This window comes from Solanum verrucosum, unplaced genomic scaffold (assembly GCF_900185275.1).
Source record: "Solanum verrucosum unplaced genomic scaffold, falcon-dt-bn FXZP01000435.1, whole genome shotgun sequence".
In the NCBI taxonomy this organism is placed as follows: Eukaryota; Viridiplantae; Streptophyta; class Magnoliopsida; order Solanales; family Solanaceae; genus Solanum; species Solanum verrucosum.
In genome coordinates, this window is record NW_026020465.1 from 549,770 (window position 1) to 621,858 (window position 72,089).

At 33.6% G+C, this 72,089-nt stretch overlaps 4 protein-coding genes and 1 pseudogene across 4 annotated transcripts; 3 read left to right on the forward strand and 2 right to left on the reverse strand.

The window, feature by feature from the left end:
* Window positions 1-8,783: 8,783 nt before the first annotated feature.
* Window positions 8,784-13,772, forward strand: LOC125808946 (bifunctional TH2 protein, mitochondrial-like). Its single transcript, XM_049488627.1, has 6 exons — window positions 8,784-9,235; window positions 9,364-9,472; window positions 10,700-10,990; window positions 11,110-11,524; window positions 11,619-11,885; window positions 12,780-13,772. Exons 1-6 carry the CDS (start codon window positions 9,039-9,041, stop codon window positions 13,190-13,192), a joined length of 1,692 nt encoding a protein of 563 aa, XP_049344584.1. The 5' UTR covers window positions 8,784-9,038; the 3' UTR covers window positions 13,193-13,772.
* A 6,761-nt stretch (window positions 13,773-20,533) lies between these two features.
* LOC125808952 (MDIS1-interacting receptor like kinase 1) lies at window positions 20,534-23,976 on the forward strand. The gene is made up of 2 exons (XM_049488632.1): window positions 20,534-23,315; window positions 23,408-23,976. Exons 1-2 carry the CDS (start codon window positions 20,645-20,647, stop codon window positions 23,821-23,823), a joined length of 3,087 nt encoding a protein of 1,028 aa, XP_049344589.1. The 5' UTR covers window positions 20,534-20,644; the 3' UTR covers window positions 23,824-23,976.
* A 489-nt stretch (window positions 23,977-24,465) lies between these two features.
* Window positions 24,466-29,368, reverse strand: LOC125808974 (auxin-responsive protein IAA13-like). The gene is made up of 5 exons (XM_049488653.1): window positions 28,784-29,368; window positions 26,025-26,347; window positions 25,535-25,670; window positions 25,033-25,100; window positions 24,466-24,937 (listed from the first exon to the last, which is right to left on the reverse strand). Exons 1-5 carry the CDS (start codon window positions 29,164-29,166, stop codon window positions 24,885-24,887), a joined length of 963 nt encoding a protein of 320 aa, XP_049344610.1. The 5' UTR covers window positions 29,167-29,368; the 3' UTR covers window positions 24,466-24,884.
* Window positions 29,369-36,706: 7,338 nt separating this feature from the next.
* On the reverse strand, window positions 36,707-40,514 carry LOC125808939 (uncharacterized). The gene is made up of 2 exons (XM_049488617.1): window positions 40,235-40,514; window positions 36,707-38,459 (listed from the first exon to the last, which is right to left on the reverse strand). Exons 1-2 carry the CDS (start codon window positions 40,335-40,337, stop codon window positions 36,850-36,852), a joined length of 1,713 nt encoding a protein of 570 aa, XP_049344574.1. The 5' UTR covers window positions 40,338-40,514; the 3' UTR covers window positions 36,707-36,849.
* A 24,270-nt stretch (window positions 40,515-64,784) lies between these two features.
* The window catches only part of LOC125808964 (proline-rich extensin-like protein EPR1), a 39,258-nt pseudogene continuing 31,953 nt past the window's right edge, over window positions 64,785-72,089 (forward strand).

Below are 72,089 nucleotides of genomic sequence, written 5' to 3' on the forward strand. Positions count from 1 at the left end.
ATTGTTCTACTAGGAGACCCCATTTGTGATACTAAAACAGTATGTCCGTAGATTGAGGATCAAAGATGTGATTTCCATAAAAGTCTTGTGAAGGAACAAGAATGTCGATAAAATGACATGAAAATCTATGAAAGTTATGAGATCTAGATATCCTGACTTGTTCAAAGCACCATCATGAAAGTATGCCAGCTTAGATTTAGAGCCTAGGGTGAGTTACCCTCTTCAGTTAAAACTTTTTATTACAATTATGATGATTTGATTCAAATATTTATTTATTGAGCTACATCTTATTAGTATGTTGTATTGTCCTATGAGGCATTTGGGCTTGGACATTTCTGCCTTTCAAGTTTCTGAGAAGTCCTGTTTATAAAGGAAATTATGTCAAAATTCTAGCAACTGATGCTTATCGTGACCAACGACACTATCATACGGTATGAGTGTCTACGATCGTCGATAATATAGTGACCCCAACCAAGGGTTGGGGTCGTGTCCCAAGGGAGTGGTAGTGAAAATAGTAGTTAGGCTAGAATTTTGTTCTAGTTAGCTGTAGTTTGAGAAATTATCAAATAGAAACAAAGTAAATTTAAGTGGGCGACACCAAAGTGTCAAATATCAATGGGGGTTTGTCACAAGTATAGTTAAAACGACAAAAATAATGAGAAAATTCAAGTATGGGGAGAAGTTCTTGGGGTATGACTGCAATATATATTGAGATAAATCATTGGGTACATGCTTTCGATAGGAAATTTGCAATATAATAGTGACTAGGCTAAGCTTTAGATAGAAATAAGTTCCCTCTCGGGCAACTTACCCCGTTCCAAATGGGTTCCTCTCAGACACCCATTTGCCGCATGAAGGCCATCATACGCCTTACCCCACTCACTCTCTCGAGCTGAGTGTTAGGATATGGGACTAGGGCTACCCTCTCGGGCTGAACCTCATGTCGACCTACTCCTTAGGCCATCAGTCTAGCGGTCTTGGTTTCGCGACCTTCCTCTTGGGCAAGCCGGAAACACATGAGTGACTTTGTATTTGCAACTACAAACCCTTTAGATTAAACCACAACCACTAGGTGAAATCACCATTAAATTACATGTAACCTATTAGCAAGCAAGACCCAACAATAATATCAACACATTTGCTAAATCACACCTCAAGAATGGGGGTTCTTAGCCACATATCAAGAAATAAGAAATTATACCTAAAATGATAGGGAAATCAAATGGGTATAAGAAATTAAACCTTGATTCAAGTAAATGATGAAGAATACAGAAGACCCACTTCCAATTTGGGGAAGATGAACTCTTTTCTTCAAGTCTCCCACAAAACCCTCTTCAAACTTTAGAGAAAATATGAAAGCTAAAGTGAAAAATTACAATAATGTTTAGATCCCCTTTAAAACTAATAGAGAGCTAGTATTTATAGTTTCAGAAAATAGTGTTGCGGCGGATCGTTCGGCGAGGTAAGTGGGAATCACCGATCGACTCGGCGATTCGCCCATCATCTGGTTTATCGCCTTCTATGCTTGCCTACAGCATCTCTGCGTCCTGGACCATTGGGCGATATTGTACTGCTTCATGAAACTGTTCGGCGACGCGCTGACTGCTCCTTTTTACCGCCGATTTGATCATCTTCCTTCAGGGCTCCACGTACTGGAACAAAGGGCGAAGTACGTCCCTTCGGCGATTCGCCAAATGTGCTTGGTGATGCTCTGGCTTCAATTTCTTCGTTCTTTTCAGCCTTTTTGTTCCTTTTTGCGCCTAAGTGTCCATGCTTCCACTCAAACTTCAAATACCTGAAACTTAAGAGTTTTTGTCAGATATTAGGATAAAAAAGCATTTGAGGACACTAATTCTATTAAAATATGGCCCTAAATGAGTCCAATTTATGGACTCATCAGTAACCCCTAAAAATTTATTCATGTGACTTTGATTTTCGTTCATGGATGAATATTCAGAAGAGGGTAGAGGGTGTAACACCCTGCTCATTCGAAATATTTAAATTAATTTGTACCTTCAGGGCAAGATTAAAGGGGTGTTCAGATTGACTTTTTAAAGTAGCTTATAAGCTAACAATCATAAGTTGGTCATACCCAACTTTTGACTTTTAGCTTATTTTTATACATTTTTTTCTAAAAGTAAGTGCTTAAGAAACACTTTTTATCTTTCTCAAACATCTCCAAAAATAAAAAAGAGCTTAAAAGTCAAAAACTATTTTTAATAAGTCAATGCAAACACACTCAAAGAGTGTGTAGTATGCTAAGAAGGATGTGGTATAAGATAATTGAATCACACAATAATCATATGTTATGTTTTGAAATTAAGCAAATTGTTAAACGCAAGTCAGCGAAAATTATTGTAAATTACTTTCTTAAATTCTCTGAAATTTAGGTCAGATGTTTCAAAACTTTTCTCTCAATCTATAGAGAGTTAGAGGGGTCACTACCTATCAAATTGAAAATTTACAAGTCTAATTTCCAAGATATTTAATCATTCACTCATATGACTTCAAAATAAAGAGATGTTCATATTTTCACATGACTGTACAAGCAAATATATGAAGTGGGCCCTAGATTGGTGGAGGGTTTAAAATATGGAAAAATTACTGAAATACACGTCTTATGTTTCTCTTATTTCTAATATTCCCTTCTATTTCTAAAAACCTCTAAAATCCCTTATTTCTCTCCTAATTCTAAATTATTTTACAATGTATCCGAGCTTGTTTTTAATGTATCCGAGCTAGTTTTTAATGTATTTGAGCTACATATTATGTACGGAGAAGGGTCTAAAATACCCTTAAAGTATTGGAATTGGTACAAATATACCCTTCGTTTACCTTTTGGCCACAAAATGCCCTTGGGGTTAACCTTTGTGGGCCTATAATACCCTTTTCACAAACAGAATAAATAGTCCATTTAATTAGCATTTTCATTTAATACATGCACTATCTGATTCGTTGTAAAAAAATTTAACTAAAACTAAACTAACCCAACCCAAACCCGGATCCACCCAAAAAATACCCCGACCCATCTTCTAAAACCCAATTATTCTAGAGTAAAGTCTCCACCTACTCTTGTTTAATTTGCATAAGTAATTTTGAAAACATTGGGCATCAAATCAATCAAGAATCAGGGAGTTGAGAATGTGCTTAAATGCTGAAACACCAGCAATTGCTCTGGCAGCATTTCAAGAGTTAGCAGAACCGGCAGGAGTGAACCTATGAAACAAAATTGATAAAAAAGGGATGCTGCAGATATGGAGGCAATGCTTAAATTCAGAGTATAACTTTATTCAAGGCTAAAAATCGTGAAATCAAAGAAGTTTCAGTGCAGAACTAGTTGTTAGTGATAGGATGAAGATGCGCTTAGACAATATAGATATCTCTAAGGAATGTATTGATGTTCTGTTGCACATTATGCATTTTGTTGTAGTTTTAACTATATTTGTAGTTGATTTCGTGATTTAATAAGTACCTTATTTGCTAATTTTGTTAATGACATTTAAGGGAGACAAAATCATGCTCTTGGGGGTGCTATGTATACTCTTTGACTATGAGTATGTTGGATGGTTGGAAATGCTTTGACCAGATTTATAATGCATCTCTTCTTGAATCTGTATAGCTCATGGATTGTTACCTTTTTGAATGTTAGAAATGCATTTGAATAATTGAGTTTCAGCAGCTTGAAGAAAATAATTTGGGTTTTTCCCTTTTAGAATAATTGAGTTTTAGAAGATGGGTCGGGTGTTTTCTTTTGGGTGGATCCGGGTTTGGATTGGGTTAATTTAGTTTTAGTTAATTATTTTTTACAACGAATCAGATAGTGCCACATATTAAATGAAAATGCTAATTAAGTGGACTAATTATTCCGTTTGTGAAAAGGGTATTATAGGGCCACAAAGGTTAACCCCAAGGGCATTTTGTGGCCAAAAGGTAAACGAAGGGTATATTTGTACCAATTCCAATACTTTAAGGGTATTTTAGACCCTTCTCCGTATTATGTATCAGGTTTGTTTTACTTTTCAGGGATTAATGTAATTACAAACTAAATAGGGATAGATTATAATTTCATATAAAAACTATATGATTCCTAAAATGTATCCTCTTCAATTTTTTTCACTTATTTTTCATGGATAACCATAAAACTCAGATATTAACACATAAATGCACCCTTTGATATTGATGATCTTAGTTGGGTCTTTGACGAAATTTGTTTTCCACGTTGAGCTTATCATCATGGTATAATTTACTCTGTCGATATGTGTTTATAGATTATGTTAGAGCCAATGGAGCATATTGTGGATATTGTACTTATTTCTACTTCTTCTATGAAAATAAATATGTTAGACTTATATTGTTTTACTATATTGTTGTTAGTTGTTGTCCCTCTTTGGTATGTTATGTTATGTTTCTTCTTATTATTTTTCAATGTATTCTTTAGTTTTGTGTTGTTCTTAGTTACTCTAATATTTCATAAATCGAACCGAGGATCTTTCAGAAACAAATCTCTACCTTTTTGAGGTAATAGTAAGATCTTTATAGCTACCCTCATAAAATCCCTATACTGGGTTATTGTGGTTGTATTATTGTTGTTGGTTATGCTTGTTGGTAAACTTCACTCTGCGGATTGGGTTATTTGGATTTGTGCGGGGTTTATTATTGTTAGGGATTGATTTGGGTCATGACAATACTAATGGAAGTATGAGGACTTTTGCAATATTTGGGCTAAATACAAATCAACTCGTCACATTGATTTGTGAATTGATGTGTCTATCATTTTAATGATTTTTTTCATGTCAGTAGAAAAAGGCTCATTTATAACAATTTAGTCACACATATATACAATGGTGGAGGGAGGATTTTCATCAAGGGGGTTCAGAAAAATATTAATCATGTAAATAATATCTACAAATAAACGGGTTGAATCGGATATAAACGGGTCGGATTAAACGGTCGAATCAAGAAAAAAAGGGTTTTTTAATATTTGACTTTATAATTAGGGATTAAACTAATAAATCCTAAATTCCCAATCAACTTTTTAATTTTTTGGAACTAAACATCGTTTTCTAATTGCATTATTATTATTATTTTAAAAATAAAACGCCTAAAATATAAGCTGATAAAAAAAATGCCTCTGCCTGGATTCGAACACGCGACCTAGCGTGCAGTAGAGCGAATTCATGAACCCCCAATGCCATTGAGCTAAGCCTTTGGTGTATGTTCAAGGGGTTCAATAGTATATATATATACACATATATTAAAAATTTAATCTTATATATATAGTGTAATTCCCCCTTCGTTCAACGTAAATCCGCCCCTGCATATATATATATATATATATATATATATATATATTATTATTATTATTTTTTTATTTTTTTATTTTTTTTATTTTTTTATTTTATTTTATTTTTTTTTAAAGAGAAGACAAAATATATAAGAAGTAAGTGAGGTAGTCTTCTTTTTTTATTCAAGATGAAGTCCATCTCAACTACAGAAATAATAGGTTTTAAAATAAGGATATATTTAGACTTGAAAGTTTGTTAACGGGATATGAGTAAAGTTGTCGAAATGGATTAGTCCAGTCTAGTGGTGGCAAATGGGCGAGTTGAAAATGGGTCAACATAAAATGGGTAATAATTTAATCCGTCCATATTTGATATGGGTAAAAATGGATTGGGTAACAAATGGATTAGGTAAAATACTAGTGACTCATATTTTAATGAGTAAATAGTACTCTACTTAAGAATTCAACATGGAGAAAATATTTTAGTCTTTTCTTAGATGAAAAATGTTGAAAATGCTTCATTTAGTTTTATTGTATCATAAAAGTAAAAAAATATCCTATAACTTTTCAATATAAAATAAAATTATGTAATAACAAGGGAAAAATATTTTTAATTTCAAAAGTAAATGAATATTTGCATTTTAGGACTAAAACATGCTTAATGCACTTTAAGCAATGTCAATACTAATACATGATTTGCTTATTTTACACTACTTATTATTTATTATCCAACATAAAATAAAACAAATAAGAAAATATAGTTATTATTAACAAAATAAATGTACATTTAAGTATATGTTTTTGGAGGGCCAAAGACTTCACATTTTCAATTATAGTGAAAAATAATTAGTTTTATAGAAGAACATAAGAAGCAAGAGAAGTTACAGTATTTTTAATGATATCATGAATTTATAGTGAATAAAAATTAGAAGCTTAACTCATTTAACTAATCCATACTTTATTCATATTTTACCCATATTTTACCCATGTAAAAGATCACTCACCCAACCCATTAAAATATGGACGAGTTGGGCGGGTTACCAAAATATGAGCTCATTTTACCAACACTAGTCCAGTCTAAGCCCCATGAGCCAAGAATTTTGATGGGCTAGAATGAATTGATCTTTCATTTGAAAGGACCTTGAAATAGTCAACCCAATCCAACGCTAAAAGGGACACGAGATACCTTTTTTTCTTTTCAATCTAAATCAAACTTAAAATTATGTCAATATATTAAGTTTTTAACATGCTTAACAAAATTATATGAAAGCACATAATAGTTACAATCATAACATACATTATACATATGATTAGTGGTGCTTCCAATTATAATCTCATATCTAAAATATATAACATCATGAAAATGAAAATGAAAAGATTTTTAAATTAAATATGACAAACAATGATGTTGTTTCAATGATTCTAGATAAAAATCTAGCAAAAACTATTTTTTTTTTAAATAATGATTTTTTTTACAAATAAATAAATAATAAATTTTGAAAAAACAAACTTGTAAACTAAAGAACAATTACGCCTTAAATTTTTTAGTTATTTTAATGGGCAAATTACAGAAATCACATACTTTTAAGGCAAAATTACAATTTATCCCTTAAAAGTTTATAATTACAGAAATCCCTCAAACGGATACAATAATATAAGCGCTAATACATTAATCTGATGTGCTAGATACAATAATATAAGCGTTGATACATGCGCGAGATACAATAATATAAGTGTTGATACATGCGCGAGATACAATAATATAAACGCTGATACATTAACCTGACGCGCGAGATACAATAATATAAGCGTTGATACATTAATTTGATGCGCGAGATACAATAATATAAGCGCTGATACACTAATCTGATGTGCGAAAATGAGGGATTTTGGAGATTTGTAAAACTTATAGGGGATAATGGTAATAAGTAAACTAAAATTTGGGATTTCTGTAATTTTTCCTATGTTAATTCAATTAAATAATATGTTTGGCCCATGGATCAACCCCGACCCAATTTTGGTCAGGCCTCGAGGACCAAGGACTTATTTTGGCCTAGCTTATAAACCCTAGTTTTAAATGGGCTTAGAAAATCTTATTCTAACTCTATCTCAATAACGAATTGAATTGGCCCCATAAGCTAAGCCCATTTTGATGACATAACTCATTTTAACGACTCTAAAATATAAGCATTATTGAGCTAATTTGCTATCAAAGATGTCATTTTTGTCCTATATCTAATAGTTATAGCCTTCTCCACATAGTTAATAATGAACACTTACGTAAGTAATCTAATTGTGTTAAAAGAACCAATAGTAATTTGGTCAACTCTAACATAATATTATTTATTTTTGTTTTGGCTTTTGAGATTAACAATATAATATAATTTATAATGAGATTGTGTGAGAAAAGAATTAATAGTAATTTAATCAATTCAAACACTTGATTCATCTATTATCTATTATTATAGGTAGACAACATTAACAAGGATAAAGTAACAAACAAATAAAAAGATTGATTCATCATTTGTAATATTAGTCAATTCCGTAATATTAATCAATCGATTTATTGAGTAATTTATAAATAAATTATCAAACTAATAAAAATTATATCGTCAAATTTCATTCAAAAACAAAATTTGAAAATCATTTCTATTTTTGACCATTTCATAGATTTAAGTATTATTCATTTGTTTTGACTTGTGATATTAACAAAATTTACCATTATTAATTGTATGATAAAAGAATGTGATAGTAATAAGTTGGATTCACAAGGAAGAAGGGGGGGAGCGGTGGGTAGTTTGAATTATAGTAAAGTAGCAGCCAGTAGGTAGACCATTCCATAATGGTGCAATAATGAAACTACTTTATTTTAAGAGAATTTTTTAGAAATAGGTTATATAGATATAGTTTTGATAATTGTGTTTTATAGCTATAGTTTTATTCGTTATGGAAGCTGTGGTTTGTATATTTCGTTTGCGAATATATAAGTAGGATAAGTATATACAAATTATGTATTTATACATTTAGGAACTTTTCAGAATTCCGTTTGTATATTTCGCTTGCCAATATACAAACACGTTAATTCATTATGAATTTTTCATAAATCGTATACAAATAATTAGAGTAAGCATATACAAAATTTTGAATTTATAAATTCAGCAACCGAATTATACAAATTTTGGATTTATACAAGTTAGACTAATAACAAGAATTGGAGAAACTATCTATAGCCGCGAATTACATTTTTCTTAAACCGTAGCTATAATACCTAATATAGGCTAAATATTTTCTATTCTGCTTAATTTTCCCTTATTTTAATCAGTCAATTCAAATTTAAGCTCTTGATAGGACCATTCCGTATGGTGTACCTGCAAGTTGCTTGCTTCGTTGCCACCACCGCATTTAGCGCCCCCCTTTTCCATCCCCACAACCTCCATTCTTCCTTTCTCTTTTTTCAACTCTTTGATTCCTTCCTTTCACCAACGCGTCACAGATCCTCTTCTTCTTCCTTCTTTCATCATCTCTATACTTCCTTCTTTGGTCAGAGACGACCTGTGACCAACTCAAACTTAGTCTTCTCACAAACAAACGCGCATTCCCCCCATTTCTCTTTTTACACCAAATCTATAAGAAAAATCGACTTTTTATCACGTCTCTTACACACCCTTTTCATTATTTTTCAAACAAAGTTGCCAATCTTGAATTGCTGCTGTTACTTGTTGTGACAAGCTCAGATTAGTTTGGTAAGTTGGAGATGATAATGGAAGGATTTCAAGCAACCCCAGATGATGGTGGGATAGCAAAGAGGCTTTGGGTCAAGTTCAAGAACGAATCTTTATGTGCTCTTTATACTCCTTTTGTCGCCTGTTTGGCATCTGGGACTTTAGATTCAAAATCATTTCTTCACTGTATCTCTCAAGATGTCTATTTTCTTCAAGCTTTTGCTCACGCGTAAGAACCCTTTTCCCCCTCACTTTATATCGCTATTTAATTATTAACTTGGGATTGAAGGGAAATTGTAGTTGCTGTTGCTGATTTCTATGGAATCTGTTGATTGATTATTTGTTCTTTTGTTACAGATATGAGCTGGCGGAGGATTATGCTGATGATGATGAAGATAAGGAAGCTATTCGTGTAATGAGAAAGCGTGTGTTAAGGAAGCTTAAAGATCAAGATGATCTTGTTCGGGTAAGTTACATCTATGCATAAGAGTTTCCCCTACCTGGTTAATTTCTCTTGCTCATATTGAAATTGATAGACCAACATAGGATGCTACCAACTAGTTGAGATTAACACTTAGTAAATGATGATCTTATTAGGATTAAGGCTCAAGTGGTGATTGCTATATAAACTTAATGGTCTTGTTAGAGATTTGTATTGTAGTTTAATGTTGGGTTAGTGTGAGATCTGGAATTGAGGCATAGGTGTGTTTGATATTAAGGAAAATGTTTTCTTGGAAAATAAATGGTTTTCTTACTATTTTCTAGTGTTTGCTAAGTAAGCATAACATATTGTCCCAAAAATATTTGTATATAATCTATTCAAACACTATGGAGGGAGGGGAGGGGGAAGGGTGTGGTGGGGGCTGTGGGGATGGAGGTGGGCGGAAAGGAGACAATCGGACATTTTTCTCATTTAGGAACTTGTTTTTCAGTAGAAAATATTTTCCAAATTTTTTGAATGACTGAACATGGGAAAATTGGAAATTATTTCCCATAATCCATACACACCCATGATTGACTGATTTTTCATATTGTAGTTCAGGCTAACCATTTCAATAGTCAAAGTAATAACAACCAGATCTCTTCTTGCATTTTCTACTTGGGCATGTGATATTGATTGGTAATCTGGAATCATAAATAAATGTAAGATTCTTTTATTGAACTCAAGAGAGCCATGCACATTTTTTTTTTCTCCAACTCAAGCCTTAGTGATTACAAATTCAGTTTCCTTCTTTTCCATTTTCTCATTGGGAAAAAGGGCAAGGTTAAAATTCCTCCATCCCCTAATCTTATCTCGTCTTGTTCTTATAGCAAAGGGTAGTTTAATTGAAAACATGAATTTTGATGGATAAACTGTTGACCTAGTAGTTTATCTCTTGGTGCTAATTTGGGGGTACTACTAGAAGATTTTTTTAGGGTTAGAAGTTCACTCTTTAACATGTTCATAAGATGTGAAGTGAAATATGACAAAGAGAAGAAAGATGAGAGTTCAGTGGTTTGATGGGTTGTTGCACACTTATTGGAACATCTTCAAAATGTTTTGATTTTTTCCGAAGAATGGATAAAGTCTAAAAAGTGACTGTTCTTGCATTAATCATATCAGCTTGTTGTAGAGCTGTCTGTAGTCCATACTATCAGTATTATTTATTGGTAATGGCCCATCTTCAGTTTTTAAGGGTATATCATAATGCAGGAATGGGGCTTTGAACTTCCAGAAGTTAGCACCTGTGACAGTGCCACAGTTAGATACACTGACTTTTTGCTGGCCACAGCAGCAGGAAAAGTTGAAGGGGAAAAAGGTCGTGGTAAAATTGTGACTCCTTTTGAGAAGACGAGACTTGCTGCCTATGCACTTAGTGCAATTGCACCCTGTATGAGGCTTTACAGCTTTCTTAGCAAGGAGATTAAGGCTGTTCTAGTCCCTGAAGAGAGCACTAACATCTATGAGAGATGGATCGACTGTCTATGTTCAGAAAGTTTTGAGGTGAGTTTGATTCTTAAGGGATGCATTATTTTTGTTTTTATAGGGATTTCTTAACCAAATGGCAGGTAACTCTAGTTGGAATTCGTCTAACTGCTCTCTTGTAATGATTCTGTACTTAGGCAAATGCTTCAAGGATTGAGGACTTGCTGGATAAACTAAGTGTTACCTTGACTGGCGAAGAACTTGATGTTGTGGAAAAGCTATATCACCAAGCTATGAAACTTGAATTGGAATTCATCGCTGCTCAGCCAATTACTCAGTCCACTATAACCCCCATTTCTCAAGTCCAAGAGGCAGCAGGATGCAATCTTACTCTGTTTTGTGATTTTGACATGACCTGCAGTGCTGTTGATTCCTCTGCCCTTTTGGCAGATGTTGCTATCATTGCAGCAGCAAAGACTGACCTGGAAGATTGTGAATCCCCATATGTTCATATTTCTGCAGCTGATCTTCGGGCTACTTGGAGCAATCTTTCCAGCAAGTATATTGAGGAATATGAGGAATGCATAGAAAGCATCAGGCCTAGTGAAACAGGTATGTAGTCTTTATCTATTCTTTCAGTAGATGCCTCTTTTTAGCATAATATTATGACAATGAGAAGCCCTAAGACATCTCCAATTTATCGCAGTTGGGAGGTTTGATTATGAGGGCCTGTGTAAAGCACTAGTGCAGCTATCTGATTTTGAAAGTAGAGCAAATGATATGGTGGTTCATTCTGGTGTATTAAGAGGGTTGAGTCAGGAAGACATAAAGCGGGTTGGGGAGCACCTCATCTTCCAAAATGGTTGCAAAAATGTTTTACAAGAAATTTTGGGGCGTGAAAACATGCATGCTGATGTTCATATACTGTCATATTGCTGGTCTGGAGATCTCATCAGATCAGCTTTTTCTTCAGGTATGCTTGTTTCAGCTTATTGCCTGATCATGCACTTCATTGAGTTTTATATTTTCAGATTAGGCATTATATCATAAAAGTCACCAATATGAAAGTTTTTGAGTGCTGAATAGTGGATATCTCGAGTAATAAATATGACCATTTAAGGTGATCCACACAAGAGATCCCAATGAGGGATAGAGAGTTCACAGGAAAAGATGATTATGCATCTCATTGGAGGAGAAAGTTACGATTAGAGACTATTAGGAATTTTCTAAGGTTGATCACCAAGAATAGCTAGTGAGTAGCTTGAACTCCATTAAATAATTTGCTGCAGAACACAAAGCAATGAAAACGTCTCCAATATGTAATAAACTAGCTGGCTGAATGTGATCAAAGCAGGAAATTCAAATTCATTTTCTTGTACCAATTGCACACAGGGATAGTGGATAATAATGCCCGGTATTCTATGGTTTAATCAAATACTGCAGATGTGAGCACTAATGAGATATAAAAGAACTTGTGAATGGAACTAGGTTGTGTACCTATAGATGTGGATATCCTCTTCTTTTTTTGATGAAGTAATGATATTTCATTGAAAAACATCAAGAAGATGCATTATTGCAACTTATAAGGCAGAAGTACTAAAGTGTACAAGAAAGAATTAGACAATCCCTTTACAATGTATCAATCTATGACTAGGGAGCTAACAAAATCCAAAAATTGGTCAGTTTAACTTGATCCAGCAAAAAAGGTTGTGTAAACATTTAACTTTGGGAGAGTGATTTGGAATTGAGATTCCATCATACTCCTATGGTCAAAGCAAAAATTATGATATCTGGAATTCTTTTCTGTTAGATATGGATTGATTGATTCAACTTTAAGCTGTTGGTTGATATTCTCTCCCATTAACAGGGGCCTTAACAGAGTTAAATGTGCACTCAAATGAGTTACCTTATGAAGGATCTGTTACCACTGGTGACATGATTAAGAAGATGGAATCTCCTATGGACAAGCTTCAAGCCTTTAACGACATCCTGAAGTCCCGTGAGAATAATGGCAAACATACTACAGTTTATGTTGGAGGTTCAGTTGGTGACTTTCTTTGCCTGCTCAATGCAGATGTGGGCATTGTGATTGGTATGAGTGCTGGCCTCAAGAGACTAGGTGACCAGTTTGGTGTTTCTTTTGTTCCTTTGTTCTCCGGTTTGGTAACAAAACAGAGAGAACTAGCTGAAGGTAGCTGTTCTGGTTGGACGGGGATGTCTGGTATTCTTTACACCGTCTCCAGTTGGGATGAGATACATGCATTCATTTTGGGATTATAGACTTCCAAGTCCCCAGCCGGAACCATACGTCACAGGGATCTGGGGGTCGCTAAATTTGTCTGAAAATAACAAGCATTTAGATAGGTTATATCATCTAACATGTGGCTAATCAAAGTAGATTCCCATGTTGTCATTTCTCGATCACTTTTTCGTCGAGGACTAGTAACCTGTGTCAAGTTGTACTGTAGTGGGTGATTTTTATAGGGCCCAAGGCTTATAGTTTGTTTTCTTCATGCTACTCACCTCTAGTCCAGCGCATCGGCCTCCTGTTTCTAGCAGGCTGATTACTTTTCTCAAGCTTTTAAGAGAGAGAGAAGAATGAGACTCATTGAGGGAGTGCTTACAATGAATTTGTTGTGTAAATCCTGAATGTGAGGTGATTTTATTAGGAATCTCATTTTCAGGATATTGTTGCTTCACATATATTTTAGTTAAGGCAACATTGAAATGTCAATTGTTTTATCAAGTTTATTTACTTGTAAACTGAACAAATTGGTTTGAACTATTGTTTTTTTGTTATCATTTTTTCCTGGAGTAATGAATTAATTATGGGGAATGTATTACTTTCTCATTTGTTAAATGTTTATCTCAATGGATGTGTTGTTTCCACAAAGTGGTTTTGTGGTATATCGTAAATTAGCTAGTTTGTTTTACCAGTCTCCTATAAAAGCAGAGCTACCGCCATTTTGTCATTGAATATTTAAGATAATAATAATTCAAATAATGAGACAGTATGGTACGAAGGAAAATGATTTTCTAGAAAAAACCTTTTCGAAAAACAAGTGGATTTCTTACTTATTTTTTAGTGTTTGATAAGTAAATAAGAAAATATTATCCCAAGTGTATTTATATGTTGTTAGCAAGTGGCGGGGGTGGGATGGGGGTTAAGATTAGAAGGGTGAGGAGGAGACAATAAACTTTGGAAGATCATTTATGCAATTTTTTTTCTTATTTTCACTAGGAAAGTTGTATTCTACGTTTTTGAGGAACTTATTTTAAAAAAATATATATTTCAAAACAATAGAACAATTGGTTTCCTTCATACCAAACACACTAATGTTTGGATTATTTTCCTCATAAAACACTAAAATCAAATTTTAGAGAGAAGTATTGAAAATACCATGAATTTGACACAAATTATTAGTTTCATCCTCAAACTGTTTATAACATTAGAAAACCCTCTCTACTTGACTAATTAAACTTAAATATATCTCCGATCTGCTACGTGACATAACAAGTAGACTCAAACTCTTGTAGGAGCATTAAACTCTTAATAAAAAGTTGAGAGATGGTTGAAACACCCCTAAACTTGACAAGAACCTAAGGCTGTATTTTACTCATGTTACAAGATTATGGTGTATTTAAGTTCAGTAGTCAAAGTAAAGAAATATTTTAAGGCCGTTACTAGTTTAAGGATAAAATTAATAATTGCTATTGAGTTTAGGAATATTTCCAATATTTTTTCTAAATTTTATAGACATGTTCTCTACAATGTCTTAAAAGTGTAAAAATTAGATTCACAAATTGATTGTTCTATACACATATACATATGCTGTCTACTTTGTGGAAGTACTTGGCAATAATGCCATAACTTTTTTAAAAACGGCAAACCGAAAGCTAGCAAATAAATTAAAGTTAAAATTAAGTGTGATTTTTTATATTACAGTATTGAGTGTGAAAACTTAGACAAACATTAATTTGTTGCCATTATTAAGATTTGGGACACTTTCTACGTCTTTAAATTTTCTTTAATTATGAGATTAAACACTTTTTAAAAAAAAATAAATTAGATGTGTTAATCCCTCCCTTATAATCTTAATGAAGGGCATTCTTTTCATGCAAATAATATGTATTAAATTTACACACCACTTTTCCTTATCTTTTATTTATTTATTGGGATCATGTTAGTGAGTAAGTCTATTTGTGGTGCATGTGGCACATGTGGAGCCACTGTGATTTTGGTTTTGTTTTTTCATCAATCATTCAATTCTCTCTTTGGGAATATAATTAACAAAACTTTAAAACCTTTGGGGTGTATTGAAAGTACATTTAACCCCATGTGGATGCTCTCACTCCCATCTATCCCACACATCAAATCATTGAGAATCAATCCTATTATTTTAAATAATTTATCTTTCTCTAAACACATTAGATCACCGAATGTGAGTGTCCAATATGTGTTTTCATATTACCTATATGATCCATTGCTTTTTATTAGGTTGAGAATACATACTTTTATTTCAAGGTTTTTTTTTTCTTATTCTTTTCTCCTTTTAGGATCTGTTTGATATGAAGGAAAATATTTTCATGTTTATATTGAGAGTTTTTTCTTTGGAAAAGGGGTGGTCCTGAATCGAGGTAGAGAGGTCTAGAAAATATTTTTTATTTTAGCTAGAGAGTAGAAAATACTTTTTATGAAAATAGTTTCTAATTCAAAAATCAATCCCGATAATCTATGCGGTACATGCTCAAACACCCGAATCAGAATACGACTCTGACAATCAATCGGGATCCGACCCTAATACCTGACCTCGACTCTTGACTCGGGATCTGACATTCAAACTGAGACCTGAACTTGACACTCAAATCAGGACACAAACACGATGACGGATACAGATCCAACCCGACACCTGACTCAAGCCCCTACATTTGAATTGAGACCCGAACTTGACACCCGACTCAGGACCTAACCCCGACTCTCAATCTGGGACCCGACATTCAAACTAGGACCTGATCCCTACTCCTGAACTGAGACCTGACACCCAAATCAAAACCTGATCTCGACACTCAACGTAAGACTCGACTCTCGCAACGGTGACCCAACTCCGACTCTCGATTCGGGACCTAACTTTTAAATTGGAACCCAACATTGACACTAGACTCAAAATTTGACTCCAACACCTACTCGAAATTACACCCCGACACCTAACTCGAGATCCGACCTTGAATCCTGACTCGAGACCCGACATCCAAATTGGGATCTGACTTTGACCCAATCAAGGAATTTGATCTCAAATCAAGATTGGAAGTCAGTTTCTGAATCGAGAATTTGGAGTTGAATCTCGCCTTAGTATAAAAAATTAGTACACGAGACTTGAATTAGGGTGGAAAGTTGAAGTGTGAGATTGAAAAAGAGTTTTGAAAAATGTTTTCCTTACTGCTTGGAGATAAGTCATTTTCCTTAAATTTGAGGAAAATAAGTTACTACTACTATTCGATCTTTAAAAAAAATCACTCACTTATTCAAAAAAATTATAAAATGTTAGGATAATTTATTTCCTTAGAAGTAATACCCATTCATTTGTTATAATAACACAAAATTTGATAATTTTTTTAAAAAATTATCCATAAATTCTTGTGATTTTCAACATGTGATGTCATTAGTAATAAAATGAAATTAAGAAGTTAAAACTATGAAATAGGGGGGGAATAATAGAAATGTCTTAACATGATTTGTCTGTCTAATTAATAATTGGAAAAAAAAGAAAAGAAAATAGACAAGGAAGATGCAGTTTCACATGAGCCCCTCAATACTTGAGAAGCCAAGAAACAGCACCTAACAAAGTCACACACTACTCACTACCTATTATTTTTATAATTCAAAGAAAAATACCTCAAATGCTCCCACATGATTCCATGTGAATTTTTTCATGTTTTCCCCTTTGTTTTACTCTATTTTAAATTTAATTGATAGGTACACTTGTTTCCTCCATTTTCCCTATCTGTTAATTTTATCTCCTTTTAATTTAACCAATTTTCTATTCATTTGACTATCCTTCAATATAAGGGAAGGGTCATGTTATTAAGATTCAAATTTAAAAAAAATCAAAAACTTTTATATATGTACAATTTGCGACCAAATTGATTGAAAAAGACGATATCGAAAAAGATTTATCTAATTTGAACAACTCACATCATAATAATAACAGTATAGCTTCAATTCCAAACATGATATGATCATACTATTTCATTTATTTGTGTGTATGAGTCACTTGGTTACAATTTTTTCTGTTGTGTTGATTCTTGATATTTACCTCTTAATTTGGAATAGAAGTTTCTTGGATCCAGATCAATAAATGAAACAGAAAACGAGGTGGGTAAGGTCTTTAACTAACTTTAGAAAAGAAATAAGTAATTTTAGAAAGTCATCTTGTGGCCACTTTCTACTTTGTCTAATCTAATAAAGAAGGCATAATGTATAAATATATGATGAATAGACACTTAAACTTGTATAAACTTGAATAATTAGAGATACACATACCATGATATGGCATTGACATAATACACGTAGGATGTGAATTGCTACATAGGACACGTGTATCTACTTGTTAACTCTATACAAGTTTAAGTGTCTATTCGTGCACACCTAAAGTTGGAAGACATAGATATCAAATGAGACTAAGTTAAATGTCACGTTTATGTATTATATCAAACAAAACGAAGTTTCAAGTCATATGCATGATCGATTATAAAAATACTTATAGAAAAACCATAGCTTGGTGTACAATACATTCCAGGTTCATTAAGGTTTCAGAAACATTAATGATTGTTTCCACATTAAATATTTATACAAGTAAAAAAATAAAATATTAATCAACAACCTTGTTAAAATTCTAACTAACTTGTTATTACGTGTTAACGATATTTTATATGACAAAAATTTTACACCGTCAATATATGTAATGTTTTTTGGGTGGTTATTTTTGTCATCAATTAAAACTGTCTGGTTAAACTTTATAATTAAAAAAAGGGTTAAGTGAAACATTAAGAATGGAGTAGAGTAACCTTCACTCGTAATTAATCTTGAAATCTTTGTCATTCACATGAGTTAACAATACCTTTGTCCTTTAAGAAAAAGCTGCCTTTCCCTATATTCTCTCACTATACACACTTTTTCGTCATCCACCATCTAGCTTAATTAACCTTTTTTAAAAAATAATAATAAAATAATTAATTTAATACATTCATTACTCCTTTGTGACAATAGAAACCAACTTCACATAAATATGTGATTTATTTAAAATTGTTCAACTATATATATATATATATATATATATATATATATATATATATATAAGCTACACCTTAATTCCAAACAAGTTAAAGACCATCCACATTGCTACATTTAAGTGTGTTACAATTACTTCCTCCGTTCCTATTTATATGTCATCATTTTTTGATTTCATGTGCATTAAGAAATTAAGTAAATTTACTATTTTATCCTTATTTAATTTTTTTTAAGTCAACTTTTCCATCAATGAATATGAATTAATTATTTTGATTAATTAATTCGACCAATGAACATGAATTATTTACGTAGTTTTTCTATGTTGGTCAAATATATATTTTCAAGACTAATAACTAACCAGGGTAAAATAGGAAGAATATTACTCTTTATGCATCGATTTTATGAAATGACAATTATTATGAACCAATTATTTATAATAAAAATGACATATAAAAAGGAATGGAGGAAATAGTACAAGAAGTTGTTTATATTTTTTACTGGCCTGTAAATCTCTAATCAAACTAGAAGGGGAAAAGATTAAAAAAAACTATAAGAAGAACACATTCTCTCCATGTTCAATGTCGGAGTCACTTACAATAAAGTCCAAATATTTCCCCAAACAATATATTATTTGCATTTATATAAACACAGCTGTTTTTTTTTTTTTTGCAGAACCCAAGATCTCACGACCTATTAATCCAGCTCCTTTTTATTTTTTCCTTAACTAATCCCCATGTGAACCTCAGTACTGTACCAACTTATACGATATAGCTTGACTTGACACATAATTTAAGAAAATAAAAAGTATTTTTGAAATTTGTGATCTAAAATAAGTCATAAATGCATTATAAAGTTCAATTGTTATCAAATTCTGGCCAAAAGGATTTTTCCATATAAAAATATGTCATTTTCTTTGGAATTGACTTAAAAAATGTGAGTCGTATAAATTGGAAAAGACTTAGGGTGTGTTTGGTATGAAGGAAAATGTTTTCCATGGAAAATGTTTTCCTAGAAAATGTTTTCCAGGAAAACAAGTTGATTTTTGACTTATTTTCTCATATTTGGTTGGTGAGTAGAAAATATTTTCCGGAAAAGATTTTTAGTGTTTGATTTATGAATGAAAAATATTTTTGAGAAATATCTTTTATTTTTACTAGAGTAGAAAATAATTTTTGAAATTGAAAATAGTTTTTAAAAACAAAGTTAATTTTTTTTTGGGGAGTGGGGGGTGGGTGAAGGAGGGGGTTGAGGGTAGGGGTGAAAAATTGAAATTTTGAAGTTGAAAATATTTTTGAAAAACAAACTTAAATTTTTTTTTTGGGGGTGGGGGTGGGGGGGCTGGTAGGGGGTGGGTAGTTGGGGGTTGAGGGTAGGGGTGAAAAAATGAAATTTTGAAATTAAAAATATTTTTTAAAAAACAAACTTAAATTTTTTGTGGGGGGGGGGTGGTGGGAGTGGGTGGGTGGGGGGTTGGGGGGTTGGGTAGGACGGGGGTGGGGGGTCAAGGGTAGGATGAAAAAATGAAATTTTGAAGTTGAGAATATTTTTCAAAAACAAACTTAAATTTTTTTTGGGGGGGTTGGGGGTAGGGGGTAGGGGTGGGTGAGGTGGGGGGTCGAGGATAGGATGAAAAAATGAAATTTTGAATTTGTAAATAATTTTTAAAAACAAACTCAGTTTTTTTTTGGGGGTGTGGGGTGACCGGAGAGGGGGGTGGGTGATCAAGGATCGGGATGAAAAAATAAAAATTTGAAGTTGAAAATATTTTTTAAAAACAAACTTGAATTTTTTTCTTTTTGAAGGGGGTTGGGGGCTGATAGGGGGTTGATGGGGGGGGAGGGTAGTGGGTGGGGGTAAAAAAATAAAAAATTGAAATTAGAAATATCTTTTAAAAACAATTTTTAATATTTTTTTTGGGAGGGGGTGGGGGTAGGGTAAAAAAAATTGAATTTAAAAACAAGTTTAAATTATTTGTTTTTTTTTTTTTTTTGGGGGGGGGGGTTGGTTGGGGGTGGTTTGAGGAATAAATTGATTTTTCAACAAAAAAATAATTGTAATTTGAAGTTGGAAGAAAGTTTTGGAAAATGTTTTCCTTAAGTTTAGAAGGGAAGTCATTTTCCTTAAATTTGAGGATAATGAGTTGATTTGGAAAACATTTTCCAAAACATTTAGCCCAACCAAACATGAGAAAATTGGAAAACATTTTCCGAAAAATGTTTTCCTTCATACCAAACACACCCTTAGTGTTTTACTAACTCCATTAATAATATTCTACTCTACTTATATAATAATACTAATACTCATCTCTTTTTTCTTACCTTGTTCTTCTTCTTCTTCTTCTTGCCCCTTGTTGGCCCCATCATCTCCCTCACAATCATTGATGCAATGCTAGCACACAAATTACTAACAAAAGAGAGAGTGTAAGCACAGGAAAAAAAGTAGTAATGAATTTATTAACCATTTTCATACTCTTCTTGTTCTACTATTACAGTGTTTTTGCTAACGGAGTGGTTGCGAAAGTTGATTTGAATGATGAGGTGTCTATTCTACTTTCTATTAAAGAAAGTCTCGTTGATCCATTGGATCATCTTCGTGATTGGACAGTGCCCAATAATGCAGCTGCAGGGAACAATAGAAGTATTATTGTTCCCTGCAGTTGGACGGGAGTTGAATGCAACTCCCATGGGGCAGTCGAGAAGCTTGATCTGTCCCACATGAATCTCACTGGCACAGTGTCTAATGATATCCAAAAGTTGAAGAGTTTGACTTCTCTCAATCTATGCTTCAATGAGTTTTCATCGCCATTGCCGAAAAGTTTCTCAAATCTAACTGCATTGAAAAGCATTGATGTGAGCCAGAACTATTTTGTCTATGACTTCCCTGTAGGTCTTGGAATGTCAGAAGCGCTTATGTATTTGAATGCTTCGAGTAATAACTTCTCCGGTTATCTTCCTGAGGATATTGGAAATGCTACATTGCTCGAGACATTGGATTTTCGAGGGAATTTCTTCGAAGGTTCAATTCCTAAATCTTATAGGAATTTGGGGAAATTGAAGTTTTTAGGTCTTTCAGGGAACAATTTGACTGGACACATTCCAGGAGAGCTGGGGCAGCTTTCGTCGCTTGAGACTGTAGTACTGGGATACAATCTTTTCGAAGGTGGAATTCCAGCTGAATTTGGAAATCTGACAAATCTCAACTATCTTGATCTTGCTATTGGAAATCTTGGAGGTTCAATTCCTTCTGAGCTAGGAAAGCTGAAGCTGCTCGATACGATTTTCTTGTACAAGAACAAGCTTGAAGGCAAGATTCCGCCAGAGATTGGCAATATGACTTCATTGCAGTTGCTTGATCTGTCTGATAACATGCTTACGGGTGAAATTCCAGTTGAGATTGCTGAACTTAAGAATTTGCAGCTTTTGAATATAATGTCGAACAAATTATCAGGTTCAGTTCCCCCTGGGATTGGAGGTTTGACTCAGCTGGAAGTAGTTGAGCTGTGGAATAACAGCTTATCAGGTCCTTTGCCAAGTGATCTTGGAAGAAATTCGCCATTGCAATGGGTGGATATTTCATCCAACTCATTTACCGGTCCAATTCCAGCAGGATTATGCGCCAAAGGTAACCTCACTAAGCTTATCATGTTTAACAATGCTTTCTCTGGTCCAATTCCAACTGGTTTATCAACCTGCATGTCCCTCGTTCGTGTAAGAATGCAGAACAATCTTCTTTCGGGGACGATCCCAGCAGGTTTTGGTAAACTTGGGAAACTACAGAGGCTGGAACTGGCAAACAATAGTCTGACAGGACAAATCCCAAGTGATCTTGCTTCTTCTACCTCTCTTTCCTTTATTGATTTCTCTAGAAACCACATTCAGTCTTCTATTCCTTCATTCATTCTTGCAATTCCGACTCTTCAAAATTTCATTGCCTCAGACAATAAGATGATAGGCGAAATCCCGGATCAATTCCAGGATTGTCCTTCTCTTACTGTTCTGGATCTATCCACAAACCATTTCACTGGAGATCTTCCAGCTAGCATTGCTTCCTGTGAGAAGTTAGTAACTTTGAACCTTCGAAACAACCAATTAAACGGTCCAATTCCAAGAGCGATTTCCATGATGCCAACATTAGCTATTCTAGATCTATCCAATAATTCTTTAACTGGTGGGATACCTGAGAACTTTGGCAATTCACCAGCACTAGAAATGCTGAATGTTTCTCATAACAAACTGGAGGGTCCTGTCCCGGAAAATGGTATGTTGAGAACAATCAATCCGGATGACCTGATTGGAAATGCCGGTCTATGTGGTGGAGTGCTTCCTCCATGTTCTCATAATGCAGAATACACATCAAAGCAGAAGAGCTTGCACGCGAAGCACATCATCACAGGATGGCTAACTGGTGTAGCAGCTCTTCTGCTTTTTTTGACAGCAGGTCTTGTAGCTAGATCTCTATACAAGAGATGGCATGAAAATGGGAGCTGCTTTGAACCAAACTTTGAGATGAGCCGTGGTGAATGGCCATGGAGGTTGATGGCATTCCAGAGGCTAGGATTCACTAGTAATGACATCTTGGCTTGCCTTAAAGAGTCAAATGTCATTGGAATGGGAGCAACAGGGGTTGTATACAAAGCTGAAATGCAACGCGAGAATATGGTTGTTGCAGTAAAGAAACTGTGGAAATCTGGAACTGATATTGAGATGGGGCACAGTGATGATCTCGTAGGTGAGGTGAACGTTCTTGGAAAATTGAGGCATCGAAATATTGTCAGGCTTCTGGGGTTCCTTCACAACAAACGTGATGCAATGATAATATACGAGTATATGCAAAATGGTAGCCTTGGAGAGGTTTTACATGGTAAACAAGCAGCAGGGAGACTGCTTGTCGATTGGGTCACTCGATATAACATAGCACTTGGAGTGGCACAAGGCCTTGCTTATCTCCATCATTACTGCCATCCACCAGTTATTCACCGGGATGTCAAGTCAAATAACATACTTCTTGATGCAAATCTAGAGGCAAGAATTGCAGATTTTGGTTTGGCAAGAACGATGCTCAAGAAGAATGAAACAGTTTCCATGGTTGCTGGATCTTATGGATACATAGCCCCCGGTAAGTCCTTCAATTTTTTCATCAATGTTTACTCTAGAGTGATTTTTGTTACTAATATTTAACAATCATTTATCTGGATTTTGACTTTGCAGAGTACGGATACACGTTGAAAGTGGATGAGAAGAGTGATATTTACAGCTATGGAGTTGTTCTCATGGAGCTCTTAACTGGTAAACGTCCTCTAGATCCTGAATTTGGGGAATCTGTTGACATTGTAGAATGGTTTCGGATGAAGATCCGAGATAATAAGTCTTTAGAAGAAGCACTTGACCCAAATGTAGGAGCAACACAACATGTTCAAGAAGAAATGTTGTTAGTTTTAAGGATAGCAATTCTATGTATAGCCAAACTCCCCAAGGACAGACCATCCATGAGGGATGTTTTGACGATGCTCGAAGAGGCAAAGCCTCGGAGAAAAAGCAATAGCAACAGTGGAGGTAGCCATGATGCTACTACTAACAGAGATAAGCCAATATTCAGTACATCACCTGTAAATGGTCTTTTGTAAGAAGAGAAGTCATCTCCCTTTCCCTATTTGAGTCCATTTCATTTGTAATTGTCATGTAGTATTTGACTTGTATTTAGAGGTTCATACATTGATTCTTGTATGTGTAGAATTAAGGTAGTACAGGCAGCATTCTTCCCGTTACTGCTGCAAGTGATGTTTCACTAATTCTTTGATCACGCAAGAAGAAGTTATCGATCAAATAACAGAGTTTTCTAACACACATTCTCTAATCAAGACTAGGAATTGTATTGCTCACCTGAAATACCATTAGATTTAATAAAATGAAAACGGCTTGACCTCACTGACAGAAAACAACAATTCAGAGCTCGTTTAATCGATAGTCATGGCTCAGGGAACATGCATTTATAAAGAGAAACTTATCAAGGCTTCTTTCTCTTGAACAAGTGATAATATGCAACATAAGAAACCAAGGTTATTCTTGTCCACCAGACTCATGTTTCGAATTTTCTTACTTTCAACCAGCATAGCAAAATGTACAATTCCTGCACACTCCTCCATGGCTAAGATATACTTTCTTCCCAAAACTACTGACAATCAAATAATCTTAAGTTCTATAGACAACATATCTTGCTCCAAGAAATAGTTGCAGAATAAGAGAAGACAAGAAATTGAAATACAAACATGAAAGCTTGTATCAAAACCAACAAAAAAGGTTCCCAGTATGAACCTTGCAAACTTTCCTTTCAACAACATTAGAGTTCATCTGTTTCAAGGAGCAGCAAGCTCATCATCGTAATATAGTATAAGTGGACACATCCATGCTACACAAGGGTGGAATGAAACTTCTGCTGAAGATCGCATGGTGAATGACATATACAGGCATCTTCTGTAATCCAGCAAAAGGGATCTCCTCCCAGAGAGTGGGGTAGACCGTGTGGTAAAAAAACAAGTAAAGTGACGCAAAAAAAAAACCAATAAGGTCATATAAGACCAATTTGTTACTCAGAAAATTATTTTACCATCCACTAAAATTTCCTTCTAGACTTCATCCTTCAAATGGAGGTCTTCTTTATCTTTTGAAAGTTGATTCTTTGTCTGACCTATATAGGCTTAGTCCCCGGTCTTCCACCATTTCTATCCATGAAACTTGGAGCTGAAATTTCATCAAAAAATTTGGTCAGTATGAAGTTAAGTCAGTTTTTATCTGTATGAGGTGCATGTGCATCATAAATATGACTCAACACCTACATGTACCGAGTCCATTGGCATCAGATGTCCTCATGATTCGTAGTCTCTTGACTGAGCTAATAAACATCCTGAAACAACCAAGGAAACAAGTAAGATAAACATGGTTATATTTTGTCAGTTTCCATACAGCAGAATGTATGTTCTACAAATAAGCCAGAAAGCACAGAGGAAACAGAAATACTAATCTCTAGGAAGCCTAAGTTGAAACCGCATCCAACCATCCCAGACCATTTTATTAGAACATAATACGTATGCAAACGAGCAAAAATAAGTACAAAATAGGATATATATAGATAAGAATAAAAAATCTCCCCAACTCATGCTGAAAATAATCTCCTTATTATATATTGAGCATCTTCTCCATTCACTTTCACTATGAGAAAACAAAGGTTCAGAGGTAAAGTACGATGTATCTGTTGATTTTTCGCAACACATTTTATAAAAGCGTATTTTAGTTGTCATTGTGCAGGAGGAGGAGCAAGGTAACAGATGCAGGACATACTCCCAAGGAACATCTCCAACAAGCATCCAGTCTCCTTCTTTGTCTTCATAAGTCAGCACAAATTCAGATGATCCATCTAATAATCTTGAAGAAGACGTTGTTTCTGACATGACACCTAGCTCCTGTACGTTTGATGCTGGCAGCAGACAAAAATTGCTAACGTCAGGACCCATGGAAAATGAACCTTAAATACTAGGGTAGAACTCAAAAGAAATGTTAAAAAAACAGAAATGAGCAAGAATGGCATACATGTCAATTCCTCTCAGGTGTCGGGCACAGAACATATGGGACGGCAAACATTTCCAACCATTTTTTTTATTACAACCATGAACATTGTATTGTGCAATACGCGGTGTAAAATTCATTCAACATGTAAAGTAACTAAAACAATTGAGTTCATTATCTCTTGTTTATGGGATCGCAGGGGCCATATCCATGGTAACAGGTTTGTCATTTTAAGATTAATGTACTAGGGAGAAGAACTACTCACATCTTGCACAAACAGTCGTGCTGGGTCTTAAGAACATGTTGTCTAGAGTCCGTGCCAAGTTCTCGTAGCTACTATGTGCATTCAGATCTACCTTCCTTCCAATTGCAACTCCATCCATATTGACCTTCACAAATAGAGAAGCCTTGACGAGCCCTTTCTCCTTTGCGAAGTTGTTGATCTTGCTGCTCCCAGCATTAGCGATAGTATTTTTACTTTTGCATTTCTCATTTGTCACAGAAAATTCTTCTGGGGGTGGTGGTTTTGTCTGGTTAACTAGGGTGTTCATCCTATAAGTTCTTATAGGAGGCCATCCAACAACCTGACTGCATTGTTGGATTTCAAGCAAAAGTTAAGTAACAAATAAAAGAAAAAAAGTCAAAAAGAAAGAAAAGTATAAATGTCAAGTATGTTTTTAGCAGCTTATTATAGTCTACTCACTAAATAAATGCATTGCCTACATTTATTAGGAAGAAAAAAAGGATATATTTTCCTCTGATGTAGCGGAAATTTCAAATATGATGATACGTGCAATAAGAGTGATGACATAGCTTAGTCATAAGTGGTAGGACAACATCAGTTTCAGGGGTGCCAAGTAGCAGAACAATCAAAAGAACCATACATGAAAATAATGTCAGATCTGAGTTGGCCTATGGATGCATATGTTAAAACTAAAAACTGAGAGGTCACACCTAAGAGTAAGTGACCAGACACACATCCTAATTCCTAAGCTCCACAACTAGAACACCATCTGTCGAAGCCATATCTATACCAGTCATTTTTCTTACACCACACACATTATTCATCGAGTTTAACATGGAAGAGATACAAATTTGTCATTTAAAGGAACCATATTTTTTTTTTTTGATGACATTAAAGGAACCATATTCATATGAACATATTAATAATAATGTAGAATGTCTTTATGTTTTAAATCGAAGGAAGATAAATTGGAATCTTGAAGTAGCATTTTACATTTGCAGAAGACAGCCCTTTGTCTGAAGTCAATATGAAATCACACGTTCAATTAAAAGATGTATACTTGTCATACTCACACAAGCAATAATGATCTGGAACAATACCACATTAGATTCCAAACATATAAGCCATAACAAATACTACTCCATACAGAATTTGTACATTTTACCAACAATAAGTTTCCTGAAAAGGGAATCCATTATCTCCAACCCGACAAATTAGAAGTGAAACATTTCAAGGAATAACACAACCAAAAGAACGGCACCAAAATTATATAATCACTCTTCGATGAATAACTAGCCATAAACCTATCAATTGGTTCCATAAAACTATAACTTATTGAGTCTGACTGTACAGAATGTTACACAAAGATACAGTTTTTTTTAGTTTTTTTATAGGAAGGTAAGGTAATTTATGGATAAACTAGCACAAAGAGTGTGCTATAACAACTGTACACAGAGATGCCAATTTTGGCAGGAAATCAATGTCACAATCCTCCTAAGGAAGTTCCATACATAATGCAGTCTCTGGCAATCATCAATCGTGCTAAGTTAAAACAAGCTCAACATCCAAAAGAGCATCCTCTCTTTTCTATGGGAAATTGAGTTAGTTTTCTAGTTCCAAATGCTCTTGAACGATAAGCTGAATAAAGGATAACTCTTTTTCTTTTTCTCTTTTATATTGGATGTACACAATCATTGGCTTGACTAAGATTAAAATCATCCATAATACTTCCAATAGCAAAGGACCCACCTTACTTTGATGTAATCTACGAGAAGAACCTCTGTCCTGCAAACAGCTTGCCATTGTTTGTATGAAAAAAAAACAAGCTGACATCCAGTTACTTTCCATTTCTACTAACCAGACTGCTGCCTTTTGGTTTCTAAGAGTTTTTACAAAGTAGTTTTCAACTAGAAATATCTTGCATCGTCAAAAATACTATTATTAAGATCAATTGAAGTTGATATAATCATCAATCAAAGTGCTTGACTACTTTTTATTTTTGGTGTAAAGAGGAAGGGATAGAAGATATTGCACAAATTTTGGATTTTATAGGCACTTTGTAATCTATTAGCCTTTTTGTTTTTTTCTCTTGGTGGAAACCATTTTTTGGAGGTCTCCAGCATATCCTTAATGCTGATGAATACAACATTACCTTTATCAAAAAAAAGATATAATCATCAATCAACATGACACACATTGCATTGTTAATATCATTTCCAATAAAAACCAGATGGTCTTATTTGTGAGTGCATCCTATTACATAACAAAAAATTAACTTGACGTATAATCCTCATCTCTTTCGACTCTTTCTCCTAGAACAATGTTTGTACTACCAGTTGCTGTCAAACATTAAAAAGGATGAGTACCCCAATTGCTTCAGCTTTGTGTCACCTCAAACAAGATTCTTCCTTTAGACGAATGCACAGAAATATTCAATTAAAATTAGGTCGTTTAGCTTAGTACAATATCCTACCACGAGGACGAATATATAATACAGAGATATATCAAATGGATACAGACAAGATAAACATTTCATCATAAAAAGAAAATGCACTTCATCATAGGTATCTGATTCCTAAAGAACCAAATGCAGAGCAAACAAATATATATTTCAAATCAAACAAGATGAAACAAGAAAAGAAAATAAAATTGATGCAGAGTTACATCAAAGAATCATGAAATTCCCTTCTCTCCTACAAACATCAAACTAACACCTTGATCATATCATATGAAAAAATAACGAGGAGAACAAAAAAGGGGCAGAGACAAAATGGTGATACCTGACACTAGAACGAGGAGGAGAAATAGAATCAGCAGTTCTCTTGGTTCCACAAGAAGCATTATTAGCTTTAATAGCAGAAGAAGATGAACATGAAGATGATGAATTAGAACCTAAAGAAGGGAAATCTTTTTTGGGTGTCAAGATTTTAGCATAACAACCTCTTGAACCAGTTCTAGACTTAGGAACAACAACATCAGCAGCACCAAGACTAAGTCCAAGACCCAATTCAAGTTCAGTCTCATCAGGGTATGATGAAGAAGCCTCAGATGATGACAACACCCCGATATTATCTTCCTTTGACACAGTACAAATTGACCCATCAATTGAAACTCCATAAGTAACTCCTCCTCCCAAACCCATTAGACCAAAAGTAGCTTTCATCAAGAAAACTTGAAGGGTTTCTTGATTTTTTGAGAAAAAGAGCAAAGAAGATGGTATTGAAAGGAAGGTAGGTAAAGGGGGTTAGGGGAGTGTTGGAGAAGGTAAGAAAAGTGGGGTAGCTTTGTCTGCTTTGTGCGCTTCAGAAGATGAATATGATGATGATTTTTCTCCTAAACGGTCCCCAGTGCTGCTGTTGCTATTTTGTAGCAGGCAATAACTAATTTGTTTTTTCAAGAATACCAAATTTGGTTCAGACTAATTATGAAAAAGGACAAAAGGGAGAAAGGTCAAATTTTGCTTTCAAATTATTCAAATTTGTTTTTTTACTGATATATGTTTGGGGGGTTAAATATTTATAGGAAAAACTTCAAAATATGACAAACATCCATATATATTTAAGAAAAATAGCTATATATTTTTTTTCATGTTATATAGATATAATTAGACTATAAATAGCAAAGTTAATTGTATATAAATAAATAATTTTTTTATATATATTTAATATAATAAATAAATATTAAATAAGAAAGTAATTATTGAATGCCTAATTAATTATGACAGGCACATTTGTGATCTTTTCCCATGTTTACCATCATCAAAATTTTCTCTTTCATCAATATTCATACATGACATATTTTCTGATTTTTTCTCCCAAATTCATTCAAATTCAAGATCTCTTACATCACTGCAGGAGTGATTTTTGTGATTTTGTATCAATCATGTATATTCTAATTGCATATATATCTCGTTTTTATGAGCATTATATATCTACACATCTACACTTTCTTCTATTTTTCATAGGGTTTTGATTCAAGAATTTGTTTATCCATTTCAATGGCTAAAATTGATACTCCGAGGAAGGTTATGAGAGGTATACCTTTATTTGACAAATTGTTGGATGAACTACCTTCTTTTGATCTGTATATTACTCAACAGCAAGCCAAAATTCCAGGCTCTGTTGCTGCAATAGAGAACGAAAGAAGAACAAAAAAGGTTAATGACCATATATACCCTTAAATCTGCTTGAAGAAATCGAACATGCAAAATTAGTAAAGAGGAAAAAAGGTTCAGAAGTGAAAACTAATCGTGAAAAAGGAGAAAAGTCAACAATATTGATTCAAGTGAGTGTGAAAAAAGAGCAGTCGAGCAGGAACAAGAGAAAAATTAATGAAATTGAGATTTGTATGTTTTTTTTTTTTAGTTTAATGTCATTTACTTATATATCTTAACACACGTATTGTGTGCCATTGTCATTATGGATTGTCCTCTTATATTGAAATTGTTAGAAAATTTGATTTCGTATGTATATAGTTGTTAAAAATGATTACAAGAAGAACATGAACAAAAAAGAGATTGAGGGTTCTCTCATTGTCAATTTGTATATAGTAGAATACTTATATACATAGACATTTGTATTATTATATAACCACAAGTTGAACTATTGATCTGTGAATATAATTATATTTGAAAACATAAGTACTTTGTCAAATTTAATTAGGGAATTCAAGTATAGTTGAATACATCATTACTATATTGTTGGCCTTTTCAAAATTTTATTTAGAAGAATAATTATACAGTTTGATACCCACAAATTGTATCTTTTTTGTTCGTTTGTCTAATGTATATCCATACTTATACAGTTTGATACCCACAAATTATACTTTTTTTGCTCGTTTGTCTAATGTATTCATATTTTTGCTTAACAACAGTGTTGAGATGTATCCATATTTATATACATAGATACTTGTATTGTTATATAAGCACAAGTTGAAATGTTGATTTGCGAATACAGTTATATCTAGATAGATAAGTACTATATCTAAGATAAAAAGTTGATTAGGGAATACAAGTATAGTTGTATCCAACGTATTCATTTTTGTGTTTAACAACAATGTATTCATTGTATTATATATTGGTGTATTCATTTTTTGTTTAACAACTAGTGTATCTATTGCCATGTAGTTCTCCTATTCAAAATCGAAATACTTAACCTTCAGTCACAAATTCAACAATTTGCTTACATACAATAACTTGAATTAACAAAAAGAATTATTAATACCTTTACGACGCCAGAATAAGAAATATGGAGACAACAAGAAAATTGAGTATGATGTATATATCACAATTTTTGTTAAACTGGTAAAGAATATGATCTGATATGTCTTTAAATAAGTAATTTTTAGTTATAAAGTTAATTATGGGAAGTTGCTCATTGTATGGACATAATGTAAGGATAGTGGGTTATAATTAGAGTGAATTCCTTATTTAGTTTGTTGTACTTAAAGATATATTAATGTATAAATAAAAAAAATAAAAAATAATACAAAAATACAGCGAAAAAGTGATATAAATTGTAGTCATTTATTGTAAATAACATACTTATAGCTATTGGTATTCATTTACCCTATAAAAATATAGTTATTTTTGTAAGTTGCATATGTATATAACCGACTCTATTAGCTAACACATTTTTTAAATATATAGGTGGAACCCATCGATAGCCTCTTAAAATTGGCACCAATTTTCACTTAAACACCTCAAGTAAGCTTTGTTTAGGGCTTCGCTATGTCATTTTGACCATTTTCTGACAATCAACTAAAATTACAAAGTGTGTGTAATACACTTGCGGATGACATGACATGATGACATGTGTCATTTGATTGTATAATATAATAATTTTAAAATAAATTATTATAAAAAAAATAACTAATTTTCAATAAAACAAATAAATAACTTATTTTCTATCACTCCCACCCCCACCTTATCATTTTTGTCTCTCCAACCCTCCCATCATTTTTTTGGTTATTCTTCCATTTTTTTTTCTTTTTCGTTGTAAATTTGATTTTGAGAACCATTTTATTGATAGTGAGGTGAGGTTCTGACAAGTATGGCATTCTTCTTCTATTTTTTTTTTGAAAAAAAATGTGTGTTTTGTTCTAATAAATGTTTTCAAAATTAGTGTGATGATTTGTTAAAATTTTATTCTTGTAAATGTTTTTAAAGTTGGTGTGATAATTTTTTTATTTTATTTTTTCATATTTTGTAAGTTTTTTCATCATGATTTTTCATGGTGGAAGGTGGAATAAGTGGTAGGGATAAAAAGTGAAGAAGAAGAAGGACAAAAATAAAATAATAATAAAAAACACTCCTCACGTACTCAAAATGGGTGCAACACACCCAATGTGTCAAGTCAGTAGAAAGTGCCAAAATGACACAGCGGGACTCAATATGAGGTGTCTGAAATGAACAAAGCTTAGTTAACGTGTCTAAGTGAAAATTAGTACAATCTTTAGAGGACCACCGATGAATTTGGCCTTAAATATAAGAAGGATGGTAATGTGTTGGGGTTAAATATAGCATACATATATAACCGTTGTATACATAACAGGTTAATTCTAAATTTTCCTCTTTCAAGTTGGATAAATTGATATTTGATATCATGACTAAAATAAAATCAAGGGTTAAAAAGGAAGTAGAAGATGTCGGATATTATGATGCGTCATCAGTTTATTGGCCTAAACCGATGTCAAATTGAGGAACGAAGAAATTTTGATTTTAGGCGCGTTGCTTTAGTAAATATCGAGATTTGTCCGTTAATTGACACTCACGACTAAAATCAAGGGCAAAATTAATTGAAAAATATCTCATGATAGTTAGTTTGATCCTAATTTTTCAAAATAAAATCGGCTAATTTTGGTCGGCATTTTTAGCCAAAAATTGAAAAAAAATAAGAAATATTGAGTTTAATCTTAGCTTGGATAATGATGAAAAAACTCGAAGCAAAGGCACCGGGAAAAGAAGGTAAAACTGATTAGGCTTATTGGAGATGTATTTTTTTTCTGATATTCAATATTTATATTGAATATTGACTTAATCTAAATTCAATCTAAAAAGTTTCATGTTGTGATAAACGCTTCTTAATAAAGATAATTCTATATTAAAAAGACTAAAAACCTTGATTAAAGAAATGTTGATTGTGAATGAGTTTGAAGAATTAATGAGCGTAGGGACAAAGAAAAGTGGGTAGAGTTGCAAAGAACAACCCGACAAAGGTGTGACCACCTAATGACATAGCCCACTCCCCAACCTATAATACAACACCATAGCCCTGCGTGGAACGCCACTAACCTATGCTAAGCAAACATAAAAACGGAGACATCGAAATTTTGTGGGATTGAATTTAAGTAGGTATTTGGATATATAATTTTATATCGTGATATGAAATTAACCTTTGGACAAATAATTTCAAGCTGATTTCATTTTACGATATGAAATTTTAAATTCTCCAAAAACATGATTTGAAAATTTTTAAATACAAAATTAATGCACAAGTTTATGTTTTGTGAAAAAAAAGCTCTCACATTTATATTTATTAACTATTTATTTTATATGGAAATAAATTTATAATATTAATGTCATTATTTTTTAAACCATTTATATTTCATATAACAATTATTCTCACCAACATAAAATATGATATTACTTCAACAATTCCTACTTTTCCGTTTTCACCAAATTCATTATTTTTATTAAATTTATTTACCAACTAATGTTCAATTTTGATTTTTTTATCGAATTAAAGTTTGATCAATGTTGTATCTCGCTTTATGATAGTGTATTATGCGATTTTATAAGCTTTTGTTTATTTGGTAAGATTGTATAGAAAATTGGTATAGTTTAATTGTTTTACAATTTATGGGAGTTTTATGTTTATGAGAAAATATATAACATAAAAAATTCAAATTGCATGTCCAAACAACACTTCAACGTCATCTCATGATTTCATATCGTATGACTAAACGGACCTAAGTATTCATCCTAAAATCTAGCTTACGTCAATATAAAAAGTATTATATTCATCTAGCTTACGTCAATATAAAAAATATTATATTAACTTAAAAAAGCATTTGAATATTTCATAAATTTTTCAGATATTTTTAAAAAAATCAATGTATTAAATATTATTTTTCTCAAAGTTATTGCTTGATGTTACACAACATTTCTAGCATCAATTAGACAATAATATCGCATCAAAAATATTTAGAAAGAAGAATCAAGAAATAACTAGAGTTATACTCATAAGTCATAAGTATTCATTGTTTTTTTCTAAAAAAAAAATTCATCGTATTTTATTTATAATCATAATTACTTTTATGACTTTAAAATTTATTATAAATTATTTTATATCTATTAATGAAAAAAAAAAGTATGCCTAAAGGCACCAAACCTGTAGGTAGTGTCGTATGAGAAATGTACTCATAAGAGTTTTAGGCCCCCAAACATGTACGGGTGTTGACTGTTGAGAAAAGTCAAGAAATGAATTAGTGTAATGCTGTTTTTTTTTTGAATATGTATATAAAAATATTTTTTGCTAATATTTTAGGCTAAAAATGTCTTTGATGTTAATAGTATGGTTTAAAAATGTCTCTATTGTTACTTTTGAATCAAAATGTCATTTTCTTGATAAAAATAGTATTTCCTTTGTTTTGAACACATTTTTTAAATAAAAAATATTGAAAATCATTATTAATTTTCATTTATATAAGATCATAGTAACTCAATACTATTTTTTATTTGGATAACGTAAAACTTATTTTCCTTATAAAAGAAGAATAAACATTGGCTAATATAATCATTAATTTTAAAGTTAAGATATACTCCATAGTCATAAATCATAATGTCATAAAACATGAAAATTTCTTACATTACTTTTAATCATAAAATATCTTTAAAGCATCATGGATGAAGTTATTGTTCATCCCCACCACCCCCCACGCCCCCACACACATTTTTATTAATATATATTAATTTTAAAATCAAGGACTATATTAGCAAATGTTTATCTTACTTCAATTTGAATTTTTTTTTTAAAAAAATAATCATTATCTAAATAAAAATTAGTGATGCAATTACTATGGATCTTATATGTATGACTATGTTATCAATTCAAAAAAAATAAAAAATCAGGTAACTCTATAATAATTGATAAAAGGAGATTAAGAAGATACCAAATTACTTTTCATTTTTACATTAATTTAAGTGATTTAAAAGGAAAAAAAGTAAAACAAAATTCTTTAAAAGTAATATTTTATTAAAAAAATAATGTGTTTAAGAAGAAAAAAAGATAATATGTTTATTAGGAAAATGACATTTTTGATCCAAAAGTAATAATAAGTGCATTTTTTGACAAAAGTATTAACAACAGAATAACAAATGACATTTTTGTTAAAATTTCATATAATTTAAGGATATTTTTTTTTATTCTTTTCCGTTGTTCTTTTATATAGATAATTTTTTTATTAATTCAAAACTCATCCAAATGGGTCGTTTAAATAGATGAATATGATATAATATAGTGTTTTTTCTTGTATTAGATTGAGATGAGTGTAATAGAGCTCCATGAATAGTGTGAGTTTATATAGTTGATTCAAATTTAATGGTCAATCGTTCTTGTTGCTATTGTTTTTAATTATTATTATAACTATTAATAATAATAATAATAATAATATTAATATAGAGTACTTAAATGTGAGGGTACCTCTCACTTTCATGACAGTAAAATGTGTAAGAGGTACCTTTTTTCTAGTTGACTATTGCAGATAACTAGTTACACTCATTAGTTTTTTGAAAAAAAAATAATCCTAAAATTTCGTGTTCGATCAAACACTGTACATATCGCATCATGTGAAATGGAAGTACACAATATAATCAAATGAAGGTCTAGTTGAGCTATAGCTTCCTTCTCAACAGTAGACAATAGGCATAGCTGATGCTGAATGAATGGTTCATAACAGAACTGGTCCAACTAAAAACATCAAATTACCAAACAATTTTCTTGTTACAGAGGGGACCAAATAATTTATTTCATTCTTTACTTTTAACCTTTTAGGTAGTTAAATCAACTAACTAAAACACAACTTAAAGATCAAAACAACCTCAATCTCATCTTCGTATCTTCTATTTACTTCAAAAACAAGGTTAAAATTGTGGACTTCTATTAATATATATACACAGTATATACAAGTGCAATGAACTTAAACATTCACTAAAAAACATATACACTAAATAATCCCACATATACACTAAATAATCCCTGTAACATACTGTTATCCCTGCATGACTTTGTTTGCGAACCAAATGATCATTCTCCAAGTTTCTTACCTGTTTAGACTAGAGGGATGCACGGGAGACTGTCAATGCCAAACATTAAACTGGCATCGCTTGCTCATACAGTAAAGAATGCCCGCATGGAGAAGAAAAGATGGAGGGAATGCATCACATTCTTTAACTTGCAATGAAGTTAGGATTTGGATTGAGGAATGTCAAAGCTCACAAAGGACAATCTGATGCCACAATGAAAGAGAAGCAGCACATTGTGATAGGTGCAGAATGAAATGGTGATAACAAGAATCAATTTGCTTTAAGGTGAAGGATTACCGCGTTCTTGATGCCCTTTTGGTTTATGAGTAGTGTGTTCTGCTTCCCTTCTGTAGATAACCAAATAATCAACATAACTCCTGCTATAGACTATGGACTTGTAGGATCCTTAATATAGTCCGTCCTCACAAATTGCTAAACTAAAGCAACTACAAAGCCCAGTCGTAGAGTAATATGAATCTGTACATAATGGTGCCAATTCTGATCTACTGGCAAGAGTAAGATACCCATAGACAAAGAAATGTGCTACCATCTTTCGTCTCCAAACCAGTTGTTCTTCTCCTTTGGCCCAGTAGGGCCTTCCTCCTTAAACAGTTCCATTGGCAGCTTATCAAAAATACTGTGTACTGAATTTCGAACCATTATTGGCAAGCGATTAACAATTTTCTCAAGCTCCTTTCTTGAGTCATAAATAATGGTTGGACCCCACTCTCTCATATATTGTAACCAACATGGCTCACTAACAGCTTCATGTCCGAGATACTGTGCTGCAATAATTTCATACTGGGTACTTGAATCTACATAGAGATTACTACGTGCAACATCATTTCTAATTCCAATCCCTAGCTTTGAGGACCCTTGAATGTAAGTTCCAGGATGAGGAAAGCTAGCATGGCCACCCTTTGATGAATAAACAATAGCTTTATTTCCTGCAATGAACTCCAAATCATAAGCATCCACCCATTCACCACCACTGTGTTGAGAAAAATAGATACTCCACAACTCTCCTGTGCAATTGCTCACTCGGAGAGTGAAATGCTCCCAATCACCTACATGCTGACCGACTTTGCTTAGAGGAACATTCACTACTCCTACCTTTAGAGTAGCTGGCCCATTGAAGGGGCAAAAAATCCACATTGCAAGATCTGTGAAAGTACCACCTAAGGCTGGCTTAACATGAACATAAAGTTTTGCACTCTCTAAATTTCCAAATATGACAATATCCCTGCGGGCATCGCTAGGCAAATCAATCCAACATTGGCCATCGTTTGTCCCACCACCAGGTAAATTGGAACCTTCAGGCTCAATGGGCTTAGCAACTGAATCGCCTCTTGTATAGAGCATTGCGCCATTGTCAAGGAACCATTGTACAGAAGATGGAAGATAGGTCTCGCTGGGATGAAAAAACAAAGTAGGACCATAGTGCCTAATGATTGCATGAATCTGATCAAGGTTTGGCATTGCTTGTAGACTCGTATCGAAGTTCTTTAGGCATGCGATGTTTAACTCTTGCCCTGTGCTCCAATAGCTACTGCAGAAAAAGGTACCAACTGAAATACCTTTACCATGCATTCCTCTATGCCGCGGTCTTATGCTCCAAATTGCCAGCACTTCTGAAAGCACAGAGCTGGTTTTAAGTATCAAGCGGTAAGTTTCACATTCATCAGTGAGGTCACCTCGAACACATTTGACTTCCCCTAACTCAGGTTTAACAGGCTTAGTAGTCACAATGAACCCCAGGGATTTATAACCTTCAGGTGGTTGAGGTAACCAGAAATAACCGGATCCATCGAAATTTTCTTCAGTTCCATCATTAGAACTCCAGACTAACGTGTAATCAAGGGGATTCTGGAGCGCAGGCAAACAAGGATTTCCACTGCAATGATCTTCTGCCTCAGGTTTAGCCACTTCCCGAGCAACAAGCACAAACCCTCGTAGAGGCTTCTTGTTAGATTGGCAGTAGTGGCCAAGGCTGAAAAATCCATCAGGCACCCCCCTTGGCTTATAAAAGCTAACACCCTGTTTCCGATCTTGTGACAAATTACAACCCCAGACAAAGTCAAACTTGCTGATTTTATGAACCTCCAGTTCCCCTAGTTTAATTGTACCACTAGCGAATCCTGTACCAGAACATCCTGAGACAGTGGCAGAGAGCAGGAAAAAATTTGAAATTAGAGGTGTTCTTCTCTTAATTAATTTTCAATAAAGGAATTAATATAGGTTTGTATGCAATCCGCTAACATGATTCTAACGACTAACAGTCTATTGCGATACAGTTCTGATTCGACAACCCATAAACAGACACATCATATCAAACGACTGAAAAAACTAATGCATGTCCAAGAACCTAGACAATCTTCTCCAAGAAAAAGAAGGAAATTGAATGACAAACTCTTACATTTAACCCACAAGAGTCATTTGATCACAATGAAAACTTAGAAGCTGAACAAGTAACTCATTTAGAACATGAGATAATTAGCTTTGGTCTCAAATAACAACAAAGAATCATAAACTATCCACTACAAACTTATCCCAACTCGTAAGAATTTCATTTAGTGGATTCAAGTTGAAAATTGTGATTTCCAAGTTTCGTGATAACGGATCCAGCAAATTGCCAAATCAGTCTGCAAAGTTATTTCAAGTCTTCTTCGAGTGGCAAAACACCTCTTGTCAGATAAGAATGAAAGTACAACATAGAGGACAGGAAGAGAGGAAAATTGAAGTGAAACTTAATCAGTTGAACAAGAAATTGTCAGGAAACAACTTCCTGCTTTAATATATGGAAGTTAATCATGAAGGAAAACCAAGATAAATCTTGAAACCAGTATTACATAAGATTTTACGGATCAAAGAAAGTATGTGGAACTTTCAGAAGGTATTCACAATTCAGAAATTTGTGGTAATTTCAATTTCTTGTAGAACAAAATAACATCAGGAAGTTTCCATTTTACTGCTCATTATCCCTGTGCCTATCAATCAAAAAAGCTACAGTAGCATCTTCGCAGACTAGTGTACTTCAATGACAACTCTATGTATTGAAACTTGTAGAGCCCTTGTACGAAGGGGCAAATAGAATTAAAAGCATAAAATTTAATGCAAAAGAGAAACTACCAGTTAAGAATGATTCACACTCAATAACATGCTTGGAAACCACAACAAAGATTAGAAAATCTTTTCTTTACAGTGCTAAAAGAATCAGCCGTGGATACCAACTCATTCATATTTCCCTACAAGGCACAAGCAATAGCATACACTCTTCTCTCTTCTTTTAAGAAGGCATTTAAACAATTAAAAATAAAAAGACAAAGGACCCTAACATAGTCACGATATTTGGATGAAAAATATTGCAGACATGACACTATAAGTGTGTAATTTCCAGTTTTGCTGGAAACATAGAAGCATTTCAATGTCAATCAGACATTGAGCAAAAAAAAGGAGACACCCTAAGCAGTAGTGGCAGAGCCCGAATTTTCACGGTTCCAATATATGAAAAAGTAAACACACAAAGAAGTCCAAGAAAAATAATCTTAACCATATATAAACCGTCTATTTTTCCATCAAAGGGGGTTTGGATGAACCCCTTGACCCTTATTAGCTCCACCCCTGCTGAGCAGAAAGTGAGAAAGTGAGACACCCTGAGGTAGTGTCGGAGCCAGGATTTTCACTTAGACTTTCGAAATATGAAAAAGTAAACACATGTAGGGTATAAACAATATAACTTTCCATGGAACCCTTGTTAGCTCCGCCCCTGCTGAGCAGTTATGAATAAAAAGACATTCTTTTCAATGCAAGAGCAATGATAGGCACAATTACTATAAAAAAAAAGTGGCAACAGATAAAACCCCACATGTTAAATCTAATTATCCAAGTAACCCTTTTAACATTGGCAACAAAAGATGATTTTGCATACCTTGAGGCCATTGAGGAATGGGTTCTGGGAGAAGAAAAGTATCAGGTTCTCGGGAAGAAAGATCTGAAATTTTGCTCCAACGGAAGCATTTGCATCCAAACATTTTTTTTTCCTCAAATCAATTGTGAAATTCAAAACTAAAATTTAGCATCTCTATAAGAATCAAGAATACCCAATTCTTCTTCCTTCCTGGGAATCAATTCTTGCGTGTTTTGGTAGAAAAATAGTGGACGATGAATGACGACGTCAACTGTTGTTTTCGACTCATATCCAACATTCGTTTATGGGTTATTATGATAAAATTGCCCATCTCGCTAGCCTCATTTAATTTGGAGAAAACGACTTAAACTTAACGTGAATTATTATTTTAACATCGTAATTATTGATAGATTTAAAAATGTTTATTTAATTAATTAAATAATTGGCTTAATCCATCAGTGGTCTCTTAAAGTTGGCATTAATTTTCATTTAGACATCTTAACTAGACTTTGTTCATTTTAGACATCTCGTGTAAGGTCATGATATGTCATTTTAACACTTTTTTTTACATTCAGCAAAAATATGATCGTGAGTGTGTTCCACTCGTGAATGATGTCTAAAGTGTCAAATTAAATGAGGACACTTGTCATTTTGTTCAAAATAATTCTTAAATAATAAACTATCAATTATATATAAAAAAAGAGATGGCCAATGGATCGATGACACGTGGCATCTTTTTTCCAAATAATAACAAAAAAAAAAGATTTAATCACCTTAAAAAATCTTTAAAAGAAGCATCTCCCACCCCACCCCACCCCCACCCCATCGTCTTCTCCAACGTTGCAGAAATAAGCACAGTAGCACACACCCCTTAATCTTCTACCATATACCCGGAATTTTCTCTATCTTTTTTACTTAAATATTGTTCAATCCTTCTATAGTATAACTTTGGTGAACTTGTGTAACTCAATTTTTTTCAAATAAATGCAGCTCCACAAATTTTATTGCTAAAAGAAAATTCTACAGATTTTATTGCTAAAAAGAATAAATCTAAGATCCAAAGAACTTTTAAAAATACAAATGTGTACGTGTTCATATCACATTGTTAAGTTTCTTTTAATGAGATTATCTCATTTTTTTAGTGACTTTTTATTCATCCCCAACTTTTCATTTGTTTTCTTCAAATTTCAATTTTTTTTTCTCAACTTAAATTGAGGAAGAAGGGCATCATCCTTGGGAAATCTTGGGGAAAACTTTGTCGTTTGGAATTAGATTCCTCGTTTGTGGCAGCATCGAATATATTTCACCATTGAAGAAGGTCAAGCTTGAGAAAATGGTGGTTAAAAAAAGGGGAAGAAGAAGGAAATATAAAATAAAAATTGGCTAAAAAAGAGTTTGACGCGCGGTTAATGAGTGGGTCACACTCACTATGCTATATCAACAAAAAGTGTCAAAATGACACATCAGGACTTTACATGAGGTGTCTAAAATAAACAAAGTTTAGTTTAGGTGTCTAATTGAAAATTGATGTCAACTTTAAGAGGCCACCGATGGGTTAAGCATAAATAATTTAAAAACATCCTTCTTATGCCATATGACATTCATCTATACGTATGCGTGGAATGTTTGGTTGATGTAGTGTGTGTATATATATATATAGAGAGAGAGAGAGAGAGAGTTATTTTTTTAAAAACATTTAAACAATTAAATGCTAAAATTTAATAATTAAAAAGCCACTTAAGATACATCATACAAGATAATATAAACAAAAGAGTTTAAAAGGTAGCAATTCATACAAAAGAGTTTGACAAAAGCGGAAGTCTAAGCATAAGTCTCAAAGTCATCTATTACATCATAAGGAAATTGATTGAGATTTAACTCATACATCACATACAAAGTTGGAAAACAGAAATGACATGAAAGCAATAAAATACTCTTGGCCCTCGAATCATGAGGACTCACCAATCTTCAAAAGCCCAAAAGAAGCAACTTGCCACGAGTATGGGGAATATTAGCGTTGGACCCTACATTAGTGAAATAATGCAGACACAAGTATGCATTAGTACATGAAATGTACTAAGCATGAGACAATATGCATGATAACATAAGTAACTTAAACGAGTAGGTATGATCATAATGGGACATTTAAAAGCTTTAAAGAAGTGATGACATAAAAATCATGAAAGCATGGTCAAGTATATTAACATAAAGGGCATAAGATAAACTTTGAAGAAAATACAGTCATTTTTTGGGATATTAGCTTTAACTGACAATAAGACCATGAGAGCTACATCATGGAATCCGATATATTCCTCATACCGAAAGAAAGGGAAACTACTTGTCAAGGTAGAATCTGTACATATCATCATTTGCTAAAGTAGATTCACTAGCTAGGTCATTTAAAACAATCATACTGGGGCACGTAGTTTGGGACTAGAGGTTGCTACTAGAGACTACCTTATTTGAGTGTAGCACCCCGTATTCAAAAAGACCAAATAACAACTTTTTAGACCTTTCAGGTGTCATCCACGAAGGGCCAACCATGGCCCATGGTGTGGGCCACGAATCGTAGGTGGGTCCGTGGATTGACCCCTCAGAAATGGTCTAGGCATGGATCACGGTGGCACTTACAGACCGTAGGTGGGACCACGCCCTATGGCCTAGTGGCTATCGACTGGCCAAAAGTCTCTGATCAGACCACGATTGTGCAGGACGGACCGTAGGTCCATCCACAGTCCGTCGGTGGTGGGGTCGTGGGTCACTGTTTGGCAGTTATTTTCAGGGACAATTGGGTCTTTTCCTAATTAATTAATTCCTATACGATGTCATTTTTCCTACATTTAGAACCCCTATATAAGTCTTTTAACCCCCAAATTCACCCCATTTATTTCATTCTTCCAAATTCCCAAAAGAAAACCAATTCCTCTCAAATATTCTCTCTTTAGAAACTTGAAGAAGAAGAAGAAGGATTCACATGGGGTTTCGAGCTAAGGTTTCAATTTCTCCATTGAAGGCTAGAATTTGGAGTTAAGGTATGGTAGTTTTCATCCATGGATTCCTTTCATCCATGGAGTTCCTAAATCTCTCTATTTCAAAAGGTAGAATTCCCCAATTAAGTTAGGGTTTTCATCAATTATCATGGGTTCTCTTTATTATTGATTTAAATGAGTTAATTATGATCTTCTATGCATGAATTGATGAGTTGCTTTAATGATGAATTCCCCTATGAACCCATGTGATCCCTGTGTTTTCAAGTTATGAACCATATGTTGATGGATTTTGATCTTCAAGGAAGAGTTTTATGAAATTGAGCATGTATTACTAGTTTTACATGAATTTATGATGAAATCCATATCTAATCCATGTTTTCTAAGAGTTGATGATTGAAATTGGGTTTTGACCTCAAGGACGTGAATTATGGACTTATGCATTATTTTATGAAATCTATGCAAATGTTTTAAGGGTGCTTTAAGAGTAAAATACCAATGATGATGTTGTGTTGTGAAAAGATATTCTTACTAAAACACATACTAGCTTGATGTAAAAGGTCTTCTCACATAGAAATAATTCTTAGGTTGAAAGACTTTCTCACATAATTGAATCAAAGACTAGGAGCTATCTTAATGAAACTAGCTTGAATCGGTCGGCCAAGGGCACCCTTTCATGAGTAATGAAGTCAAGTAATAAATGACTAATCCATGGGAATTTATGCTTAGCACTGAGTGGATATTGTATATGAGATGGAAGCCCTCACGTAGTAGAGTCCGGGTTTCCAAAGTGATCTCATGAGATGGAAGTCTTCATGAAGTAAAGTTCGGGTTTCTAGTAGCAATCTCCTTATCCCATAACTATGTGCCCACATAGGTTTATTAGCTAGTGGATCCACTTAAGCTAGAAGTCCAAGGTTCTAACTTAGGCAAGTAGAACAACCTCTTTTCGGTGTGGGGTAGACACAAGATTCCATGTTATAGCTCACATGGTCTCATGTCGGTTAAGGCTATTTCCCACAAGTAATAACAAACTAAGGTTACTCAAGGAGTATCAAGTATGAGTTCAAAGCTTTTAAAGAAGAAGTTAACTTGCGTTGACCCTGATTTATGACTTATGTTTTATAACTCTTTCATATAATGTTTAACTTGGTAAATGGCATGTCATGAAATGAAATGTCCCTTTTTAGAATGTTTTCAATGTTTTATGCATGACTATCATACTTGGTACATTGGTTTGTACTAACGCATACTCTTGCCTACATTTTCCCAAATGTAGGGTCCGACAGACAGGTTTCTGAGTCTCGTGGCTAGTTGTTGAGTTCGTGATTTCCCGAGCTTTGGTGAGTCCTCATGCTTCGAGGACGAAGTTATTGTTTCAGTTTCTTTCTTGTATTTCCCTTTTGGACATGATGTATGGGCTAGGCCAAATTTCATTTTATTGTATTAGATGGCTATGTTGAGACATGAGTTTAAACTTCTGCTTTTCGTTTTATAAAATATTTTGGACCTGGAATATTGTTTTACTCTTATTATTTTATTTCTTATGTTATGAGAGCTAAGTGGCTTGTATGGAGTCCTTCGGGGTTCTATACGCCATGTTACAACTAGGGGGTACCCCTGGGTTATGACATTGAGCCTCCACCTGAAAGCCCTCTCGGTGCTATGTCTAAATCCCAACGGAATGGATAAAAATCAAATATCATTTTAAAATAGGAAATGCAATGATCAATACCAATCCACAAAATTTAAGATCAAAACATAGAATAACTTTTTGAACATAATTCAACATAAATGAGAAATTTTTTCTCCAATGTGAATTCATTTGTGAAAAATACCTTTCACAATCATGATCATCATAGTCAATGAAAAATCCTTTCACAATAACATCAATACTTTTCTTTCAAAGCATCATCAACTCATTTACAATAACTTCATGAAAACATGCATATCTTCATAAATCCATAATTCATAGGTTCATCATAGGATCATGGTTGAAAACATAAATTAGGCGTGGGTGATGTTTGCGTAATCAACACACAACTTCCAATGCAAGTGTCTACGATCGTACAATAGTAAAGTAACCCAACCAAGGGTTGTGGTCGAGTCCCAAAGGAGTGGGCTTGAGAATTAATAGAATAATAAAATTAAATTCTAATTAGTGATAACTTAAAACATTATCGAATATAAACATGTTAAATCTAAGGGGTGACGCTAGCGTCAATTATCAATGGGGGTTTGTGACAAGTAAGAAAAAACATCAAAAATGCAAAGAGTACTAATCAAGGAGAGAAAATTCTTGGGATGTGATAGAAATACGAGATAGACTAAACTATTGGGTACATGCTTTTGATAATAAATCCGTTGAATATTTGTGACTAGGCTAGACTATAGTTGGGGTAAATTCTCTCTCGAGCAACTTACCCCGAATCAACTCGGTTTCTCTCGAACACCGAGTTGCCGCATGAAGAACAATCTCTGCCTTAGCCCACTCACTCTCTCAAGCTGAGTGTGTGGAAGAAGGACTTAGGCTTACTCTCTCGAGCTGAATCTCATGTCGACCCAATCCCACTGGCCATCAATTTAGTAGTCTTAGTTTTACGACCTCTCTCTCGAGCAAGCCAAAAACACAAAGGTGAAATCGTATTTGCAACTACAATTTCATTAAGTTCCACCACAACTACTAAACGAAATCACATTTACACAACAAATAAACCATCAACAAGCAAGACCCAACAGATAATCTAACTCATATTCACAAAATCACACCCCAAGAATTTTTAGCTAGACATGTAAAAGAGATAAAAATTTATACCAATATGAGTTTGCATTCAAATGGGTATGAAGATTTAAGTCTGAAAACAAGCAAAGAGTGAAGAATCCACAAGACCCAAGTCCCAATTCTTGGAGTTGAAACCCTTTGAATCTTCAAGTTCTTCAAACCCTCTCCAAACTTAGAACTCAAAATTCTATGTTAAAAATTCTATATTAATTAAAAATATGATATTAAGCTACAACTCTCAACAAGTATTTATAGTTTTCAAAAATATGTGTTGCAGCGGATCATTCAGCGTCGTTAGTCGAGATCGTCGATCAACTCGGTGATCCACCCTTTGGTAGGTTTCATCATCGTCTTGCTCTATCTTTCAACATCGTCGTGTTTTGAATCATTAGGCGACATAGTACTGCTTCGCAAAACTTCTCGGTGACACGCCGACTGCTTCTTTTCACAGCCGATTTGATCCTTTCTTTCCAGGCTCAGCACACTGGAACAAAAGGCGAGGATAAGACCTTTTGGTGACTCGCTGAATGGGTTCGGCGATTCTCGAATCTTCATTTCTTCATTTTTTCAACTGCCTTTGTTCCTTTTTTGCTACGTAGCCATGCATTCATGTTCGTTCGATTGAGAACACTATTTAAGTCATCGATATTGATCAAAACCGAAACTCAAATTTTGCAAAAGAACAACCACATTCAACACACGAGAGGTGACAAGTTTTTTTTGTTTTTTCGAAAGGGTCAAAATCATTTTGCAATTTAAAACACGGAGCCACAAGCTCAAACCTTCCATGAAAGCACTATTTAACACAATTATAGCTTACAACCCAAATACATAAGCAAAACACAATTCACGAATAACACACAAAGGTGGGCCTCACCCCACCACAAATAAAAACAATTTGTCCTCAAATGCAATTAACACAAAATCCAAAAGTCAAAATAAAGTAAGACAGAGAGGAGGTAAAGAAATGATCCTGTCTATGCAGTCTCTCCATATATCTGGGCATTAGTGCCCGATGCCTTACCCTGAGCCTGGGCATCAGTGCCTGAGGTCACCTCAGGGGGGTCAACAGTGCCAGCTTCACCAAGGTTTGTTGATTGTGAATCTGCCAGAAAGACATGCACCGCTTTGCAAAATCCCCTGGCCCATGAAGGAGTATTAGGGTCTAGGGTAATGGTTTTCCTTGCAGGAGTGGGCCTCTTGCCCTTGTCTTTCCCAGTAGTTATGGATAGTTTCGAAGTTTTTCCATTCGACGTAACTGCATCTTTCTTTATTGCAATTCCTTTGGACTTCTCTTGAGCTGGCGTTATTCTTTCAGCAGCTTTAGGTTTTGTCATATCTGTAAAATCTCGATGAGAAGTTAGAGAAATATTTGACAAAAGCACTGATAAACTTTGCCGACTTTTTTGGCGAGTCACCGATATCATTCGGCGTAAGGCTGGCAAACAGATAGGTTTTTGATCGGTTCGGTCCGGTTTCCGTAGCGGTAAGTCCGGTACCGGTTGAACCAGTAAGGAACCGGTCTTATAGGGTACCGAAACCGGTATTAAAATGGAACTCGATTTTTTATCTGGTTGATCCGGTTCCTGTCCGGTTGAACCTGTTCAACGGTCTTTTAATTTTTTTATTTTATTTTATTTTTTATTTTCAAGTGAACGTTAAAATTGAGCCGTTGGGATGGGGCCCAAAACGGCTCAAAACACCCCCCACCCCTCTCTAACCCCTTAACACTAAAAATGTACCCATATTCTTTTATTTAAATCACAAATTCACAAATTATCTCATTAACATCTTACAAAATCTCTCAATTTTCAATCTCTCATAAATTCATAATTATTATTTTGTGATATTGGCTTGGAGTTCGGATTTTGGAGATTTATTTGAAGTAAATCAGAAGCTTCAATTGGCATCTCTCAATTCCGGCTTTGGTTATACGTCTACTTTTACGTGGACGTTCGGTACATTCGTTCCAACTTTAATTTTTTATTTGTTTATTAATTATGTTATTTTTTTTTGTTATATTTTCTTGCTTGTTTTTCATAATATTAATTATTTTAAACTTGAACATTAATTTGAAAAAATATAGCGGTAAACGACCAATGTCGGAAAGAAAAAATAATAGGGGAGGAGGAAGTAGTTCTAATTCTAAAAATTTGCCACCTCCTAGATTTAGAATTAATACTAATGATTATACTCATGTTAATGAAACTTCTTTTACACGAGACTCACGACCTATTGAATTTAATTCCGAAAATAAAGTAGATCATGAAACTTTAAATAGATGTTTTACTAATTTTGAGGTAGAATTAGATGAGGAAGTAGAAATAAATGAGGAAGATGATGAGACCCCTACCCCTACAAGTCCGGCTACCGAATTACCGGAACAAGATGAAGTCCCTTCTTTACCTACTTTGTCAAAGACCGCGGTACGTGTTAAAAGATCTTTAGTATGGAAATTTTTGGTACAAAATGAGGAAAAAACTATTGTTACTTGCACGAAATGTAAATTGATCATGAAACATGTAACTACGGGTACACAAGGGGTTACGGGACGACTAAGAACACATTTGAGAAAGTGTAATAAAGAATTTGCTCGCCTAGGTGATATAGAAAGGGCTAATAGAAATGGAATACCCATACCTGAAAATTCTATGGGAGTTGGAGGTTCTAATATGGTTCAAAGTGTATTAAATATGTCTAACCCGGCTAGCCGAAGCACGCACCGCACATATAGTAAAGAAAAAGATCGTAGAGAATTAGCTAAAATAGTTGTTGTTTGTGGTTTGCCTTTTTCAATGCCTTCACATCCTGGTTTTATTCATTATATTCGGGAATTGTGTAACCCAGATTATGAAGGTATTCCAAGAAGTACAATTAAAAGTGATCTTTTTAAATATCAAAAAGAATATTGTCATTTTCTTCATTGTTTATTATGATGGTAGATTATCTATTACTTCTGATAGGGGACGTAGTCCTAATGGTAATGATTATTTTACAATTACTGTCCATTGGATTGACCATGAATGGAACATGCAAAAACGAATATTAGGATATAAATATGTTGAAGAAACTAAAACCGGTTCTTATATAGCAACAAAAATAAGCTCTATTTTATAATTTTATGAAATATGTGATAAAATAAGGAGTGTCACTTTAGATAATGCTTCTAATAATTTAAAAGCAATTGATTATTTAAAATGTAGACTTTGTCCAATTGATAATGATTCTTTTCATATTAATTAAGTGTGCCGCACATGTGTATAATTTGAAAGTAAAAGATGGTATTTCTCAATTTGAAATTTCTTGTGAAAAAATTAGACTTGCTTGTAATTGGATTTTTAAAGCTAAAATAAAAGCTAAAATTACAGAATTTAAAAATCGTTGTAAAGAATGTGGACTTGAATATAGAAAAGTTCCAAAAGAAGTATGCACTAGATGGAATTCTTTATTTGAAATGCTTCAAGTTGCTTATATTTATCAAGAGCCGGTACAATTAGCTTTTAATGCTCATAATGCGGACCCGAATTTGAGAATTGGCTATGAAGATTGGGAAAATACAAAAGAACTTATTGAATTTCTAAGTGTTTTTTATAAAGCAACAAATGCTGCTTCTGGTCAATATTATCCAACTATTTCTCCTGTTTTAGTAAATATTTGTGCTATTTCATCTGAATTTGCAAAATATAAAGGAAAAGATTGATTTGAAGATTCCCTTGCTTTTATGATTGAAAAATTCAAAAAATATTTTTCCCTATTCCTCAAATCTATTTGACTGCTACTACTTTCAACCCAAATTACAAATTAAAAGGTGTTGAAAGAATGGTTGAAAAGATTTATGCAAATTTAGAAATTAAAGATGATGAAACTCCTAGTGTTGAAGATTGTAAAAGTAGCATATATATAAAAGCTAGAGAGTTATATAATACATATAAATCTATGAAAAAAAATATTTCAATAGTTGAACCTCCATCTTGTAAACCTAGAAGTGATGATACGGATGATTGGATGGATGATTATCTTGAGCTTGAATCATCTACTAATAATGATTTTGATTTATATTTCAATCAGGCACGGGAAAAGATTAGGCATGAAGAAGGATAACTTCAAGCTCTAATATTAGTATGGTGGAAGAATTGTGAAAATCAATTTCCGACCCTTGCTAGGATTGTTCAAGATTTGCTAGCGATTCAAGCATCATCGGTTGCTTTGGAGCAAGCCTTTAGTGCGGCGAAATTTATGATTGGAGTTCATCGATATTCATTAGCAAATGATAGTTTGGAAATATCGGTGTTGTTTCGAGATTGGGTCAATGCCGAAAGAAGAAATACCAGACTACCACAATTAAATAGCCAAATAGAAGACGAAATAGATGAAATATTTGGTGATACTAGTGATGATGGCATGGAAGCAATGGAAGAAGAACGACAAATACAAGTTCCAAAAAATGTTTCTTTTGAAATGATACAAAAGTTACGAAAATATTTTTAAAAAAGTTTCAATTGTTAGTACAATAATTAATAATCAATACCTAGATTATGTACTCTTTGTCTCTTTCTAATATTTGTTATGTACAATTTATTTATTTGAATTAATATATGGCTATTCGCCTTGATTTTCTTTTAAAATAGTCTCTTATATTTAATCCAAGTCATTTTAGAAATTTAATCTTCAACTATTTTAATATTAGTTTAAACTTTAATATAAAATTGAATTTTAAGGTTTAAACTTTAAATTCAATATAAACTTTAAACTTTAAAGTCAATTTTAAACTTTAAATTCAATATAAACTTTAAAATTTAAAGTCAATTTTAAACTTTAAAGTTTAAAGTTTAAAGCTAAATTCAATTGAAACTTTAAAGTTTTAAATTGAAGTTTTTTAATAATATAATATTATATAATAATTAAAGTTAATAAAAAAATAAAAAAAAATTACCGGTACACAATGATCCGGTAAGAACCGATTCCGGTCCGGTCCAAACCGGTTCCTATGCGGTAACTAAGGGACCGGACGGAACCTTTCGAAATTTCCGGTAAAACCGGTTCCGGTAAATAAATCCGGTAACGAGGACCGGTTCCGGTAAAACCGGTCCTGTTGATCCGGTCCTGTCCAATTGTCACCCTTAATTCGGCGATCTAGGGTTAGTCTGCTGAAAGCTATAGTGCACAGAGATCCAGGGGAGTTGACAAGGGTAAAACGAGACTTTCGGTGAGTCGCTGAAAGTCTTTGGCGACCTTCAACTTCTCGCCGAAAGTTACAGAATTAACAACATATTTATCATTAAATTAAAGGCGAGATAGGGACGTTAGGCGAACCGCCGAGTGGTTCGACGAGCTCGACCCAGCTCGCCATACGGCTTAACGTACCTATTTTCAACCCACCTTCTTGAATCCAACCCTGTAATCCCTGAAGACAAAATCAAAGTATACACTAGTACGATCAAGGTATGACCCATAGCACCCAAACACAACCCTTCAAATTTTAATCCAGATTAAGGCATACAATCACTGGAATTCAATAGTCAGAACCACTGGCATTCAACAGTCATAACCGGAATGGCTTTCTTTTGAATGCAAATGTTCCATAAGGGAAAGTAAAAATGGTTTTCTCTTGGTCTTCAGGCGCAATAGAAAATTGATTGTAGGCGGAGTACCATCTAAGAAACAATACCACCCCATTTTCGATAACCGGTCAAGCATCTGGTCCATGAAAGGCATTGGAAAGTGGTCCTTTTCGGTCCATGAATTAGGTTTTCGATAGTCCATCTATACTCTCCACCCAGTCGCTGGTCTAGTCGGCATGAGTTCCCCCTTTGCATTTGGGACTACAGTGATACCTCTTTTTTTTTATATACATTGCATCGGGCTTACCCATTTACTATCTGCAATCGGGTAAATTACTCCCGCGTCTAACCACTTGATGATCTCCTTTTTCACCACCTCTTGCATTGGTGGGTTCAATCTCCATTGATGTTTCACACTAGGTTTACATTCATTATCAAGTCGAATCTTGTGCGTACAGATACGAGGAGGAATGCCCACTATATCAGCTATGGTCCATATAGCTTTTATATGCTTCTGCAGTACTTCAATAAGCAATTTCACCTGCCTTTTAAGCAAGTCAGCTGTGATAATAACTGGTAAAGTATTATTGGCTCCCAAGAAGGAATATTTGAGAAGAGAGGGTAGTGCTTTTAACTCCAGATTTGGCGGTTCCTTAGCTGATGGCTTTGCCGAAGGACTTTCTCTGTTTTTAGGTTGATATTTAACTTGATTGGATTCCTTGAATATATTCCTAACCCCAATAAGGTAGCTACCACTTCATCATAGCCTTGAACTTCAGATTCATCATAATTAGCAAGCACATATTCATGGGGTTCATTCGTTCGCATCAAATGGCTCACATTTGCCACCGTCTAATCTATAACATCCTTAGTAGACACCACATGGATATCGCTTGGTTGTTTCATGGATTTGCAAATATTGAAGGTTACCTCATCATCGTTCACCCGGAACTTCAATTTCCCATTTTCGACATCAACCTATGCCCTCCTGATTGCTAAGAATGGCCTTCCCAAAATAATGGGGATTTCAGCATCGATCTCACAATCTAAAATCACAAAGTCAGCTAGAAAGATGGACCGATCTACTTTTACCAAGATGTCATAGAGTATCCCCACTGGGTGCTTGATTGATCGATCTGCCATAAGAAGTCTCATTGTGGTTGCCTTTGGTTGCCCAAACCAAATTGCTTGTATATTGCATAGGACATCAAGTTGATGCTTGCTCCTAAATCTCACAAAGCTTTAGAAAATTGGAGCATGCCAATGGTGCACGGGATGGTGAATGCCCCAGGATATTCTCTCTTAGTGATTAACTCTTTTGTCATAATTGCGCTGCAACTATGGGGCACTTCAATAGTTTCATAGTCGAAGTTCCTTTTCTTTGTAACTAATTCTTTCATGAATTTGGCCTATCCTGGCATTTCCAACAATGCTTCCACCAGAGGAAGGTTAATTGATAATTTCTTGAACACTGATAAGAATTTTTTGAACTTCTCATCTCCATTCTCTTTTTCAAGCGTTGGGGAAATGGTGGAGGTATTTTGGGTAAATGGTGCATAACTTTTGGAACTTGAAAATGTTGCTCCGCTTCTTCCTATGGTTATTTGGCAAGGTTTTGTTGAATCGGTAATTCTTGTTCTTCCATACCTTGGTATTCTTCATGCTTTTGAGGATCCTCATCTTCCTTTACATTCCCTATTGCCACCTTTCCGCGACGGGTAACTACATCGAGCCCTTTTTCATTATCTTCCATTAGTGTTTTGGATGTTAATTGAGCTGATAGTAAACTCAATTGACCTTCCAGCATTTTGATGGCATCAACATGAGAATTCACTTTACTGTTTAATGATGAAAAGTCATCTTTCATCCCTTTTATCAAATTATCAGAGCCCTCAACTTTATCAAGTATGCTTGACAATAAATCATTTGCCTGAGGACTACTTCCACTCTTTTTAGATTTTGGGCTTACACTCAAGTGAGTATGGTCCTCCTCATGATCATCTTGCTCAGCCTAATCTTGCCAATATCTCCTTGGTTCTTTTCCCCTGTAATAGTTCTAATCTTGATTTCAACTCCGGTGTTGATAGCGTGGGTGGAAACCTTCCTCATATCTTTTGGAGTTCCAACCTTGATTCTCCCCTGGTCTTGAGTAACCGGAAGAAGAACCCCTCCTCTACTCGAAATACTCCATATGTCCCCTTCATGTGTTCTTGTAGAATTTCCTTTTGAGACAACATCTTTTTGATGTTTTCGTCCCTCTCCTTCTCTTTATCGAGTTGTTCTTGCATTAATCTAAAGTACAGTGGGGAAACTTGATCATCTTTGGTGTACCATGTCCGGTTTACTTTAGTCATACTATCTAGGAGAAATGAGGCTACTTGAAATGATTGTAACATTATTCCTCATTGAACCAATTTATCAGCTATCCCTTTATTAATCGAGTCCAGACTACGATAAAAGTATTGGAGCAATAATTCACTTGGCAGTCCATGTGTTGGGCACTTTCGCAAAAATCTCTTGAACCTTGTCCATGATTCGTGAATTGGTTCGCCATTCTTTTGCTTAAAATTCTGGATGTTGTCCTTCGGTTTCATCATTCTTGATGGAGGAAAGAATTTTTCGTGAAAGGCCATAACCAAATCCTCCTATGACTTTATGGAGTTGTTTGGAAGCTCGACCAACCATTTAGTAGCTCCCCCGGTCAATGATAATGGAAATAAGCAAAGCCGTATGGATTCTTGCGATAGATTCTTGAACGATAAATGGGTGTGCACTTCCACAAAGCTTCGTATATGTTCGTGCGAATCTTCATGCTCTAACCCTCCATATAAACCTCTTGAATGTATGAGCTGGAGTGTCACGCTAGTAACTTCAAACATTGCATTTCCGTCGCCTTGTGGCATGCGAATTGCACCCATCTCACCCATGTGGGCCGGGTTATAGACACTATTAACATTATCGAAGTCGACTCGATGGAGAGCACCATCCCTTGGATGTCCTTCTTGGCAACTATTTTCCCTGTTTGCACTCATATGTCCTGTTGTGACACACAAACACTCAAAGCAAAACTGAAAGTTAAGTGAGTAGAACTACAACTATCCAGAACACAAATTCTACTAATTTAAGAATTTTAAAATAATACCACTCCCTAGCAACGTCGCCATTTTGATGTTTGCGTAATCAAGACACAACTTCCAATGAAAGTGTCTGTGATCGTACAATAGTAAAGTAACCCAACCAAGGGTTGGGGTTGAGTCCCAAGGGAGTGTGCTTGAGAATTAATTGAAAAATAAAATTTAGTTCTAATTAGTCATAGCTAAAAACATTATCGAATATAAATGTGTTAAATCTAAGGGGTGCAAGCGTCAATTATCAATGGGAGTTTGTGACAAGTAAGCAAAAACAACAAAAATGCAAAGAGTACTAATCAAGGAGAGAGAATTATTGGGATGTGATAGGAATACGAGATAGACTAAACTATTGGGTACATGCTTTTGATAATAAATCTGTTGAATATTTGTGACTAGGCTAGACTATAGTGAGGGTAAATTCTCTCTCGAGCAACCTACCCCGAATCAACTCGGTTTCTCTCGAACACCGAGTTGCCGCATGAAGAACAACCTCTTCCTTAACCCACTCACTCTCTCGAGCTGAGTGTGTGGGAGAAGGACTAGGGTTCACTCTCTCAAGTTGAACCTCATGTCGACCCAATCCCACCGGCCATTAATTTAGTAGTCTTAGTTTTGCGACCTCTCTCTCGAGCAAGCCGAAAACACAAATGTGAAATTGTATTTGCAACTACAATTTAATTAAGCTCCACCCAACTACTAAACAAAATCACATTTACACAACAAATAAACCATCAACAAGCAAGACCCAACAAATAATCTAACCCATATTCATAAAATCACACCCCGGGAATTGGGGTTTTAGCTAGACATGTAAAATAGATAGAAATTTATGCCAATATGAGTTTGCATTCAAATAGGTATGAAGATTTAAGTTTGAAAACAAGCAAAGAGTGAAGAATCCACAAGACCCAAGTCTAAATTCTTGGAGTTGAAACCTTTTGAATCTTCAAGTAGTTCAAAACCCTCTCCAAACTTAGAACTCAAAATTCTATGTTAAAAACTTCTATATTAATTAAAAATATGATATTAAGCTACAACTCTCTACGAGTATTTATGGTTTTCAAAAATCTGTGTTGCAACGGATCATTCAGCGTCGTTAGTCGAGATCGTCTGATCAACTCGGCGATCCGCCCTTTGGTAGATTTCATCTCCGTCTTGCTCTATCCTTCAGCATCGTTATGTTTTGGATCATTGGGCGACATAGTACTGCTTCGCGGAACTGCTTGGCGACACACCGACTGCTCCTTTTCACCGCCGATTTGATCCTTTCTTTCAGGGCACAGCACACTGGAACAAAAGGCGAGGATAAGACCTTTTAGTGACTCACCGAATGTGTTCAGCGATTCTCAGATCTTCATTTCTTCGTTCTTTCAACTACCTTTGTTCCTTTTTTGCTAAGTAGTGTCCATGCTTTCCCTCAAACTCCAAATACCTGAAACTTAAGGGTTTTCATCAGATATTGAGATAAAATATGCATTTGAGGACACTAATTCTTTCAAAATATAGTCCCAAATTAGTCCAATTTGTGGATTCATCAGTGGGTAAATGCAATTTCAACTAAATATCATAGATTAACACCAAATAATATATTAGAAGACTTAATTAATCATAATTAATCATAATTGAATGAAACCTAATTTGATCGATTGGAAACTTAGTTGAGAAGTTGAAAACCTTAGGGACCTCATGGAGGAAATGACTCCATGGGTGAATGCACACATACCTTGATCCCTTAAGCCAAGAAAATGAAGAATTTGGAGACTTGAATGAAACCCTAACTCTTCTTCTTCTTCCTTAGACTTGAGAGAATTGGGAGAATGAGTTTGGTCAAGTTTAAGGAATTTAGGAGAATGAATTGAAATATGTAAATTTGGGTCTTAAAACATTTATATAGGGATTAGGGTATAGGTATAATGACATAGTTTTAGGTTAAATCATTTTGGAAAAGACTCAAAAACCCTTTAAAAATAATTGTCGAACCTCACCTATAGTTTGGACCCTTCTACACACCGTATCTAGGTTCAAAAACTAGCATTTTGGACCAACTTTTGATGGAATCCGTGTACGGATCGTAGGGATTCCTACATCCGTACATGCCAACCATAGAAACCAACTTTATCCCTTAAAATTTCACTAAGTATGAGACTCACCTATGAGACATACCTACGACTCGTACAATGATTAACAGACCGTCTTGGTGAATGTAAAAAGGGTACTGGAACTTGATTTTAGATAATTATTTTTCCCACTTCCTACGGTTGCCATCTACGGCCCATAGAAGCTTCTACGGTTCATAGATGGGACGCGTAAACCAGACTTCAGTTCATAATTTTTTTTAAAAATTTCGAGGTGTTACAATATTAGGCACAAATCTCTCACGAGTTTCCTCAGTGAATTGATCCCAAGTCATTTGAGGATAACCAAAGGACCTACTAGTAACATTGATCTCCTCCACTCCCTAGCTATACCTGTAAACTGAAAAGAGGTATAAGACTCTCCATGTGTCTCCAAAATACTTAGGTTGAACAATTTATCCTGACACTCAGTCAAAAAGTCATAAGCCTATTCACCAGTCACACCATCAAAATTCGGAGGCAATATTCTGACGAATCTCTCAAAACTCTTTTTCTCCGAAGTAGACATAATAATAGTAGCAGAAATAAGTGGAGTCATAAATCTTAGAGAAATGACAAGCAGGGCTGAATAGACACCTAAAATCTAACATCCAACACTCGAAGTTTAACCAACTAATTCCTCACTTCTTTCGTATGATGCTCCACATCCTCATACTTATAATCGGGCTCGGGTGGGGCCTCCTTAAATCATCCTCGAGCAGGAATTGCCCTCTCCAACCCGACCTTCACATCTAGCGCAGAAAGAATATATTATAGATTTAAAACAATTGATATAAATAGCTTACACGACAAGGAATCAATGAAAGAAACTTCCCTATGAAACATCTCATAGCCTTTTGAAGATAGGTACAAACATCTAGATACCGATCTACAAAACTCTACTAGATACCTTGTTCTTTAACTTATGAAACTGGTGAACCTTGTGCTCTAATACCATTTGTCCTTACCCAAAAACTGAGATCATGATGGCATATACCCTAACCCAACCCGATGTGTAAGCCAAAGAATCTAACTCAAGATTTATCTCAAATGATACAAAATAGAAGGTAAATACACATATGAGACTTCTGGGATGATGTTAGGTCATAAAAGAAGAAAAATTGAGATACAACAAATAATTCTCAAAACTTGGTATCATAATGTCACGACCTAAATCTACACCCCAGCCGAGACACGGTACTTAGAACCATAAGTGTCCCCAAGCTAACCATTGTCATAAAAAATCAAAGCATATCTTATGAAACTAATTTGGAAGTTGGAACACATGCTTAATAAGTCTTAATAAGGAAATCAACGTATCTATGATGATTGACTACTCATATTTGAAATAAGCCTCTAAAGAAATAAGTTTACTAGGACATGTCCCTCAGTTTCCTCAAACCAAATAACAAAGAAAGTACTAAAATTTGACTAACAACTAATCTAGGAAGTCCTCGAATGAGGAGGACTCACCAACTGCTGCAACCTCACTAGCAACGAGTCTGAGTACGAGCGCCAAAATCTACATCGTAAAAGGATGCAAGGCAGAAAAAAGTATGCGTTAGTACGTGGAATGTACTGAGTAACTAAGGGACACTAGCATAATCATAAAATTTCATAACGAGGCTAGTAAAATAAGGTTGCCAAAATCATATGCGTAGTGAAAAAAACTAAAGAGAAAATAGTTGGAGTTCCTGTCTCAAAACCATTCAGTCTTTCTTCAAAAGCATATATTAAAATTAGTCTATTTCAATAGTCCTGCATAATCATAGCTATAAATAACATACTTAAAGTGAATCGAGTAGAGTTCAGAGCATATCGTTAGAAAAATGTATAAACTAGGGAGTTTCTTATAACCGACATACACCATGTGAGCTCATGATGTTCAACAACTAACCTAGTTGGGAGGGCCGACCTACACCTTACCAGAGTGTATGCCCATATCATATCTATGTGGATCGACTAGTCTGAGCCTCTCAGGGCTAAATGGTCATCCAACAAGGCGGTAAAACATAATCCTACAGTGGAACGTAGTTATGGGACTTGGATTTTCCAAAACCTGTGTCTTTTGAGTATTAAATAGTCGTCCCAAAACAACATTTATTCATATAATGCTCATAGGTATGAAAACCATTTATTAGTTTGAATCATATATGAGACTAAGCTCCAAAGTCATATCTAAAGTAACCTGAATTTAGGTTGAAATTCATATCATAAAAGTCTTTATGATTAAAAGTCATAAATGTTTTAAGGAACCATGGAATCATGCTAAATAAGTACAATATAGTTTTTAAATCAAAATAAGTACAATAAAGTTTTTAAATCAAAGCGAAATGATGAAACATGAAGTAATGAAGAATATCCTAAGTTCACAAAAAGTCTTTGCTTGGCTTCTAAGAATCTTGAAGAGCTCTTGAAAATAAAAATATTTTAGGTATGAGAGTGAAGATATACTCTCATTGAAGCCTTACATACCTTAGTAGGGAAGCTTGATGGAGAATCTTGAAAGATGAACCCTAGCATTGATGTTTCTTAAAGTTCTTGTGGGTAGAATTTTAGGAGTGAATGAGAGGATTTAATTATGAAAAACTGATTTTTTACGCATTTAGGACTATTTAGAGGACTCCCTAATATTTTTTAGGACAATAATACCCTTAAAAAATAAATAATAAGAATTAGAAGTTGGAATTTTATTCCTGCGGACAGTGAGGTCCGTATTCACTCTGTATCGCGGAGCCTTCGTGGAGCTTCTTCCAAGTCGGAGAGTCTTTTGTAAACTAGTCATAACTTCTTACTCCAAATTTTGATTGTTGCAAACTTGGCGGCGTTGGAAAGAAGACTCATAAACCTTTAATGTGATAGGTTAAAGGTCACCTAACTCTTAATATTCTAAGAGATATGATTGTTTGAAGTTGAACCTTATATGGACTCATGCAAAACCTTAGCCGATAGAAATATTTTGAATTAGTCTTGGTGTTAGAGGTCCCTTATGACCCTAAATCACTCCTCATACCCTTTTTACATTTGGTAAAGAGCCTTAAAATACATGTACAAGTTGGACATCACTCGGTTCAAGTTTATATACTTGCGACAAATGATTAAGCTTCTAAGAGTAGAGTTGAAAGGTGTTACACATAAGCATTAAAGAGTATTCTAAAACAATATGTGAATTTAAAATTCAACACTTGTCTTTGAAATATACATAAAGACATAAATTAAAGATAAAGCTTGAATGATGATACAGACAAAGATCTCTCCACAACCTCGAAGCTCAAACATTGCATGATCAATTCAGCTGTCTCAATTACCACTTATACTAAGGGCTGCAAAAAAAGTTTACAGAAGTAGGGGCGAGTACAATCCATATGTACTCAATAGACTTGGTCGACTAAGTATAAAGTAATTAATCAAACTTATGAAATAAACTACAAAACACTTCATGCTGTATACAAAAAAGTCCCATTCCGACATCAGTGCCGCCAATTAATATAAGAACAATGCGAGTAAAGTAAACACGTAAGGTTACAAACAATTTCTCATATCAGCAGGCGAATTACACAACAAACAAAGTTAGCCAATGCAATGCAATCCAATGAGGAAATGATGTGATGGAACCAAAGTTGTCGCACAACCTCTCGTATACACCTAGCTAGGTATTAACTTCTTGACAAGGACCCATGAAGGACTCTCAGTCCATATACCAATCTCATAATCTCAATATCTCATTATTTTGCAACCTAACTCATGGTCAAGAATAAAAGTAAGGTGTCTCATTTTCTTTTCTCAAAATAATAGTTCTCTAATTTCTCATACTTCCATGATCAATGCTATGATGAATGAGGATGAATGCATTACAACACAGACAACATAGAGGCATAATCAATTCAGCATAGGTCTAAAAGAGTCCAAAGTCCCCAAACTCAATAAATCATTATATAAACCCACACATGGAAAAATAGTAAAAATAATTCATTTGAAATAAGCCGTAACCATTCGGAAACATTCTTTTCATTTAAGATGTGACCAAAAAAAGTTCAAGCCTCTAAATTGGGCATTTCAAGTAAAAATGTTAGAATAGACAACTCAACCCCTCTGTCAGGCAAGTCTCATGTATCACATGCTCTCAAAGCACATAGTAGTATCATATAAGCCTCCCACACGGGCTAAGCATTACAAATAAGACCCTCACAGGCGAAGCAATAAAGTCTACAATTTCTAACATCTTAATCTCATACTACAATCCCATCCAATATTCTAGTTCATAAGAAAGATTAATTACTTAACCGAGTATAGAAGAAGGATAAGCCAAACCTACCTCGAAAGTTGAAACTTCACTTGAATAACTCTACCAGTACTTTTCCTCTATCAACAGTCTCAGAAAGATCTCAAACTATCGAAAATGGAAGATACCCATCAAGAGGGTTCCAACAATACCCGTTTTGCTAAGGTCTAAAATCAGATCTAAGATCACCCCATAAACTCTTCAAAATCGAAAAAATGGTAAAGTCAGAATTTTGTTAGAAATTCAAGTTCATCAAGTGAAAAAACTCTATGGGTGAAAACCCAAGTGAAAACGAGTCCAAATTGATGATCAAATTGAGTAAGAACCATTTTTTCACCTATAAGGGAAATACTCAAAAAATGTCATTTGAAACGCATTCTAAAACGAGAAATTTTGGAAAACTTCTATCAAAATCAGTTCACCCACAATACAAGGACCTTAAATCCCAAGAATCAATGAAAACTCATTCCAAATCAACCATTTTTATTTCTCTAGGTTGAGGTTTAGAATCTCCGGTTTGTGGATAGAAATCATGAAGTTTGAAAGAGATATTCTTGGGAAACAAGTAAAAGAAGCCTAGAAATGCATACCCAATAATTAAGAGAGAGAAAAATATAGGAAATCACCTTAAACAGACCTTTCTAACTTCCAAAATATCAAAAATAAGAAATGGTTTCGAATAGATATTTAACTCAACTATTTGGTCGCTAAAACCCATTTTTCGTCGCTAAAATTGTGCTTTAACAACCTTTAAAACATCTTTTTGACCCTCGAAACTCATTTGAAACCCAATCAACATGAACCAATAGTGCAAAGTCGTCATTAAACATGTTTTCTGAACCAATGAAATCATCGAATTTCATTAAAATATGTTATGACCAAAATACCCCCCGAACCCATTTAGGCCAAAAATTCAACTTTTTACCTAAATACCCTAATCACAACCTAAGGTCTCGAGACTCTAATTTTCCACCCTAAGAAGCCAAACTCAATGTTCCGGACTCAATACTACTGATAGAGTCACCGTCTAATGCTCAATTCTCATAATGTTGACCAAAATCAACTATTCCAATATAATTCAACTCAAATGGCTCAGATCCATGAAAATCTCACCCGAATGCATCGGGGACAATACCAACCATTCCTGCAACATATACTAAGCATAAAAACATTAAGGGTCTGTTTGGAAAGCCACCTGGTAATTGGAATTGGTGTAATTACTAGGGTAGTAATTACCAACCTAGTAATTACATTGACCTGTATGGTTGCCACAGTGTAATTACAGTGTAATTCCCTTTGTCCTGTTTGGTTGGACGAATGTAATTACACAGTTAAATTTTAAAATAGATCAGATTTTGAATAAATAATGTTACTATGTATAACTGATTGTTAAAATCGATTTTCTAATTATTTATTATTATTATTATTATTTGAAATTAAAGAAAAAAAATAATTCTCATATTTATTTTAATCTAAAAAACTAATAGAAGAAAATACAAAGATAAAATTCATACATAATCTACCTAGACATCAAAATATGAAAGTAAAATGAATCAAGAAAGAAATCTTACTTGAAAGAAGAAGTACAGGGTTTGTTGCTGTGCCGTTCTTAGAAATGAAAATGTCCAGACATAAAAGGAAGAAGTGTCTTGGTATTCCAAACAAAAATATATTAAAAAAATATAATATTAAAAAATTCATGTAATTACATGGTGTAATTACACTCAATTCCTTACCCTTCCTTGGGAATTGAGGAGTGTAATTACTCCGTTTCAATTACATCCAATTCCCCTCTTACCAAGAAATTACTTGGTCTACCAAACAGGACAAAGAGAGTAATTACACCAATTCTCAATTCCATTGTGGCCTTCCAAACAGGCCCTAAGGGAAAGGCCAAAATGGTCAATTCACACATAAAATTAATTTCTTATTAAATGGAACATTACAAGCCGATAGGCTCAATAGGGTTAACTAAGGAAAATATTTAGGTAGCTATACACTGTAGTTAAAAAAAATTGTAGGTTAAAACAAGAAAATGTCTTGATCTCATCCAACAAGTTCAATTTTTCATACACACTAGGCAAGTTCTAGATGTTTTAACATGAACGAATACACAAATGTTCACCGCACGTGGCACATTAATAGTTTCAAACATAGTTACCTAACTCTAATCTTTACCACTGAACACCTTGAATGATATGCATTATTAAGCCTTAATTTTGTTTTAAAAGTCTTTCATACCATTTTCACAAAAACAAAAATAGTCACATTTTTCAAACAATGCTCCAATCTTTCCAAAAAATTACTATTGAATCTGGAGAAACAACGCAAACCTGATTCTCACCTTAATCAAATTTATAGGCATGTTTTTTCGAGTTCGGTGATTTAAGTTAAAAAAATTTAAAAAATATAAATTCTTATTCAAGTAAATAAATGAGTTTTTGTCCTCATTAAAAACAGTGTTTATCCTTATTCAAAAATAAAAAAGATAAAGTTTTATTACTTCGCATTTCAAACTTTGTAAGTTGCGCACAATACGTAGGTAGCCCTTTTCAAGTTTGGTGATTTTTATTCAAAATACAAAGTTTGTTTATTTATTTTACTACGCACACTTGATTCTCATCACCTCGATGAGATACACAAACAAGCCTTTTGGGTTGCTTATTCGTTTAAAAAATAAACGAAAACTCCATCTTTGAATTAGTAATGATCTAATTCATGTTTAACATGCTATTTAGATAACCTTTAATAGGTTTGATTGATTTGTATCAAAATTATGAAAGAGAAAGGAAACACAAAAAACAATAGAATAAGGAAGGTGTTAAAATGAATTCAACTAAAATATGAGATGAAACATGAAAGAATTCTGAAATCCCAATACATATCCGGTGAAATCCCACTAATAAAATTTGGGGAGGGTAGAGTGTATGCAGACCCTACCACTACCTCGTGGAGAAAAAGAAGTTGTAATCGCAATTTACTCATAATAATATTATTTTGTAGAGCATTGATCACAATTTCTAAGTATTCAAATTCAAATTTAAATTTAATAGTTTCTCCAAAACAAATGAACTTATCAATAATTACTTTAATATTTTTAGATATAAAAATGTACTACTTAAATCAAATTAAAATTAAAATACGATATTCAGTTAAACATGCCTTATCAAACATGAGTATGTGAGTTATATTTTTATTTTAAAATATTTAGTTAAAAATTTAACGATTTTAGTTCTTACAAGGAGGAACCAACATTACTGTCAAGTTCAACTATATTTGATTAAGGCATGAGGTGTCTCTCTAGTACCCACTTCTTATTTAATTTGATTAAAATAGAAAAGATACAAATATAGAAAAGACATAAATTACTTTGTGATTAACAATTTAAAGGTGATTAATAAATAATAAGTATTTTAACAAATGTTTGTTTCCTTAATAATCTAAGATAAGTTAGTAGACCTGGGGATTCCTTTGTTCTAGAGATATTAAAGATACTACAATATTAATATCGTAAGACAAGTTCTAGATACTATAATATTGGCACACAAATAGGCCAACTAACACATCAATGAGTGAAATCCTCCTTTGTGGATGCATCTAAAAGCCTATATATAGCCAAATGGAAAACCATTAGAATGTAAAATTTTCATTTGCTCTAAACACATATTTTGTCTAAGCTTCTTGTATCTACAAAAAAAGGCTCAGCATTACAACATGCCATCCATCTTATTGCTTGCATTTATATACTTTATGCATGACCACATAACTACTACAACTGAACATCACATTCTATAGTCCCCTAGTTTCTCAAAGCCTGCGATCCCTAGTTTCTCAAAGCCTGAGACCCCTAGTTTCTCAAATCCCCAAGCCCCTTCCTTCTCTAAGCCACAACCCTAGTTTCTCAAAACCCAATACTCCTGCTTTCTCAAAGCCCGAAACCCCTAGTTTCTCAAAGCCCGAAACCCCTAGTTTCTTAAAGCCCGATACCCCTAGTTTCTCAAAGCCTGAGACTCCTAGTTTAACAAAGCTTGAGACACCTAGTTTCTCAAAGCCCTCGACCCCTAGTTTCTCAAAGCCCAATACTCCTTCATTATCAAAGCCCGAAACCCCTAGTTTCTCAAAGACGGAGACCCCTTCTTTTTTAAAGACCGAAACACCTAGTTTTTCGAAGCCTAAGACCCCAAGTTTCACAAAGCCTAAGACACCTAGTTTCTCAAATCCCGATACGCCTAATTTCTCAAAGCTCGAGAACCTTTTTTTCTCAAGGCCCCAAATCCCTAGTTCCTCAAAGATGTAGACCCCTTCTTTCTCAAAGCCAGAGAAATCTTCTTTCTCAAAGCTCGAGACCCATAGTTTCTCAAAGCCCGAGACCCTTTCTTTCTCAAACCCCGAGACCCCTAGTTTCTCAAAGTCCGAGACTCCTAGTTTTTTAAATCCCAAGACCCCTTATTTCTCAAAGCCCGAGACCCCTAGTTTATCAAATCCCCAGACCCCTAGATTTTCAAAGTCCCAAACCCCTAGCTTTTCAAAACCCCATCCCCTTCTATCTCAAATCCCTAGACCCCTGTTTTCTCAAAGCTTGAGATCCCTACCGTGTCAAAGTTAAAAACTCCAAAACTTTCTAAACCAATTTTGTTAACTTCTTTGTGAGTAACTATGGTATTTGTCATGTGCCATGACTAGTGTTGGCTAATGGACAAATTATATCTCATTGGGTGACTCGAAAATATATTAGATATGAGTCGACAAAATATTTGACTCGTTATTATTTAATGCGAATAAAGAAATGGGTTGAATGATGGATAATATTATAATCCACATTTTATCTACTTATATATTGTACAAGAATGAAATTTGCTATCAAATAAAATGAGTCACTTTCTTTTCAGCTTTTATTTTGATAATTTAGTTTAAGTTGATTTTCTCATGACTATCTTTGATGTTTGCTTCTCTTTTTAGTCATGTGCAGATGCGATAGTTTCTAATTTTGGTACATAGTTTTTGATAATATAATTGTAGATGCTAAAATTGAAGTAAACTAGAAAATAAGTTACATTATATATACTCTAATAATTTGGTATTAACTTACTTTGAAAGAAAATAATAAGCGCAAACAATGGCCAAAAAAATAGGAGGAATTTTGAGTTTTATATATTTTTTTTGCAAATTTGAATGTAGAAATGAGAAAAAGGAATTTCGTAAAATCATGTAAGAATTTGCTTTACTTTTAATATAATGTGCAAAGAATATTTTGTTTGAAAGAAGAATAACTCATATATCTATAATCTACTAACCAAAAATCTTGTCTCACTCTGCACATTATTTTTTTAAATGAACAAAAAACTTATCCATATTAACATTGACACATTTTTGGTTGGAACAAAATATATCAAATACTCACTGCTAGGATAAAATAATTTATTTTCGGTATTTGATCTCGAATGTCCTATGCTTCTCAGTTTATTAAGTCTTACATGTACGTAAATATTTTATGGTGTATTAAAGTTATTAACCATGTGCCTTTTTGTAATTACTTTGGGAAGAATATAAACTCAAACACATAGTATGCAGATCACTGAATTTTGTTTTACAGGTAAAACTGTGTAATCACATTCAAAGACGCACTACACCATATAAAACAATAATATAAAATTGTAGCTTGTCACGGAGTTGTTCCAGTACTTTTTAAGGAAGAAATCTTCACTGAAACTTTAAAGAAATTGGAGAAGGTAGAAGAAAAAAAATATATTTTTGTCATTCTTGTTTGTTTTTTTGAACGCAAAAGTTCCTGCTTACTTTACAAACACAAGACACCAGTTCAGGCTGAGTCCTAATCATTGTGTCTTTTTATTATTTAATAATTATATTATTATTTATTTTTAATATGAACGCAGATTGACCGACATAAGTGATCCGAAACTAATTACTTCATCTCCCACTCACACGTGCAGGTGGGTCTATACTCATTCCTATTATGTAAGTTCCTTGCTTGACGACTAAACAATATGACTAGTCCACATCTCGAGAGCTTTATTGTTACACATATGTTAGGAATATATTATATCTCTATCAATGAAATGTAGAGTGGATTCTAATATTTTGTACCCAAGATCATTTATCATATTCACACTTCTCACAATTAATGTCACCCAAACTACACACTTAATAGATATTAAAATGGTCGATGTCAACATATAGTAACTCAACTAGATTGGGGTCGAACCCCACAGAGAGTGTGGACCATTTTTCGGTGCGGAATTCATTTTACTGGTAGATGATAAATTCATGATATACTAAGATATTTTTGGTAGTGTGGTAGGTGAGAAATTTATGACATTTTTGGTAGGTGTACCATTTTTGGTAGGTGAGGAATCCATTTTAAAGATTTTATTATAATATTCTTTTGCTAAGTGTTTTAATCTTGATATCTCTTTAATATTATTTATGATATATTCTAGATATAACATATCTTGGGTTCTTAGGTACATATATAAATTATTTTTCATTAATTGTTCTAATAGTTTTATATTTTCCATAGCTTCTGTCCAATATTGTAAATATTCGTAGTTCATTTTAATCTGAATTTATTTCTAAATCATACCATTCTATTCTTTCGAGGTCTAAATCACGTAGGTTTATTTCATACCATTGTTGATTTAATATATTTTCTGATTCGTCATCATTAAATATTTTTCCCATATGATTCTTCTTAATTCAATTATCTCTATTCCTTTAAGTATATATAGGATTAAAGTTTCATAGTTTTTTATTATTTCATCATGCATGTATGTAGTCATGTTCTTTATCATGCAGGTTTTTTATTTCCAATTATTCCTTTCTATCATATTCATAATTAATTAAATTTATAATAGATCATTATGAACTAGATTATCTATTTATCATATTCTCTTGCTACTACTAGCATCGTACTTTAGCGGATACTTCCTTCTTATCAGCGCCTCAACTTTGTTTACTCCCCTAAACGGTTTTCCTCGCCTACCGGTTTCAACATTAGGATGGCATAGTATAGAAGTTTTCTCCCTGTTTCCAGTGTGCTAATAAACTAGAAAACATGATTCAAATAATTCTAATACATAATAACTAACATAAATTTATTCAATCATATATATGATATTCAGGAATATATGAAATTGGTTCTACATATTTTTTGAACAATATACCTTTGCCTCTTGCTTATCCATGATATTTGAGGGTTGTTCCATTATCTATTAAGTATTTTAAATATCTGAGAGAGTTTTTTTTTATGAAAGTGCTTTGTTTATTTAAAGTCTGCCTTTTATCTTACATCTTCCTTCCTTTATATAGAAAGGAAATCCTATCTACTACACTTACAAATTCTATCCTATCTTACATTAATTTACAATAATGCACAATAATACACTACTTCATGACTTTCTTACATAGTACTATTTACTTTATGACTTTTTTACACTACCACACCTACCCACTTTACACTTATCTCTACCACACCTATCACTTTTAATATGCATCCTACATTGTTGACTAATTTACACTACACTTTTTTTTACAATAAGACTAATAATTTACAATAATAGTACTATTCAATACTCTTTGGCTTTTCAGAAAAGAGAAAGCCTTTACTTTACATCTTTTCTTCTTCATCCTCGTGCTCTCTTATCTTCTTGTCTTTTGTCTTCTTATCTCTTTGTCTATCTTGTTGTCACTTGTTCATTCTTATCTTATTGTCTTTGTCTCTTATCTCTTTGTCTATCTTGTTGCACCTACTTCATGACTTTTTACTTACTTTAATAATGTACTACAAAATAATACATATTTTATTTGTCTTTTTTGGCCATGTATTATCTTCTTTTTATCTCTTTGTCTTTTTCTTCTTCTCTTTATTCGATTATTCTAACTGGACATCTGGTATCACATTATCTTCTCCGTTGCATTTTGAACATATATGATCTGGATATTTGTGTCCAATTAGCTTACAATATTTGGTTAATAGTTCATTTGAGATGAATCCCCTTTTTAATGCTCTAGTAATAAGTTGTTCTTCTGGTTTGAGTAGAGATAATATCCATTTTTGTATGTCGTCCATATCTGCTTGCCTTAGCTCCCTTTGAGTTTGAATATATCATAAGTTGGTCTCGTGAATAATAACTTCATATTGCATTTCCATTTAGATAATTATTTGCTAGTTCTTGGATAATTGTTGGCATACCAATTATTCTCTTATTAGCATAGAAACTTGGTATCTCAATTTCTTGTATCTCTGGTTGTTGTTCGATATCTTTTGGAATTATCATATCTCTGGTTAATCCTATTTTTACAACTTGTATTATTGGTTTTATTTCATCATATAGTATATCTGCTGGGGCCGCATAAAATATTACATAAAATAGATTGCCCTTTGTTACTCTTTTATAGGTTATGAATGCTCTGTGTATCTCTAGTATACCGCTTAGTTCTTCTCCATCGTATGTATAAACTGTATTTAATAATCCATAGTTATAACAGGTTTTGACTAAATTTGCTTTAGTTTTTGGTTGAGTTATCAACTTATTGTACCCTTGTAATTTTTGGGTTAAATAATCTTGGGTTGGTTCTTTAGTGGTGGTAGATCTGGGATTAAGATTCAAATATGTTTGGATTTTATGTATATTCCTAATATAGGTTTGTGTGATATGGTTATAAGGTTTTTTGTCTTTGTTTAGGCTCTCTGGATATGTTGAGGTTTGCGGTGATATAATCAATGGGTCTTTTGGTATTTTTGGTGTAAATGGCTTTTCAAACATTTTGTTTAGATTAGTGCTGGTATATTGTTTCCTAACTGTTTTGCTTGTACCTGCAGCTGCATTGAAACAATCATTATGGGTTTTTTGGAGTATCCCAACGTCTCCTTCTAGCTCTGGATGTTTAGTGTCTTCCGATTGACATATCTCTACATGTTTATAGTCATGCGACTGACTTATAGCTTTAGACTTTAGTTTTTGTATCTCATTGTCCATACTATCCACTTTGATACAAAGTGTAGTAATGACTTTGAGTATATCTTCAATTGTATTTTCTTTCTCAGTTTGAGTAGCTTTGTCTTGATAAGTAATCTGCAATAATATTCTTGTCAGTTTTTATTACTTCAATAGTAAATGTAAAATTTAATATATTTAATACCAATCTTCTTATTTCTTTTGTAGTTACCGAATCTTGTATTTTTCTTGTTAGCCACCATTTTACTTGTGTGTTATCCGTTCTTATAATAAATTTGTTATATACAATATATGGTTCAAATGATAATAAACATTTATATACTGAATATAATTCTTTCCTATTTATTTCCCATTTTATTTCCGTATTAGTAAATGTTCTTGAATAATATTTGCAATGATGTTCTATTTTTTCTTCATCATACCTGTAATTTAAGACTCCTCCATAACTTTTTTCACTGGCGTCTGATTCTACTATATAAGTAAATTTTTTGTTTTCATCCGGAAAATATAGTTTAGGTAGGTTCTTACATAATAATTTTATTTTTTGTATTTGTGTTTGGTCTTTTTTATCAAACTGGTATTCTACATCTTTCTTTAACTTTTGTTGCAATAGTTTTAAATTCCTTGCTAATTTTGGTATGTATTCTCTTACTTGATTTATTAGTCCTAGAAATGATTGTAATTTCTTTTTTGTATCTAATTGTTCATTTGAGTTAATTATTTTTTGTACTATATGTGTTTGCATTTTTATTCCATTTTTATCTATTTGTATTCCTAAAAATTCTATTTACTTTTTCATTATGTCTGCTTTCTTTTTGCTTAGACTTGTGCCTGAATATTCTATAATATGTATGAATTTTTCTAATAATTTTATGTGCTCATCTTAGGTTTTAGAATATAGTAATATATCATCAATATATACTACACAATTTTCTAGTTGTTTAAAGTAGTTATCCATAAAATGTTGATATCTGCCCGGGACATTTTTATATCCAAATGGTAATACATTCCATTCATAAAATCCTTGTGGTACTGTAAATGATGTAAGTTTTTTAGATTCTTCTTCTAACTTTAAGTGGTAAAATCCTGATTTGCAGTCAAATTTACTAAAGTAATTATATCCTTGTATTTGTCTTATCTTTAATATTTTATTAGGTATTGGGTAATTATATGTTTTAGTTTTTGCATTTAAATTTCTATAATCAATAATCATTCTACTTTTTCCTCTTTTTTGTTCACTATGTTTATTTACTATAAATGCTGGGTTTGTCTGTTTGCTATTGCTTTCTTGTATATACCCTTTTTCTAATAATTCGTTTATATGTATCTTAAATTCTGTTAAATCATTAAAATTATATTTTAATGGTTTTTGGGTTATTATGCTATTATTATCAATTAGCTCAATTTTTACTTTTGTTTTATGTTTTTCCCATCCTTGTAAAGGATCTTCACTATATAGCAATTCTAACTTATCTTGGATTATTTTTACCTTATCTATAGAGAATATAATTAATTCTATTTTAGGGTCTTCTTCTTTTATATTTTCTAATTTTTGTGTAATTTTTTCACTTCCTTTTATCCATTCTGTTGTTTTTCGTTTTTTGTTATTTACTCTTTTTGCTCCTATTTTTTGTTTACATGGTGTTGTGAACCAGCAGTGTGTTTTTGTTATTATATGTGAGTATAATTTTTCTAAAAATGGTATTCCTAATAACATATCTTTTGTGGTCAATTCAAAGTTATATATTTCTTTTATAGATAATATCTTATCCCATATTTGTATTTTTATATTTTTTGCCTTATATGTAATCATGCTTCCTTCATTATTAAATCTTGTTACTACTATCAGTGTTTTTAATTTTTCTCATTTATCTTCTGATAAGCAATTGTATTTACATATATTAGCTTCTGCTCCTGTGTCTATCATTTGTGTATAATATCTGTTGTAATATCCTTCTATTATTATCCTTGCAAGTATATATATTTTGCATGTTTTTATGATAAGAAAGTTCTTTTTATTATTATCTTCTTATAATTTATTGTT

What these genes read in the sequence shown, in the direction of transcription:
- LOC125808952 (XM_049488632.1), top strand. Translation starts at nt 20,645, where the DNA reads ATGAATTTATTAACCATTTTCATACTCTTCTTGTTCTACTATTACAGT. An exon ending in TTATGGATACATAGCCCCCG is followed by an intron (nt 23,316 to 23,407) that starts GTAAGTCCTTCA and finishes TTGACTTTGCAG; the next exon opens with AGTACGGATACACGTTGAAA.
- LOC125808946 (XM_049488627.1), top strand. Translation starts at nt 9,039, where the DNA reads ATGATAATGGAAGGATTTCAAGCAACCCCAGATGATGGTGGGATAGCA. An exon ending in ATCAAGATGATCTTGTTCGG is followed by an intron (nt 9,473 to 10,699) that starts GTAAGTTACATC and finishes ATCATAATGCAG; the next exon opens with GAATGGGGCTTTGAACTTCC. An exon ending in CATCAGGCCTAGTGAAACAG is followed by an intron (nt 11,525 to 11,618) that starts GTATGTAGTCTT and finishes AATTTATCGCAG; the next exon opens with TTGGGAGGTTTGATTATGAG.
- LOC125808974 (XM_049488653.1), bottom strand. Translation starts at nt 29,166, where the DNA reads ATGAAAGCTACTTTTGGTCTAATGGGTTTGGGAGGAGGAGTTACTTAT. An exon ending in CCTCCTCGTTCTAGTGTCAG is followed by an intron (nt 26,348 to 28,783) that starts GTATCACCATTT and finishes CCAACAATGCAG; the next exon opens with TCAGGTTGTTGGATGGCCTC. An exon ending in GTTGGAGATGTTCCTTGGGA is followed by an intron (nt 25,101 to 25,534) that starts GTATGTCCTGCA and finishes TGGTTGTTTCAG; the next exon opens with GATGTTTATTAGCTCAGTCA.
- LOC125808939 (XM_049488617.1), bottom strand. Translation starts at nt 40,337, where the DNA reads ATGTTTGGATGCAAATGCTTCCGTTGGAGCAAAATTTCAGATCTTTCT. An exon ending in CATTCCTCAATGGCCTCAAG is followed by an intron (nt 38,460 to 40,234) that starts GTATGCAAAATC and finishes CCACTGTCTCAG; the next exon opens with GATGTTCTGGTACAGGATTC.